The sequence below is a fragment of the Impatiens glandulifera genome, chromosome 1 (assembly GCF_907164915.1).
Source record: "Impatiens glandulifera chromosome 1, dImpGla2.1, whole genome shotgun sequence".
Lineage (NCBI taxonomy): Eukaryota > Viridiplantae > Streptophyta > Magnoliopsida > Ericales > Balsaminaceae > Impatiens > Impatiens glandulifera.
Genome location: NC_061862.1, coordinates 69,408,124 through 69,480,212, shown reverse-complemented (window position 1 = coordinate 69,480,212; position 72,089 = coordinate 69,408,124). Strand labels below are relative to the sequence as shown.

Genomic DNA, 72,089 nt, shown 5'->3' with positions numbered 1-72,089 from the left:
ATTCAGGTTGTTTGGGAAGCACTTAGCGAATCGCTGGGTCCTTAGCGAAACGGTAAGTCCTTAGAGAATCGCGAGGTCCTTAGCGAATCACTAGGTCCTTAGAGAATCGCGAAAAACTTAGCGAATCGCGAAGTCATGCAAAACCCATAAATTAACCACTTAACGAAATGCACAAATATGAATCAATATTAATTTCAAATATTTTAACATTTTACCAATTAAAGTTAACACTTGTTTTTACAACTTCAAAGGTTATCTTCAAGTATGAGGTACAAAATTCAATATATGAATATACATTTTACAATTTTATTACAATAATACTAAGGTTCGATAATTTGATGGAATAACCTAAATGTCATCTTCTGCCTAAAAAACTCCATGTTATCGGAGGTCACATTCTGCACGCCTAAGTTAGTAGTCAAGTATTCCATATACATCAGTGTGAATACACCACAGTCCTCACTCTCTGTTGCTCTTGGGACTTCCCCTATCTTAGCTGCTGCGGTTTTCACTTTCGGGTGTGAAAACCGTTTGTATGTCATGGGTTTGATGGGGTCTTTGAAGTTGAAGTCAGAATACCTTTTCATCTCACTGTCAGTTGTTGTATGTGCAAATATATGTGGAATCATCTCACACAACAGTTTCAAATAAGGATCTAGGTTCTTATAAAGATAAGCATCGCAGTCATACACGTCAATGCGATTCTTTTGAAGACGTGCTACACACAAAATCCAATACTTCTGGTTTATATTCACATGCACATATATATTTCTATGCGGTGCACCCATGTAATAGTTTTTGAATTCTTCGACTGGATATTTTGCACTATCTTTACTAAATTTCTTGTGCTCTCGCCTTATTCTATCTGCCAATACGCAATCCCCTATTGCGACTTTAGAATTTTTATATGTCTTGGGATATTCTGCAATCCTTTTTCGCAATAGGTAGTAGAATGCATCGATTTCCTGCACAATGGGAATACATTCAATATATATCAAACATTGAACCGTACTTAGCGAATCGCTAGGTACTTAGCGAATCGCTAGGTCCTTAGCGAATCACTAGGCACTTAGTGAATCGCTAGGTACTTAGCGAATCGCTAGGTACTTAGTACCTCGCGAATACATTAATAATGAATAATGAATTGCACGACTTACAGTGTCATCAAGCCATGTCAACCTTGTTAGAACTCTAACAAACATATCCTTCCCTACTTCGCAAGTCGCTACATCCTTTTTCACATCATTGGTTTTTGGATCATCCAACCACTCTTTTACTTTATCCAGCAGCTCATCTTCAAATTTTTGAAGGGGATTGACTTTCATTGGATCATTTGTCTTTGGCAGTTTTGACAAAGAAGGGTTGGTGTACGATTCATCTTTTTTCGGCTTCCTCACTCTCCTCCCAAAATTTCCTTTAAGAAGAGTATTGTATAACTTGAAATCATCATTGTCATCTTCAACCTTCTTACTCTCAATTCCTTTTTGCACTTTCACATCCTTCACTTTCACATTCACACTCTCCTCATCCTTCACCTTCATTTTCAGATCCTTCACCTTAAATTTCAGATCATCCACAACATCCATCTTCTCATCATCCTCCACAGCCACATCATCGATCTTCTCATCCTGCAAAATAGAAACATTGTGGTCAGATATGTACTTAGCGAATCGCGAGGTACTTAGCGACTCGCGAGGTACTTAGCGAATCGCGAAGTACTTACCTCAATCTCCTCCTTCTGGTCAACAACCTTGCTCTTCTCCTTCTGGTCAACAACCTTGCTCTCCTCTTCGAATTTTTCGACCTTCACATCCTTAGAATCCTTCACCTGCAAAATAGCAACATTGTGGTCATATATGTACTTAGTAAGTTCAAAATTCTAAATCTTACCTCAGTCTCCTCCACATTCTTGTCAACCTTGCTCTCCTCCTCCTCGAATTCTTCGACCTTCACATCCTTAGGATCCTTCACCTGCAAAATAGCAACATTGTGGTCAGATATGTACTTAGTAAGTTCAAAATTCTAAATCTTACCTCAGTCTCCTCCACATTCTGGTCAACCTTGCTCTCCTCCTCGAATTCTTCCTTAGGATCCTTCACCTGCAAAATAGAAACATTCTGGTCAGATACGTACTTAGCGAATCGTTAGGTCCTTAGCGAATCGCTAGGAACTTAGCGAATTGTTAAGTTCACAATACAAACTTTTACCTCAGTCTTCTGCTTCTTCTTGCCCACCTTTCTCTTATTCTTCTTCATCTTCTCCTCCATATCATCTAATTTGATTAATAATATGGACATCCTTTTATTGGATTTATTTAACAACTGTTGGGACATACTAAAAACCATCTTTTTCATCAAATAAAGGTGAGTTTGTTGAGTTTCTTTGATTGTGATTTTCAACTCTTTGATGAGCTCTGTTTTCAGCTCTTTCAGCTCCTCCTTCAACTCTATTTTCAGCTCTTTCACCTCCTCCTTCAGCTCATCACATTTACATCCAACACCAACAGAAGGTGTCCGAGGACTTGACGTCGCGGTGGGGGGAGTATGAATGCGAATCTTCCCTGAAACGGAAACCCGTATGATCCGAGATTATCTGCAAAACCCATTAATGAACCACATAACGAATTGCTCAAATATGAACCAATATGAACCAAATAACAAATATGAACCCACAAATATGAACAAATATGAACCAATATGAACCAAATAAGAACCGGTTAGATCGAATGGTTTGAAATGAAGAAAATGGAAACATGAACATAACTCGAATTAGGTTTAGGTTTGAAATGAACATCTTCTTCGACCTTCAAATCCTTAGAATCGGAGACCTGCATGCAAAATAGGTTTAGGGTTAGGGTTTATGAAGATCGTATATATAAAAACATAAATCGATTTAGGTTAGGGTTTGAAATAAAGATCTTTTAAATCTGTATAAATTGAACCGCCGCCCCGCAGCCTCCGTCGTCGTAACCGCCGCCGTGAAAGAGAGAACAAAAGAAGAGAAAGAAAACGAAGGAAATGAAAAAATTACAGTATTTATACTAAACTTAATCCCCTTAGCGTTTCGCGAAAAGGACAATTTCGTCAAAAAAAAATAAAAGACCACGAACTGAATTAAAATTATAATTTGCCACCACCTAAAATAAGGGGATCTTTGAGGTCATTTACTCAAATTTCCCTAACCATGTGTCTTGACCCCCATAATATTTTAGATTTAAGCATATTATATATGAGAATTTATTTATTTGTTTGGAGGTAGAAAACTAACATAATCTTATAGTATAATCTTCACTTTAAAGTGTCATGTAAAAATTGAACACATAATCTTTGTTCTTTTAGGTATCAACTTTTGTCACTTAAACTATTTTTTTAAACACATAATCTGCAAATACACTTTATAACCATTTAATTAGGTGTAGAACTTGTCGTTTGACGGACTCAAATTCAGGACTTCCAGGGAGGCTGAGAATATCCACATTTTGTTGTCGCTACACTAGAAGAGAGGATCTCACTTAAACTATTATCATGGGTTAAATTGAGATATTATTTAACATTTCTTGAATTATTAACATTTTTGAAGTGAAGATGGCTAAGATTAAGACTTAAGAGTATTAATAAAAGATGGATTAAATGCCATATGAAATTCAACCATACATTATTATTCAAATGTTGTGAGGGACTCTAGAAGGATAAAAATAACTCATGGATTAAAGTGATTTACTCAAAATATGGTTACTATGTTTCAATAAGAAGTCTAGCTTACCTCTATCTCATGGTTGGACCTAAATTTACATTTTAAATTACATATATATGTTAAAGATTTGAACAATAATTTTTAATTAATTATTATAGTTAATGCTCTAATTACATTAGATACAAATTTCTTTGATGGGTGACCATTAATGGAAGGCAATAATAACATCAATTTCAACTTGAGAACATTTAGAAAGAACTTTTGGTGGGAAAATATAGTTCTATTAATTGAATAATAGTGAATAAATATATGGATTTGTCAATATATATATATATATATATAATAATAATAATAATATATATATCCATGACAAGATAAGGAAGTAAGATAGCTCACGAATTTTGAGTACAAAGTGATTCAAATCGACAAGTCACCATTTTACTATATAAGAGGTCTCTCCAACCTTAAGAATTCTCATTTAATTCCATGTTCTTAGGGACTAACTCGATGTTTTCTTTAATAACTCACATTTCAAATGATTTTGTGAAATGAGTGTCTATTAAAGGTCACATATTTGATTCTAATTTAAAACGTCTTAAGTTGAAATAATGTTATAGAGTCGAGGGGAACTTTTTTCTACCGATGTTTTAGAAGAGCTTATATGACAAGGACTGTGCCTCTTGATGGATTATTCATATTGAGAATTGATTCACTATTCTAATTATGATATGTTTAAAAAAGGATATATCTTTTTATATATGATCTTGAATTAGGAAAACAAGATTATTATCGACACCATACCTTTTTTCAAACGTTGTATCAAATATTGAAGTCGTCAATTAGATTCATTACAAAACATTTTCTTAATAAAACAAAACTTACTATATTGTCAGCACAATGTATCTTATTAAGTAAATTGTACTAGTCAATTCTAAAATTAAATCCTCTCTTTTGAAAAACTATTAATTAAATCAAATTATTTCAAAATAACTCCACTAAAATAAATTCTATAAAAAATAAAAGTTAATAATCGTGACCTGTGAAACATATTCAGACATTAATCAATTTTTTTATAGTAACCTATGAGTACTTTTGAAAATAAAATAAAAATGTCAAAATAGATATATCAATTATGTTCTTAAAATATATAACTCATTAGTGTGATTTACTTTGACTTCCTAATGATTATGGTCAAACTTACAACTTCATATTTAAACAAGTATTCTACATGGTTATTATTCCAAAAAATAATAATATAGAATAATATTCTATATAGTTCTACTTTGTTTGAAATTACAACTAGAAGCTTAGGTTAATGTAAAAGGTGATCTAGTTAGATCATTTGAATAAAATATTTTAAACCCATGTGGTAGGTAATTAATGTTTGATCTTCAAATTTCTTGTTTGATAAAAAAAAAATTGATTATTTGAGATTTATTTAAGATAAATTATCATTTTATATTTAAAATTGAATAAAATAAAAGTAATAATATTTCAAGTGATATATTAAATGATTTAATAGTTTAAATAATACTAATATAATAAAAAAAAATTAAAATACATAAAATACTATAGTAAAATTCAACTTATTGATTTTATCTCGTGAACGCAAATTGTAAGACTAAATTTCATGTTCTTTTTGTTGCAGAACATTAATAATAATTGACTCTTATTAGAAATAAAAAATATATTTAAAAAATATTTTTATTTATTTATAATTTAGTTAATAAACTTTAAAATTTAATCATTTATGAGATATTTAAAAATAAGTTTAGATCTTTTCTATTTGAATTATTTAATTACATTTTCTCTATATAAATAGTCCAGTGTGAATAAACGAGCATTACCTTAAAACATAATTTTTTTTAAAACCATTGAGTTAAAGAGTTTTTAATTATTGTAATTTAATAATTAAAAACTCAAATAATATATATTTTTTTAACAATATTTTTATTAGAAACTCTTGCAATATAACCCAACATCAAACAAACTCCAAAAAGCACTTCAAAAATATCCATATTAAGGTGCTTAATTTTTTTCATGGGCATGAAAAATAGTGAAATTAGTACAAGTGACAACTGAATTACTATTTATTATTATTATAGTTAAATTTCATTTGAATTTTTATTAACTTATTCGTTAGAACTTACACGTTCTCTAAAATTGGATATAAATAGAAATTTGTGTTTAAATGCAAATATGTTTATGTTTGATTATAATTTTTATGTTCATTTATTTTACAAATTTTTAGCTTGTAAATTATAAGTTGAATCAAACGAGTCTTATATGTAACAAAATAGTATAATTATTAATGCAGATACGATTTGGCCTCGAGTGCCACCATGGGAAATTGGTCTTCTTGTCCATCTCTTGTGGGTCCCACCATATCCAACGAAATGAGCATGTCCTCAAATCCACTATTGCATCATTTCATCAACGTGCCTTTTTTCAATTTCATTTAATTAATTAATGCTAATCAATCTAATTATTATTTTATTTTAATTATCATTTTTGTTATTTAAATACCTTCTAATTCATATTAGGTCCAATTTTAAAAACGTCCAAACTCGGAGCTAGTACTGGGTTTTAGAAAGAAAAAATTAATATTTTTTTTGAAAAATATTATTTTGTTTTAATAATATTTTTATAATTTTATTATGATATTTATTTAAATAAAATAATATTTTAATTATTTATATATCAAAAAATTTAATAACATTTAACAAGAATCATATTTAACATTTATTAAAATTATTTTTTTAAATAATTTTTTAATTAAAAATATAAACTCTTAGATAACTCACTAACTTAATCATTAAATTTTTACTGACTCAATTTATAAATTTTCAATAAATAAATTTAAAATTATAAAAAAAATTATGCGTCAAAATAAAATTAAGTAATTTGAGATAAATATTATATTTATTTTATCTCAAATAAATTTTGAGGGTCCTTAAATAAATTAAGTAATTTAGATTAAATGTTGTGTCCATTTAAATCACAATATTAATCATTTATAAATTTTATATTATATTTATTTTATCTCAAATAAATTTTGAGAGTCCATAAATAAATTAAGTAATTTAGATTAAATGTTGTGTCCATTTAAATCACAATATTAATTATTTATAAAGTCTTAAAATATATTTAAAAAATAAGAAAAATAAATATTTTTATATATTAAAAATTTTTTAGAATAAAATAAAGTCAAAAGAATAAAAAAAAATATTCAAACCAGCTCCAAAGACAAAAAGAAAAAAAGATTGTGATAGATTAGCTAACGTTTAAGGCAACTATGTTAGCCTAAACACGAACAGACGTTGAACGCTCACGAAATGTTCAACGTCGCGCCCAGACCTCGGATTTTATTCTTCCTCGCGACAAACAAATAAACATCAGTCGAAACTTTATATTTTTTAAAAGTAAACTCGGTCGATACACCACCAAATAACTTGATTCAAATGCTTAAATGATCACCGTAACCTAAATGGATAAAGAAGATCGAAAAAATAGACAAAAGTCATTAATGACTTTTTATCTCAAATTCGATCCACTTGCATCATCAAACAACGTTGGCAGCCTTATAGATATGATCTCATACATAAAATGAAGAAAAGGATCAAATCTTATAGTCCAAATCCAACTCTTGCAAAATTTACCATAGATCTTTTCCTAAGCACTTGAAATTTGGAATATTTTGTGTAAATCTTTAAAATTTGGTTATGGATCATCAAGAAGCTTCACAAAGAGTTCGGTAATCTTCTTCAACTCATTGTAAAATTCAATTCATATTGTAATTCAACTTATGGGATCAAATTGAAGTTTTATAAAATAGTTCGACATGTCTTTGATGATGCTTGATTCATCATTTTTTGATTTAAATTCGTTTCTAAAACCATTTCAAAACTTTCTACTAAAACAAATTAGAACGAACCAAGCTAAATAAAAATGATAAAATTTAATTTACTTTTTTAAAAAAAAAATCGAATTTATTTTCTTGAACTATAGCTCAAAAACCATTACTCAAAAAGCTTCCTAATAAGTTTCTAAAGGTAATAGGAATACTTTAAAATCAATATAAGGCATGTTTGTTCAAAAACCGAAATTCCAAGACCTGTATAGGTGTTCTTGAAGACGACCAAGAAATCTCGCACCCGAAGAAGAAATTCTAATTTCTGACCGAGAAAATTCAGCCTCGCCTGATTTTCGACCGAGAAAACCCTAGATAGGTCTTCCGACCAAGAAATACCGCGAACAACCCAAGAATACCACGCACGACCGAGATTTCAACTGCCCGCGTTGACTAGACGCCCAGGCTCGTTGACCTCAGGCCGAATCAAGCCCAACTCGCACGTTGAATCCATTTCGAGAGGCAGACACTTGTCTAAGGACCTATTTGTTTGGACTTTTAATTTTAATAGTAATTTTAAAAATTAGAAACTATATAACGATATTAAAATATTTTTAAAATACTCACAGAAAATATTTAATAAAGTTTTTTTTAACTTATTTTAAAATTCTAACTCTTTATACTAATATTTTTCATGTATTTTTTTCAATAATTATCGGCATCAATAGTAAATATTAGCATTTAAATATTATTTTATAATTTTAAATACAAGAAAAACCAAAATTTGTGACTTGAAAAATAATTAATTTAATAAAAGGTAATAAAATTATTTCTTTTAAATAAATAACCAAAATTTTATAAATTAAAATCGTTTTTAAACGACGCAAATAATATAGCTTGAAATCTTTTTTCAAATATAACCAAACATTGAAACTAAAAGCCTATTATGAATTAGGTTTATACAAGTATAAAAAAATCTAGAATGAAAGAAGATGAGATAAGGTTTACTTGATTTTAAAAATAAAATCAAATGACTTAAATTTATAATTAAATATATAGATAGTCTTTTAAATTAATTATTTTAAATAAATTTAAATTAAAGATTTCTCTTAATCAAATTCTAGTTTGATTATTTTAAATCTAAAAAGGTTTAAAATTGATTAAAAAAACTAATTATTTCTAGTCAAATATTTTTTTTTATAAATTTTAAAAATTATATATTTTTAATAAAAAAAAATTAACACATAAATCGAAACAAATGACCATTTAAAAATAAACATCTGTGAGAAAATGGATTTTCAGTGTTATAAGAGTAGTATTTAAACAAACTACAAGTTTATTTTATCTTTTTTTTTAATTTTCCTAGAGTTTTGTTCAAAAAATTATTATAGAAAAAAAAATAGTTTTTTAGTTGGTATAATTATTTAAATATAATAATTAAAATTAAAATTTACTAAAAATAAAATAATATATTTAAGTAGATTAATTTTTGCTCGATAATAATTATATTGATAGTAATGTGATAAAAAATGGTAAAATTCAAAAACCTGGAATTCAAGTACATGTGATAGAGAGTTTATTTATGTTAATAAAGAAAATATTATATATATAATATTTTTTTATTAACATAAATATTTTTTTTTGTTAATATAAAATTTAGTTAATTGATAATTAATATTAAATAAAATATATATATATATATTTTTTTTAAAAAAATAATAAAATTATTTTAACAAACTCAAGTGATTTAGCAATTAAAGTGTTCACATCTCATTTTTAAAAACAGAGTTTGAATTCCAAAATATGCAAATTTAGATTTTTAAGAATGCATTATTGACTATAATATATGGTGACGCGACTTTTAAACAAAGGATCGATACAAGACATCTGAGAGTGTGAAGTCGGAATTAGTGTTTGGTTGGCGAGAATTTGAAAGTGTGAGGTCATAAGATTAAGGTCTGGCGGTGGGTGATTTGTTGAGTGTGGTGTCGGAATTAGTTGTTGTTTGGCGAGCATTTGAAAGTGTGAGTTCACGAGATGAAAGTCGGGCTGTGGGTGGTATGTCGAGTGTGAGGTCGAAATTATTGGTTAGTTTGGTGAGCACTTGAAAATGTGAGGTCACGAGATGGAGGTCGGGTGATGGTGGTTTGTCGAGTGTTAGGTCACGAGATGGAGGTCAGGTGGGTGGTGGGTGGTTTGTCGAATGTGAGATCGGAATTAAGATTGGTGGTTGAGTTTAACGAGAGATAAAGATGTGTCATCAATTGAGGTCGACTAAGATTTATGGGTAGTTCTCCGAGTGGATAAAAATGTATATGAAAAAGTGTGAGTCACAAAATTATGGTCAATTGAGAGGTTAAGTAGAGTGTCGAGGAAATAATAATTAAATTTAAATAATATTATTTTTTTTCTAAAATATTTATAGATAAATAATATTTTAAATATATTCTTATTTGTACAAAAGTGATTTATGATAATTAAATTAAAATTATTATATACAAAAATTAATTTTTATATAGAAATTTATTTTTAAAATCTTCAAAATCAACTTGGATAGAGATGATACTCAAATAAGTTCGAAAAATATAAATGTGCTGGGATGGTATGTTTTTAATGTGATAATCTGCATTATTATAATCTAATTAAAATTTAATATATTAATAAATTTTACTTTTCTAAAATATACAATAATTTAATTAATTTATAATTTAATTAATAAATTAAGTAATATATATATATATATATATATATATATATAATAATGTTTAATTTTAGATTAATTGTATAATTGACTTGGAACGATTTTAATATAAATTCGACCGCAAATTAAATGTATGGTATAGAAATAAGTAACCAAAATTATTATTATTTTTATTTATTTTCTCTTATTTAATAAAAACAGAAAAAAATAATGACAAAGGTCATTTTATTTTTAATTATATTTCATATTTATTTTAATAAATAATTATATATATATATATATACATATTAATAATTATATATATATAATTATTTTGTAGTATATAATTATATATATTAATTTTAAAAATATTTTCACTAATCTCTAATCAAAATTTTTTAAATTAATTTATTAAAAAACAATAATTATTATACATTCTCTATATATATTTATTAATTATATAATTATTTTTTTATTAATTTTATTTTTATTTGTTATTCCTTAAATTTGTTAAAACATACCTAAAATTATAAATTAAATTAAATAATCATAAATATTCTAATGATTAAAATATTCATATTTCAAATTCGAGACTAGGAATTTCAAACTCAAAGACTATCGAGACTTACCTGGTACGAATTTTAGAATAGAGTATTTTAAAAATTAAAATAACAATGAGTCAATGATATATTTAGGTGTGAATTTGAGATATTGGTGGTTGAATTATAAGGATAAATAATGGAATTGTTGTTCAAATTGAGAGAATGTGTGTTAATATTGTCATTTTTTAAGATTATAATGGTATATATGAGTTTAAATTTGAACTTAGTAATGGTGCTTCGAATTAAAAGAGTAGTGTTAATAACAATATATTTAAAGTAATCTTTCTATATATATATTTGGTAAGGTAAAAAACTCTGTATTTACCTATACAAGAACATCAAACATGATTTTTATTTTTATTTTCAATTGATATTATCCACCGAATCTAATATTTTATTGAATCTATTTATTTGAATATTCAATCAATATAACCAAACATTCATGTTAATATAATTTAATTTTAAAATAATTAATATAATAACAATTAAAACAAAATTTATTGATATATTTGTAAAAAATCAATAATCATAATATTAATTAATATGACTATTTATTTGTTTATTTAAATAAACCTTATCTTTTTTTAACATAATAAATAATTTTGTATTAAATCAAAATTTTATAGTTCAGTTGACATATGTAATTGTTAATATAACAGTATAACTATCGATAAACAGTGCTTTATGCTATTTTTACAAACATATAGAAGAAAGTTGCATTACAATTCTCCACATGAGAGTATATATATGTTATTTTTATTGTACAATTATGTTATTTATGAAACTGTTGAAGCTATATTGTCTCTTGTATTATATAATGATAAATAATTTGTTATGAATCTACAAATTTAACCTCCTTATGGGTAGCCACTAATATTCACTTAAGGATTTTTCTTCAATTACATGTTGATAACCATTTGATATAGAATTTTTGCAATGCAAGTTATTTATACTAATTTGATTTTTGAGAGGGATAAAATAGTATTTGACTATTGTACCAACCAAAATATGTATTTATAATTGTTGAGTTTGTATTTTTTTTTTTTTTTAAAACTATTTAGATAACGATTTAGATCTATTTTAAAATTATTTTTGGATCAAGGTTAATTTATTTTTTTGCCATTTTAGTTTCTTATGAACATAACAAATATAATTATTTCTAATCAATATCATCTCATATATAGTTATTTATTATAATCATTTAACTTATTAAATTACTCCTACTTTATTTTTTAAAATATTTTTTTTTACACCAAATCACTTTTACTAATATTAAATTATTTTAAAATAAATTGCACTAACAAGTTCTATATAAAACTTATATAATTTATAAATAGTTTAGTCAAACAAACAAAACTATAGATAATTTTAGAGCTGAAGAAACATAATAATAATAACTCACATCAAATAAGTAATTAATTTAATTCAAATATGTCCAAGCCAAACATTGGAGCGATGACTAAAGGATGTCTTGTCACATCAGCACTTTACTGCGAGTGTGTTACACGATTTGCTATGAATCAATTCTCAACTCCATCCTAGTTATTGGAATAGTAAAATAAAATAAATTGTATTTTAATTAATAAATTTTGATTAAATTAAAATTATTTAATAAATTACACTTATAAGTTGGATATTTGCAGATTTGACATATTGATAAATTGTGTATAACAAGTAATCTTGCTTCTCATATAATTTAGTTGAAAAGTTTTTTTTTTATAAAAAAAAAATATCACATTTTTTTTTAATTTATTAACTAAAATATTCAAATATTTTTATTTTATTTAAAAATTTTAATACAAAATGATATTAAGGTTATTCAAACCATTTTAGTAAATAAATAATTTTTTATTTGAATTTTAATCCAAATCTAGAATAAATCAACTTAAAACAATCTATGAGAAGTGGTTTGATGTGAGATATTTGGAATGTTTTTATCCAAAATTCATGTATTTTATATATATTTTCAAGATTAAATCACTTAATTATTCAAATAAAATTTTAATTTTAATTTTAAATATAAAAAATATATTATAATTTAACAAACTAAAAACTCAAATAAAATATTTATATTTTAAAACTTCCAAATAACCAAATCAAACAAGCACATAGTGAGTGTGATTACAATAAATTTTAAAGAAAAATCCATATCTCATCCTTGTTTGTTTGGATTGTTTATATCTTCTATTTTAAATTATTATTTTTTTTATTTATATATATATATAATATACATATTCAATAATTTAATTTATTAATTAAAAAATTATTTTAATAATTCAACTCATTAAAACTAAGTAACTTATTCTTTATAAAAAATCACAATAAAAACCACAAAGGTCAATATCAAACAAATCTTAGGAAGTTACTTGATATTTGATTATTTGGGTTAATTTTAACCTTTTTAAAAAAATATATTTTATCATAATTATCATTTTAATAATCAAATAATTTCATTTATAAAAAATACTAAAATACTCTATTACTTTTATTAAATTTTAAATATATCTTAAACAAATTTCAAATTATCCATTATTTTATTAAACAATTTTTTGAATAAAATCCAAAAAATAAATCTAATAATCCCAAAACCAAAAGAACTCTAGCTAGCAGCTTGTTTGATATTGGGCTTTGAATAAAATCTTACAAGCGCTAGAAGTTTGATTGATCTTGATTTATTTTTAAATGAAATAAAACACTCTTCCTATATATATTTATATATACTTTTATAAATTTTAAATATAAAATAATATTTTAATAATTCTATCATATAAAAATTCAAAATAACTTACATTTTATAAAACAAATATTTTATAACTTAGAGAAATGATGATAATGGTGATGGTGGGGGTAAATGCAGTGTACAAGTTGTGATTTAAACAGTGAAGTAAAAATAAATAAAATAATGCAAATGCGACGATCAACTTGTCTTGGGGCTAACCATAGTTTTTTGTTTTTGGTGCTACGGCCAAATTATTAAATTATTTACTAATTTACTTACTTTACCTTGCTTCTTGCTTGAAGCATCTTTTGAAAAGCGGTGGTCGTCCGTCCTATTTGTCCAACTGCGGGACGCCAATCTCTAGACGATCTGATTCTCTCTATAATGTCTGTTTTTTTTTATTTTAATTTATTTTTATATTTTTGAGTCTTTTGATCGAATCGATCGATATTCCAGAGGAATTTGTTCGGGGTCTGGCATGATGACATTTTGTGGGTCCACTTCTTTTTATTTTTATTTATTTATTTTCTCTGGGTTATTGAGATCCAAAGCAGTTGTAGTACTAGTACAATATTACTACTACTACTACCTTTTTCTTTCCAAGTTTCCAACTTTGACTCAATAGATTGCCTTAAACCCAGACGAAAGAAAGAAAGAACATAACTTGCTTTGATGATTGCAGGGTATCCCCCATTTGGATGATTAACTTTACTTCTCTTTTTCTCTCTCTAGCTAGCTAGATCTTCTTCATCATTCTTCATGTTTAAGTAAGTTTTAATTATTCGTTTTTCTACTTGAAGCCCGGCAAACCCTTTTTCAAATTAAATAATGGGTATTCATTTATTTATTTTTTAAAAATAACATTATAACAATTTTGTTTTGAAATATTTGAGTAAAAATTGCAATCATTTTTGGAATCTAAACCAAAAATATGATGATGTGTATCTGATTTGGGGAACGTGAGGAGTGAGGATTGTATGATGACGAGGTGACCAGGCAAGCAAAATCATGAGATGATAGGACTTGTTTGGTTCACGAGATTTCTACTGTACGGTCAGACACACCGAGTTTAACTGAGTGTTGCGTGAAAACAAACAAGCAAGCAAGTAATAAATAGGGGCAGGTCAGGGCAGATATTATGACCATCACATCAAACTATATATATAACGGAGTGTTCTAGGACTGACTCACTCACTGACTAGTCATTGATACAATTTTTATAAAAACAAATTCTTCAATCTATACAATTTGATGTTACTTTAATCATAATTAATATTACCTTATATGGAGATATGATATTTATATTAATGTAGATAAATAATATTATTGATTGTCTGTTGTTCATGATGCTTTTGTGGGTACGTACAGAATACATAATTTAACTCTGTCCATATATAATTCTCTCGATCCAGTAGTACTAGCTACTACTGTTTATCACAATTATGAAAGTTGAAAACATATCCCTCATAATTCAACCTATCTAGCTAGATAGATGCATGCAGATAACTCCACCATCAAAAGGCACCCTAATTAATTATATAACCTCATCATTTAATTAGTTAAATTTACACCAAAATGGTCCATATCTTATATCCAAACATTCTCCCCTCATCAATTACGAGTGAGATCCTCAAACATCATTATCACAATCTTTCTATGGAATATAAGTAGTCTTCATTGAAAAAGAACTCAAAACTAAATATTTAGTATCTATCTTGATCATCACAAATATTAGGCTTTATATATGTATGTTAAGACCCATTAATTGATTTGAATGATTTCATTTTAATAAGTATGTAATTTTAATATTATTAGATGGCGCGTGGTAAGTAAACGAATAGAAATGAGAGTGAGAGTGGGTACTTCCATTTTCCTTGGGAGGCTGGCAACGACAGACAGAGCAAAAGGAAGAGAGAGAAAGAAAGAGAGAGATACGGACAGAGGTTGGTAGTAGTAAGGCCCTGTTTGATCCGAGGTTTTTTTTTTATAAAAATTTAACTATTTAATTTAAATTAATTTAATCAAAATAATTCGTTTTCTTTTAATAATTGAATTATTAATTAAAATTTTAATTTTGTAATAAAATTTAAATATAAAATAAAAATATATTTTATTAATTTAATTCAAAGAATTTTTTTTATCAAAAAACACAAAATTATTCGAATAATACCAAAATCAATCTACCGCTTTATTTTAATATTTTAGTAAGATACGTGGTTTTAGTTTTTTTTATCTAGAATTCTTTTATTGTATTTTATTTATTTTTAATAATTTAATTCCTTAATTCTTAATTAAATTTAGAGCTTGATTTAAATATTTTGAAAACAAATAATTATTTGATGAAATAATAATTTATATTTAATTTTTCTTAATATTTATTTACATTTAAAGTTAAATTTTATAAAATTAAAACAAGAACATTTTGATGGTGTAATTACTCAATGCACCTCCATGGTAGTCGGGTTGATTTTGGTAGTTTATATCAAAAGTATATATAAATTGAACCTTATCTGTTTATTTGTAATGGATCCGAATTGATTTGATTAATTTGTAATCAAAAATATAAACTTTAAAATCACATATTCTTATTTTATATATATAAAAATAACATTAATAGAAAAAAATAATGTTAAACAGGTTGACGAATCGATCCGATTTTGTTTTTTATTAATCATGTTAAATAAGTCATCCAAACCTATTTTTTTTTTTAATTCGATTCATATAGCATTTTCGTATTTGGTCAGAAATTAATAACCCCACTATATATGAGCTTATTTATTATGATTTTTTTAAAATTACTGGTTACCTTGATATCAATCATTTTCACCAAGATTATAAATTAGTGATATAGATTGATATCAAATAATTCAAGATCAAATAAACAAAAAGAGTTATTATAATAAAAGTAAGATCAAACAAACAAGATGTAAATATTGATGGGTTTTTGAGACTACTACTGTTGCCTCGTGATCGGAGAAGGCAGATCCCTGAAGACTGTTCCCTCTTCTCTCTCTCTCTCTCTCTCTAGTCACGTGGCCTCTTTTGACCACTCAAATCCCTTATGACCCAATATTCTCTTTCTCTCCATATATATAAATAAAAATATAAATAATTAAAAATATAAACATTCACTTTTGATACATGTATAAATAGCAGTTCAATCTTGGCCATTTCTTAACCCAGATATATCTATCTATCTCATTACATTATTCATATCAAAGGCCCCACTCATCTCTATATATACAAATTACTTGTCATTTCCTTTCATTTAACGACAACTTACACTGCCAATTTCTGCTTGACTCTTATTTCGGCCATTATATCAATTCCCCACCCCCACCCCCACCCCCACTCCCACCTCTCTCTTTTTTTCAAATAATCTCTATATATGATGCATAGGTGCAGTAACTCACATGGTAACAACAACAACATGATGGGGGGACCTTGTTCATGTGGTCTGTACCATTGTCAAAACAATTCATCATCATTCTCCATGTTGTTTTCAATGTCTGCCGCCGGCCATGAAAATACTCATTACGATAATCATAATCATCATCATCATCACATGTATTCCTTCACTTCTCCTAATTCTTCTGTTGATTGTACTCTCTCTCTTGGAACACCTTCCACTCGAGGTGATCATTCTGATCATCATCATCAGAAGAAGTCATCGGAGACTCGCCGGTCTAGTTTCTGTTGGGATTTGTTGCACCCAAGTAAGCAGCAGGCGGCGCCGGTCACTTCTCATAAGTCTAGCCGTGGAAGTAGTAATAATTGCGGCGGCGGCGGAGGAGGAGGAGGCGGCGGCGGTGGTGGTGATTCTCTTTTGGCTAGGAGATGTGCTAATTGTGATACTACTTCTACTCCTCTTTGGAGGAATGGCCCACGTGGCCCTAAGGTATATATATATGATGATAATAAATTAATTAAAAGCTTGTTTAATATATATAATATTAAATAATAATATTTACTTTTTGTTATTGCAGTCACTATGTAATGCATGTGGGATTAGGTTCAAGAAAGAGGAGAGAAGGGCTACGGCGGCGGCGGCGACAAATGTGAACTCCGGTGGTGGTGTCGGAATGGATCATGGGCAATATCAAAACATGAACAACAACAACAACAATGGATGGGTTCATCAAAAGATGCCGCCGTCGTGCGGCGAATATCGGTTTGTTGAAGACGATGATAACTTCCTTTCATGGCGGTTGAATGTCACCGATCAAAGCCGCAACTTTGTCCACGATTTCACAAGATGAACTATTACTAATACTACTACTATTATTAATGTTGTTGAATCGAGTAGGACGAATTCTTTTTTTTTCAATTATGTTTTTTTATATTTTATATATAAAAAAAAAAAAAAAAAAGGTGGAGGGAGGAGGGTAGGATCAAAACCAGGATGATGTCCTTTCCTTTGTCGGATGGAGTGAAAAATAGGGCAATTCTGATGTTTTCCCAAGTACTTACTTTTTAATTATTTAAATATATATTTAATTAATTTTGATAATTATTATTAATATTATCACTTTTTTTTTGTGTCTTTTTTCTTCTCTATTTGAAGTAATCATTTGGATGACTTTGCTTGTCTTGCTTAGGCTTAGTTTGATTCCAAAAGTGAAATAGCGTACAACTGTAATCTAGTATATATATCTGAAATCAAACTAATTAATTAAACCTAAAAATAAAGGATATATATAATCGATCCACCACCGTTAGATTTGCAAACTGCGAGCCCTTTTTCTTTTTTTTTTTATTCGACTTTTCCCATGCAGTACAGTATTTGTACACCTTTATAATGGCATAGAGTATATTCTTATTCAACGTTTGTATTCCTTAAGATTATAAAGTATATTAATTATATATACAATCATTATAAATCATAAGTGTGTAATGGGCCACATACAATATCAATAATGCATCTTAGGGGATACATATATTGAATAATAATATATTCTCTATAGTTCAAATATTGTTAATTAATTAATATAGAGCCTAGCTAGTTAGTTGACCTCACCCCATGAAAGACCATGCATACAATTGTATTAATTGTGTTACTAATAAACGAGATTGAAATAAATTTTATATATAAGAAATAGATGTTGTACAGATAAAAAAAAATGTTTTGAGAGTTGAACTATGGAAAAATCAACTAATCACAGCTGTTTGGTAAAGAATATAAACCTTTTCATAGAAGATGTTTTTTCAATAATTAAATTATTTTATTTATTAGTTAAAAATATTTTAATAATTTACTTTATAATATCATAAACCGAGAAGTAAAAGATTGAAAACTAATAAAAAAAGAGAGAGTAGGTAACATGGACAAAGCCCATCACTGACAACATATAAAGCAATTAATAACACTCCATCTACAGTATATTTGTATGGCAGGAGAGACAAGCTTCATTTTTAAACATTTTATTTTTGAAACCATCAAATTATTTATTATAAATAATTAAATTTGGCTTCATATAATAATTTGATAGAGACCACAATATCATTTTCACATCTCAATCTATGGACAAATCTATTATTATTATTATTATTATTATTAATAATAATAATAATAATAAGTTTAACTAATGGTGTACGGGTCCAATGACGTCGATTTACTAAATTTTAAATCGTCAATTTGATAAATTTACTAAATTTCAAATCGTCGGATTTGAAAATTTTATTAAAATATATATATATATATAAGTATACCAACAAATACAAGTATTATGAATAAAATCCAATAACATAATCCATTAAACACTTGCATAATTTCCAAAACACAAATTCATTATTTTAATAATTTTGTTATTAAACATTACTATAAATAAATCCACAGTTTTGAAATTAAATTTCTCTAATAATAATAATAATAATATACTAATAATTCTTTAAATTTCAAATGTGTGATGACCTAATAGTTATAATATAGTACTTCATAGTTATTGATTTAAGGTTCGATTTTTGTTTCCGTCTTATTTAAATATTTAGTTATTTGAACGATTCTGGTGATTTTAATGGCGTTGAATCGACAAACTGAACTGTTGTAATTGGGTTGGTTGGTAAAAAAGAAACCAAAATGTATTTGATTTTGCCGATTCAATTTGATATTCAGTTTGATTTGAACAGTTTACACCCCTAAGCTTAACCTAATCTTTCAAAGGCATGGTCTTCATTATTCCATTTAAGGAATTCTTTTATAGATATGAAACTTTTAATATTTTAGATGAGACTTGTATTACTAGAGTTCATTCAAAATTTTGTAACAATAGTTCTTGATTAATTTTTAAACTCAATTGATATGTTTTTTAATACTACATTAGAAGAAAAAAAAATATTAGCAATGTATTTTATGTATGGTTGATTAGTTTGAATAATTTTTAAATAACTCATCTTTTCACTAATCATTAATTAGATCAATTAAATTATGGGAAGAACACTAAATTTATCTTTGAGTTTGTGACCATTTTTTTAACTTATCCCTGATCTAAAAATTTGTTGTATTTATTCATGATATTGGATAAATATAACAGATTTTTAGGTCATATATAAATTTAAGAAATGACCAAAACCTCAAGGATAAATCTAGTATTATTTCCACTAAATTATCAACAAAAATATTAACATACCATATATTCTTCCTTTAAAAAAAATGTTGTTTTAATTATATATACATTCTAAGACTTTAAAAATAAATAAACCAACATTATAAGTTTCTTAGATATTTTTAAATTTTTTTTTTACTAAAAACCTAATATTTTCCCTCATTTCACTTCATTTATATAATCATTCTTCTTATCCATCTAAATACCAAAATACCTCACCAAATTATCTATTTAAAAGGTAAAATGGTCATAAAATTTAAAATAAAAATAAAACAAAGATTTGATTCAAAATCCACATAAAAACCCAACAAGAAAAAGTTCAAAATTATGAAATAGAGTGACTTGAGTGATTACTACTATAGCTGGGAATTGTGATTGATTGGAAGTTATGAAGTATCAATCCCATTGTGATGTATAATCCATATACTACTACTGAAGCATCAATCATCAAAGATTCACACTGTTTTGTTGGCTTAATCCTAGCTAGAACTGAATTTCATGGTTTATCCTACAAACACTGTTTTCTTGGCCCATCCCTCTTGAGTTGTCTCCTCTTTTCAAAATATCAAGCAACTTATTTTAAACAACACCAGAGTTGGTTCGGTTGTGGGTTTTTTTAAAAAATCAAAAAAGAGAAAAATTAAATTTAGTGATGATTTTGAAGAAATAATGATTATTTTTAATAAAAAGACTTAAAGGGTATTGATATATATGAATAAAATAAAAAATAATAATTTAAAATAGAGAGCATTTTAGTATTTTAGTTAATGAAATGAGTGATATGCTTGTTGAGAAGTGATTGATTAAAAAATTAATTTTAGATAAAAACACAAAGAGAACAAAGCTTAATACTCTAACAATTTACTATAACTCTTCTACTCTTGTTATTTTTAAATAATTTAGTGATATTTGCATAAATGTGGACTAATGAAAATAGTTTCATCTTTTTCAAAATCTTCTTATGTTTGGATTATTAGAAAAATGAATTATTTAAATAAAAAAACATCAGAAATTATATACAACATATATATTTTTATTTTAAATTATAGAATATCCTTATTTTAATTAATTAACCGATTAAAAATTATTTATTCATTTTTCACTAAGACTTCCTAAAGTTGAAATGGGTATGAATTTGAGAGTGGTGATAATTTCTTGAATTAAAAAATTAATAATAAAAAATGTAGTTTAGTTGAAGAATGAATTATTTGAAAATTAATATAATATAACCCTAACTTAACAAGGCCTAATCAATTAACTTTGTGCCTTTTCAAATCTTGGGTTGTCTTTCTTGAATGGCCCTTTGGTAACATTTGATCAGACCCATGTTTTGTGGACTGCCTAGCTCATTCCATAAAAGTCACAAAATCTCTTATCAATTTTTTTAGAAAAGTTTTATAATAACCATAACTTTTAATTTGAATTCACAAAATGTTTTGAATCAAATGATAAATATTTAAAGCCATTTATTAAATTGAAGTGCACCATGATCATCACTAACAAGCAAACCGGCATTAAAATTTTCACGGCCTTGTTAAGAGTTATTTTTAGTTTTTTATTATGAAAAGTTTTTTAGTTATTTTGATTACATATTAATTTATAATCAAATATAAATATTTTAAAAACAGATAAAGATATTTTAGTATTTGATAGTTTAATTGAAAATATCGAATATCGTTTAATTAAGTTCAAATATTTTTAATCAGGGTTTTAAGGTTTGAATCTCAATGGAAGAGGTAGGGTGGCGAAATCCATCCCCGAATACCTATTTTAATAAATGTTTATTAAAACTTAACATAGCATTATGTTACAACCCATTAGTGTCACGGTCCATTCAAGGGACGTCGATGTTCATTGAAGTCCTGACCTAACAGGGCATTAATCTCCCTAACCCAAAGAAGGCCCAATCATCCAAGTAAGCCCACTATAAAAAAAAATTATAGAAGCATTGGAGAAGACATGTCCTATAGTAATAAATGTAATAGTTGGGTAATAAATTCATTAATGAGGTAGTTGGAAGAATATCATTAATGGGGTAGTTGAGCAATATATAATTAACATGGTAGTTGTGAATTATCATTAATATAGTTATTGTAATTAGTCCTATAAATACCTCAAAGTATTTCTTTGTAAACACCAAGTATTCATTCTATAGAATTTTTATTCTTAAAACACTTTCACTCTCCAAATTCTTCTTTCATTGTCTAAAAGACTTGCTAAATTAGAATTTGAGTCAATCTAGCACTTTATTGTCTAAAAGGCTTATTAAATTAGAATTTGAGTCGAACTAGCCTAGTACCACACGGGTCATATTTCATCCCGCGACAATTAGCTTAAATAGTGAAGAAAAATAATTTTATATTCGATTTATAATAAAAACATTTTAATTCATTTAAAGGGACATACATGTCAATTTGATAAAGAAAAAAAAAACTATCAAAAAATATAGAAATAATTAAATTTAATCTAATAATAAATAAAGATTTTTTTTAAATATTGGGTATATTTGATATGATAAGAATTAAGTAGAAGCTTTTACTTTGTATATATATATATATATATATTTTTATGCTTGTACAGTTATACATTTGAGACGGATCATAATCGAATCGGGAATTGGGACCTCACCATGTGGGTAAAGTACTAGTTGAAGTATGTGAAAAAAAAAATAATTGATTTATTTAAAATTATTCAATTAATCCAAACCAATCCACCAGATCTATTAGTAGAAGAGTATGTCAAAAGGGTAATTTTGATTCAACCATTTCAATACTGAATTGTCTTAAAATGTAAAACATAGTTCTCCTTGTACATGTTCTAATTTTCCCAAAAACTATGAATTAATTGTTTTTGGATCAACCAAATAACATAATATACCATTCCAAAGATATTGAAATTAAGTTGACAATGAAGAACCAAATATATTTGATTTTCAAGATTCACAATCTAATCAATGACATATTTTGGAGTAGATGTTGATTATATTCAACTTTCTACTTATAAAGCGAATGCAAAAACTAAAACTATTTATTTCTATAGTAATTTTTTTCTTTTGATATAAAATATAAGTGTGACAACTTTTACAAAAATATATATATATATATATTTTATTATTATATCGGATAAAAATTTATTTTACATGGGCTTTTTTCTTACTTTTTATTTGCAAAGTTATTTTTATAATTGAAATTTTTACAAATTATATATTTATTTGTGTTCACGTGACCTACTTACCCTTCATTAGTTCGTTCATAACAATTGTATGCATGATTTATTGATTTTTTATGTTTAGCAAATGTAAAATAAATCATTATTCTCTTAATTTAATAAAATGATTCTCTTTCTCTTCAAACAGAATAAAATATGAAGAAAAAAAATTAGTTCATTTTGGAATGAATTTAAAAAAGTTTATTTACAATTTTAATTTTAGTTAAGTGGAGTTAGAATTGGGACTAGAAATTAGCTGAAATATATTTTAAAATTTGAAAATAATAAATAAAAGAGATTTATTTATACTATAAGCTAAATTAAAATTATTTTATCTAAAAAAGAAACAGTGTTAGAAATCATTCAGAGCTCTGATGAAGAAGAAGAAGTACTGTATTCTGTATTACTTCTACATCGCCATTGTTATCATCCTCGCAATCAATGTTCGATTCACGGAGGGAGGCAAAAGACGTATTCACGTAACCGACGATCTCAATGACGTGATCGATAACGAAGAGGATGAAGCGTGGAGGGAGTGGGGCAAGAAATCCTCCCCTTCCATGGCCAAATTCGATCCGCCACCTACCGATTTTGAAAACATGGACTTGCACGAGATTCAGGAACAAATGTTGAAGCGACAGCTTGGTCCCGTCTTCGGCTTCGTCAAGCTCCGATTTGGCATTCGCCGTACTAGGGTATCTTCCACATTCTTCTCTTTCTTTCTTTCTTTCTATACTAATCATTTATTTGAATACCCATTTCAACCTTTAAGCCATTCTTAGTGGGAATTTAACCTAGATTTTTAGTCTCTTAGGGCAGAGTTTTTCCATGAGCTACCCTATTGGGTTGATTGAAGTTCAGTTTTTTTTTTTTTTTTTGACTAAACTTACACAAAATCATCTGTTGGCACCTTTAAAAATGGCTCAAATTAGTTTCTTGGTTAACTCCATTATGTCATCTCTATTCAATTTATCTCAATCTCAAGTTTTGACTAATTATTTTTCAAGTAAATAACTGAGTTAACTGTAATTTGAACCACAAAACGAGCTTTTGATACAGGGAAAATGAGTTTCATTTCTAATTAAAACCAACCAGGGCAAGTTATTTGTGATAATCACATTCTTATTCTGGTCCAAGTTGTGAGGTTCTGTTAATTGTGGTTAAACTGATTACCCTTGGAGTGCATAATGTTGTGCTGGATTTCATTGACTAAAAATGTCAAATTGGCACCAACCCTTTGATGCAAATGAATGGTTGATTTATGAGCTGTTTGTGAAAAAGAAAGTGAAACAAACAAGTTTGAATCAGGACATGGTGTCTGATATTGCAATCAAATGGAACAAACTTTCAAGAACAGGAGCTATTGAGATAAAGTTTATGGCAATGGATCTTAGCACCATTATGTTCACAATGGAAAGGGGACAAGATGCTGTCGAGGTTAGTAGTTTTATCCTCTCTTTTTTACCTTGACAAGTCCACATTTTGTTTGAATAATATACTTTGAGTAATGTTTCATTTGCTTTTCTTATGTGAACTCTTTTGAAAATGCATTAATTGACCATTTTGCCTATAGAGAAGTATTGGAACCACAACTTTTATTGAAAGTGAGTTCACATAATAATATATGTGAGAATTTATATCAAATTAAGAAATAGGCAATCACATTGCTCAACACTAAGGAAATATTGATATAGCAAGGGGATCCTATGTAGTATCATTAACTAAGGATCTGAGTTTCGACGAGAAATCATTGTTAAATTTTCTTGGAAACACTTTTTGTATTGTTCTAAAACATAACTTAATTAGACATATATTCATAAATTTGTTGACGTTTTCTAGTCCAAACTCAATCCTAGACCTAGATTTGACTCCAAAAAGTGTTTCTAAATGATTTTATCAAATTAGGTTATAGATTAGGGTTTATTTTATAAATTGAATCAATAAGTCTGTTTCCCTTCTTAATTCTATTGGTTTCTTATCAATAGCATTAAGGTTTCACGATGATCAATTTATCATAATATTCTGAAACATAACTTATTTAGACATATATATTAATAAATTTGTTGTGGTTTTCTAGTCTAAACTCAAATCTAGTTCCAAAAAATGTTTCCAAATGATTTTATTATATCAAATTAGGTTATCAATAAGTCTATTTCCCTTCTTAATTATTGGTTTCATGAGAATCAAATCCGTTGATTTATCCTTTTTATTGGGTTGTTACAGCTTAGAGAATTTGTGTTAAGCCAGAGTGAAGCATATGAAGTTAAGATAGGGGATCATATTTTTAGAAGGGAAGGAGATCCTCCATTGGAGGAAGTCATGGAGAAGCTTAAGAATGAGAAAATCAAGAAAGACAGTTCTGATGGGAAAGATGAACTCTAGAGAAATTGGAGGAGGAGACTAACACTTCTAGTCATTCTTAAGGCATTTAATTAATACTCATAATAGATTCTATAACTTAAGTATTTGAATGAATAAATTGTTCAAGTTTTTGTTTACCGAGAATATATATCATTTTAATTTAACTATCCTTGTTATATCTATGAAGTTTTGAATTACATAAGGAGTTTATTAAATAAAGGTTTAGCTTCAATTTAATTGTAACCATTTGAATTAAAGTTGAAGATTCAATCCAATCCATGTATAAGCACATATGGGCCATCGAGAGTAAACAAGAATCACTCTGGATCAAGTGGGTTTACACCCGATTTATGAAACACGAATCAAATGTTTGGACATCCAAAATAAGCGAAGGTATGAGATGGTCGTTAAAAAAAATTCTTAAACTAAGAAACAATATTGCAGAACTTTTTGATATTAGCTGGGGAGACGGTAGAAACACACTGTTTTGGCATGATCCTTGTTACGAGGACCAACCGCTAATCAATAAAGAGGAATTCAGAAACCTGAGGATCAGACGGGACTGTCTAGCTGCTAAGGTCAGAGACATTAAAGAAGGGCTATGAAATTTGCTCCTTAGACGAATACCGGTAGGGCAACGCATTCTCGAATATATTAGTAACATCCAATTCAACGAAAGAACAGACGTACATCGATGTAAAGTCGAGGAAAACGGGAAGATAATTTCAAGCAAAGTGTGGAATACCATCCGAGAGAATGAGCAAATAGTAGATTGAGCTAATCTGGTCTGATCGTCAAAGGTTATCCCGAGACACCAATTCATTCTATGACTTGCATTTCGGGAAAGGCTAAACACGAGAGATCACGTCAGGAAGTACATGAAAATTTCAGATTCAAGTTGTCTGCTGTGTGAAAGGAAGGAAGAAACAACAGATCATCTTTTCGGGAACTATTCATTTGCCTCGAAACTTTGGAATAAATTTGTAAAAAATATGGAGATGACCAGATTTCCGGAAGATTGAAAAGAAATCAAGGAAGTGGTTGTGAAAAAAGCGAATGACACAAAGTTTAAGTCAAAGATTTTCAAATGCGGATTCGGCTCAACAGCTTACAACATCTGACGGGAGAGAAACGCAAGGACATTCTCGAGAAATCGAAGAAGTCTGGAGCAGACCTGAGATGATATTGTAACTGACTGTAGCGCGAACATCCAGATGTGGAGAAGAGTCCCGAAAAACGAACAGAATTGGAACTTCTGCAGGAACTAGAAAGTATCATATCATGAAGTCACCAAATACGTTTTTTAGCGAGATAAACGCAATTTAAATTTATTTGTAATTTCGATGATTGTTTGTAATTCACTTGTTTTTAGACCGTAACGAACTTAATTTTCCTATAAACTCATTTAGTTTTTTTTCGTGTTTGAAAATTTTTAATGAAATAACGTTACGATCGTTTTAAAAAAAACATATTTGGTAGTTATTTCAAAATATAAATTTCTTCTTTGAAAGTTTTATTAAAAAAATCCCTTCAAATTGAATCTAAGAAAAAAAATATATTTGAAAATGTAAGATTTTATTGTGTATTGAAGTTATTTGTATATTTTTTTCTCATAATTCAGCTTTTATTATTATTATTTTTTAAATTTTTATATAATAATTTTTTTTTTAATAAAACATTTTTTAATCTACTAAAAAGTAGATTACAATATAATAGTAAAAATAAAAAAAAAAGATTGTTGAATTAAAATTATGACATAAAATTATTCAAATTTTATTAAATCAACCTAAAAGATCATAAATATCTTACCTAACAAATTATAATTTATTATTCAAACTATATCGTATAAAAATTATTTTATATAACAATTTATAATTTAATATTCAAACTATATCGTATAAAAATTATTTTATAAATTGTTATTTTATTGTATTTTTTCATACAGAGTGTTTTTAGTGTAGTTTTTCTAATTTATATTGTCATCCCAAATTATTATTTTAATCACAATAAATATATATTTTTTCAAATCAATATCAAAAAATGTAACATCATTTATAATTTTATTTGCATTTACTTTTTCCCACTAACACAATCATACCCATCCACTTACAGTGTTATTAGTGTAAATCAAATCTAAATATTTTTATATCTTTAGACAATTCTTTACACTTGAATATAACAAAATTTTCATAAACATGCCAATTTAACAACCAAAAAGTAGTTATACTGAATCAACTTCTACCTACTTGTTTTTATAGTTGAATTTAATCCATTAAAAAAAATAAACAAGTTTGTTGAAAGATAATTGGATATTAAATCTTTTTGTATTCCCTAAAATCTTCGAGAACAACATTAGCTGCATTACGACCTGGTGCACCCATTACACCTCCACCTGGGTGGCTTCCGCTTCCACACATATACAATCCTCGCAATGGAGTCCGATAGTTTGACCTAAGTTTACAATGGAGTAACGGGCACCATTATTACTTGAGTAAAAAGAAAAATATTATGTGAGTAACAATCACAAAGACAACTCACCATCCTTTTATTGGTCGCATTAGGAAGAGTGAATCCAATCCCATTGCACCATGGAATATATTTCCTCCTAACCACAATTTAAAGCGACAACAATGAACTTAATTAAGTTTTGGCGTCAAAATGATGAAAACAAAGGTGAGTAAAAAGTCAAGCAAAGAATTACTAAATAGAGAAAGAATTACTAACTTTGATGGTTTTTTTATGAAATTGTGAAGAAGCTAAAATTAAATATTTTAATGTTAAAAAACTTTTTTTTTTGTGTGTGTGTAATTTGAATGAAAATAGTAATAGAGTATTTATTATCCCAAAAATACTACAGGATAGAAGTCCTCTTGATTTCTCAATTTTGCATCAAAAACTTTTAAAAACAGATCAAATTACGTCTCATTGACAATTTTGTTTTTGCCAATTCCGCAAGTTTTTAAATCATCTATACACAAATTTTGCATTTTCCCATCTTTTTAATTGCAATTCTTTGACTTAAATATTTATTTTCTTTCTAATACATTAACATTTACAGAGTTACTAAAAATGATAGCTTAATTTGAACCATTTCTACACGTTAATGAAGCAAAATGACCTTTCCAAATCCTAAATAAATGTATTGACCAAAATGAAATAAGAACTGACCTGTTAGACCAATGACCCTTTCAAGGTCTGGAGGAGTAAGCATGTCATAACCGATAATGGATGAGCTGAAGCCAGGGGCATACTCATCTATCAAACTGAAACATCTCTGGGTGAAGGATTCCTAACGAGAATGAAGTTGATGCAACAGAAACATCAGTTAGAACATGTAAGACAAAAAATTACTTCTACAATGACAAAATCACATGTGAAGAAGAAACAACTAATAAATCCAGCTTACTCTATAGGCAGGGTCTTCCCAGCTACCATCGGAGGGTTTATACGGTGTGTATTGTATAAATAAGTTGACCACGTGCTTACCTAAACAAGGAACATTCAAAATTACTATGATGGAGGCAATGTATGTTTGAGATTAGTGAAGAGTAAAAACAGAAGATATGATGTTAGGATGGTTGAATCATTGGAGGAAGGTGTTTGAAGGTAATAAAATTTTTGGTATATCCAACCAGCTACACTTTTAATATCAAAAGTATATGGAATTGTATCCAGAAATTTATTAATATTTTCTCAGCAAGATTTAGATCCAGATCATACACAAAAAAAAATTCATATCAAGCCCAAGAAAGAAGTTTTGTATCAATATTCTTCTTTGGGTGATGATCAGAATCCTCAATCCTTAAGAGCTCAATAATAACCGCACTAGCTAAAGTTCTCTTGGCTCCCCCTCTGTACTCTAATTTATACTTTCATGCAATTTGTTTTGATTGTTGTCCCAACTACATATATAAAATTGATCTTTCTTTGAAAAAAAATGAAAGTTATCTGCTTTGGGAGTCATTGAAGTACATTGGTTCTGCATAACAATTTTGTAATGGATATGGACATTATGGAAGGGTGCATTCTAAGAGAAGCTATGAATGCTTGACGAAGGAAAAATGGATTGACCAAATCGATATCATATACCTGGAGGAGATATAGTTTTGTCCACGACAGAAGGAATTGTCATTTCAATAATAGGCCTTCGTGATGGTATGCCATTCGTTGCATCCTGACAAGCCATGTCAATCTCCTCCATGCTGCAGAAGAAGGATAAGATAGTAAATGAGAAGTTATTTTTGCCAATTGGTAGACAATCAAAGGTTCTTAGTAGTGTCTGACATTAAGAAAAATATCACGTCTAAGGAAGAAACAGTTAGAGGTTCCACCATCTAACCCATTAGTATCTTTTTTTTCCTTTTTTTCTGTAATCAGGGTGTCGTTATGTACACTCGACTAAGCCCTCGAGGAGACTAGCACAACAACCTTCCAAGAATCGAACCTGAGAATTGAAGGTAATAAGCCCCTTAGAACCATGTCTTTTATCACTGAGCTACCAAGGGTGGATCCCATGCATTACTCACTAAACATTGAATTAAATTTGGGTAAATCTTCTGCCTATCAAATAGGGTCTTTAAGGTCTGATTTTTCCTTTGGCTCAGAGTTGTGGGGTGTTAGATTGATGCCTAGTAGGGCGGGATGACTTTTTTCCTTCTCTTTGGGGGTTGGGATGAAAGTCCTTGAAGAAGATGATTTTTGATGGAGCGTTGTTTTGTTTTGAAAATGTTGGAAGGTATCACTGGGTACTTTTTTTTTCAATTTTTTATCGCTTTTTGGTCTCCCAGTAATTAAGTGTATAGTTAGGGGATGAATCTAGTGATCATTTAGGTATTCAGTAACAAGAGGATCAGAACATAACATTCATGTAAGGTGTAAAATAGGTAGGGATGAGCAATTTTTGGGTAAACCTGAAAACCCAACCTATTCTTAACAACTTTTTTTGAGTTTAGGCAATTTATTTTGGGTAGAAAAAAGTTAAAATATATGATATAACCCGAAAAAACCCGATTTGATTACAATAGTATTGTCCTAACAGGTAGGTTTCTGCCTAGTGTTCGACTCCTGGCCCGGCCCCTTGTAGTCTTGTTTTTCAAATTATAACATTATTCCAATAGTTTATAGTTAAGCCTTAAGCCTTGTTTGAGTAAACTTGTATTTATTACAGATATATATCATGTAACAATTTAATAAGTGATGGATATTACAGGTACAATTATTTCATGTAACTAAAAAATCTCAATAAAATAATTTGATATTTATTATGCAGAGAGATTTTATTTTATATAGTTTGATTTAAATTTGCTTTGATGTAATCTATCAAACACACCCTTAGTTTTATGTAATTTGGGTAGAATGGGTTTAGAATGAGTATTCGGGTTGTAACATTATAAAGTAGGTTTTGTTTGAATTGGGTAAAATGTGTTGGGTTTTACTCCAATCTTTGCCCCTACAAATAGATGTGAAGTGTCTCACTACCATCCTAATTTTCCAGGTAACTAGAACGAATGGTGGAAACCATGTCAGCATGAGGTTGCTATTAATTTTGAACCTGACATTTAATATTTAAAATCTTCCATTATTTTTTTTAAATGGTCTAAAATCTTCCATTATGTGGCTTTTATTTATTTTTAAATACCAGTAGAATGCAGGAACCAGTAATTAATAATGTATACATAGACACTCGAGCACTACCTCTCGGAACCAATGTGAATGGTTCCCATATGCTCCGGGCCACCATCAGGATGATGCAAGTTGCAACATGAGAACTGAGGGAGCCTTTCAACGGCTATGTTAATTTTAGTAGTTGCCTGGTTCAAAATGAGAAATCAAATAGAAGCTTGAGTGCAGCTATTGGAATAGTTGTCAGTCACTCATCCATTTGTTAATCTTAAAACTTGTATAAAAACACCTTAAAACATATTGTTCCTTTTGGCCTTAAACAGCAAAACTCAACTGAGTCCAAGATTCAGTTTTGCAAATGCCACCTTCAGCGATTTAATCTAAAAGACAAAGAAGTTTGACATGCATGATTTTTTTTTCAAAACTGAACCCAGCTAAGCTTCCGATCAGCAGAAATTACCCCGTTTGGAAAGACTTATTGTTTCTGTTTCTAGATTTGTTTTCAAACATAAAAACATTTGAAAATTAAATTTAGTCAAAGACTGATTCAGAAATTTATTTATGTAGCTGAAAATGAATCAAATACATAAACATTAAACAATAATGTTTCCAAATGGGGATGCACATTTTTTTCTCAGAGATGAAACGTAGCTAAGCTTCAAAGTAGCACATATGGATTGTTCTTGCACAAAATTAATCCAATCCTTGAAACCCAGAAGCCACGACAAGAGTAAGTGGAAAAGGTATAGAAGCTTTAGCACCTTCAAAAGTAATATTACATTTGTATGAGGAAGTTGAAAGCATCAAAAAGTTTAAAACACACATGATCATTGAAGAGCCATAAACTAGTACTATATAGCATTAGTTTTTCCCCTTATTTTCTAATTTGAGACCATGGTTCTTTTCCCTGAAGGAATCTAGTACAATATCCCCACCGCTTCAATCAAGGTGCTTTAAGTGTGAATCGGACATGAGACCTTAACCTATTAGTTCAAGACTCTTACCACTAGAGTTATCTTGAGTGGGTAAAAATACGCTTCAGCTTATACCGACCCGCTAGGACAACAACACTCAAATATAGCATTTTGTGCAAGTGTAATGACACTCGTGGACTTGAAAAATTGATCATTGTTAAGGCAAGAATCATGGTCAAACTTTCATTCATATTAGTTCTTAAAGCGACTTCTGAGGTCGCATGTTAGAATATAGATGAGCTCTCAAATGATGTCTAAAGCATACTAATAGGAAGAACTCATGGTCATTTTTTCAACAAATGGAAGCTGAATTTTAAATCTATTTGGAACTTACTGATCTATAATCGATGTTCTTAATAGCACGGACAAAGTCAGCTGGAAGAACATGGGCAGGAACTAATTCCTGTTACAAAACCAAAATCCCTGTAAAAATACTCATTTGACGAGCTTGGTTACATTTTGGTAAATAATCATTGGGAGCTCTTATGATAACACAGTACCAAGAAAGTTTTGTAGGGTGTAGCATTTGACAGTATAACTGAAGCCTGTACTCGAGTCCCATCAGCTAGTAAAACCTAAATGATTCCAATAACATATGAAACCATTAAATCATAATTGTCAAAGATAAAAAAAATATTTAAAAAATGCTGAAACCAGTTGACCCAGGAAAGAGCACAGGAAACTGACCCCAGTTGCAGCACCTGAATCATCAATCAACAATTCTGAAACCTAAAGAAGGCAACATATCCCAGTTGGAAAACTATTTCAGAAATGACAAAATTGGATGATGCAGTCATAAACAAACTAAACATCCAAGGTAACATATTTTGGTCAACTGTCCACATAAACTGATACAGGTGGAATATTCTATATACAAGAGAACAGATTTAGACAGCTTTGTAAGGGGAACTAACCCAAATGTTATAAACTGGAAAGGAGTTAGCCATGTAATCAGCAATGAGTACTGGTATGAGATTTTTGTCACATTGACAAAATTCTAAAAAACAATATTCCCATTTGGCTAAAATATGTGATCTAAAAAAAATTCTATACACAATCTAAAAAGTTTACAACTTTTCACACATTTTACACTAAAAAAGTTTTAGTTCAATCACACTTTTAATACCAAATGCAAACAAATCATTTTCACATTTTACTTTGACAGTTTTTAAAAGTGACTGTGATGATGATTGTACTAGGAGATTACTTGAAGATGCTAGAGGAATATATCCAGCTCAACATACCTCTGCATTGGTTACAATATGAGCGCCTGCTTCAGTTGCAGCATTGCTAATGGCTGCAGATACTGAGCCCATTCCACCTTCAACATACCTACAAGATATTAAATTATTAATCATGTTCCAAAATGCTTTTGATTGGTTGATCGTAAGTTGTTATAAACTACTAAGGTTTTTAGATTATAGCCATTAATGAACTAACTAGTATAGGTAGATCAACAGTAAGGCAAATTCACAACAAAAAAAATGTAAGGAAAAATAAGTGTTGTTCAGGATCTAAAACCAACAACATGACAATGGGATCATTAGAGTTGGAAATATAAATTGTCTGTAGACAAATCCTCAGCTTAATAAATTATTTAATGTGTTTCTCCACCAAAACAGTTATGATACATACAACATCTAAAGGATTTATCAAGGGAAGGAACATGTAGCTTCCATACAGGTCATTCTTACAGCTTTAATCAAGATAAGACAGCATATGCTTGTCTATTGACTTTGAAGCTGCACAAGAAAAATGTAAGAAACCCATAAAAACAATATCAAGAAATCAAGTAGCATCTACTTCTTTTATCTATGGAAATTCAAACATGAAATAAAACAAGATTTCAACGTATATACATACGACCAAATGCCACGATCACCATCAGTTTCTCCCATGACATGATGCAGCAAAACATATCCACTTCCTGGTGTGTTGACACTAGCCTACATGAAGAATATAGAGCGGCTAAATACCTTGTATGCATAAAATGTCAAGCACTTTGATAAACAATGCCATATTAACTCAAATTCGCTTTTCCCCAAGTAATTGAATCTTATATTTTAATAGAACTCAATCGTGAATAATGTATCTATTAACATTGCAGGTAGTATATTTCTTAACTATTTATGTAGACAACTTTATTTTACTTTTTATAACAAGTGTCCAGGACAGTATTTGTGCACCACGACTAATCCATGGAGAAGTCTAGCACAACAACCCACTGGCATGACATCTCACTTCAATATGGTAATTTCGATGAGAATCTATTATGAAACCACGGGATAGGAAGCCCTTTAGTTCAAGCCTCGTGCCACAAAGCAACCCATGATGGGTCTGTACAAAACCTCTATGCATCTCTTCTACATTAAACTATGATTACACCTCATTAGCTTTTAAGGAACTCTTTTTGTACATGATAAAATCATCAAGATATGGATTTCCTTAACTTTCTCATTAACATTTACTAACTTTATTGTTCAATGTTTTATACTCATTTCTAAGGCTTCGTGACTGCAAACATCAGCTGTCAACAGTATTATTGATGTTTTTAATTGAAATTTATATGGGAATTCAGTGTAAACCAATGCCCTATTTGAAATAACCCCTTATCCCATCATTAATCACTTCATCAATCAAATCTTTCAAATCATCAACCAAAATACCAAATTACTCTTACTTTATTCTTTCACATTTTTAAATATAAATACAAAGTATATTTTTAGTCATTAATTCAAATAATCCACTTTTTCATCAAACAATAATCTTTTTTCTTCCAAAATATCTGATTATTTAAAAAAAAAACTACATCAAACAAGCTCCAAGACATGAATCACATGATACATTCTCTAAGAATCAAAACCAATCAAGAAGTACCCTAGGTTATGTGAGACTTGTTACTTGAATATTTAGTTAATCTTACTACAACTAAAAGCCAGACATTTGTTTGATTGTAAAGTATGATTCCTTACTATGCTTCCTATTACGGCATCTGTTGCAAGGGTCGCCTTTAGAATGTCACCCTGTCAATGTCATTCAGATACAGAATACTGTGAGAAAACAAAACTGAACATGGTGCTTCCTGCATTATCAATTGAAACTTGATGAGGAAAACAAGACAGAAAAGAAAGGCGGAAAGGAAAACTTTTAGCTCTTGAAATCAATTCTCATGGAAGCGCATAAATGGAATTCTCCACTTGACAATGTCATGAAGAAACTCCATATTCTAAACCAAAAGCATGCTAAGTTGACATGTGCAGAATGCTGTGAAGTCCTAACCATACATTTTGATTAGTTTTGAATTTTGATGAAAAAATCTCCGGCGCATGCAAGGAAAAATGTAAAACAATTCAGACATGGGAGACTAATAATTATTATTTTCAAAGTTTCTAGAATGCATAGATTTGATAAATTAAATAAGACAGAATATGCAACAACCTGAAACCAGTTATTTAGAACTTTTGATGCTGGAGACAATAAGAGATCCATGAAGTCCCTGCAGAATAATCAAGAAAGTCACTACACTAAATCACAATCAAGAGTCATAAGTTGATACATGATTGACATGAATGCATCATGGAACAGAACAAACAAGAATTACATAGAGAGTTGTGCAACTCTTTATTGGTACTCAGTAACAAAACTATAAAAATCATACAGTTTCATTTAAGAGAAGGCAAAGGTTATTACACCATTTCTTTCTGCCCCATTGTGACACTCTGTTGAAGACACTTCGCCCAAAAAGCTGACTTCTCTATTTTACTTTTCATTCGAGCACCAAGAGACGTACCACCTTGTATATTTTCAGGAGTTGAGGAATCCAAGAGAGGGTCCATGAATTTGCAAAAGTTCTCTAATTGAATCTCATACCTATATTTACAATAAATAAATGAACATATTTCTTTGAGCAAAAAATTAGATAAAATACAATCAAGGAAATATGTGAAAACCATAAAGCGTCAATTTTGAATTGTGGCGTTTTTATTTATTTCTAATATAGAAACCTCCACATTTCTTTTAAACAAGAAGAAATTTCTATAAACAAATCAAATAATACTCCTAAAAAAATACTTGTTTTCAGTTAGGCTCTTTAGAAAATGCAAATCATTTATTCTTATATGCAGAAGTAATGAATTTCAATTTATCAATCTAAAAGATGAACAATCTGTAGACAGGTTTTCATCTATTAATTGATACATTCTCCAGGAAAGTAACAAGAATATAACTATCAAGACAATATTCCCATCTCCCTCGTGTTATAAACAAGCATCATTGGTTTAATCTTAGTGTCACCTGAAATAAATGGTATCAGTCAACTTGTTTACAGTGTGTTACATCTGCAAACTAAAGTTGCAGCATACCGTTTCGAGAAACCTAGAGTTCATGGATTCACTTTAGATGCATCATCTCGACGTTTGACAAAATTATTTCACTCTCATAAGCAACCATACTAAAGCTCCCCACTGTCCATCTACAAATCCGATTCAAAGTTTGACAGCATACATTTAAAGAGGAAAATGATCGAAACAATCAAGTTATGTAACATGATGAGATTACGTGTTTCCTAGAGCGCTAGAACAAATTTAGCATAATGTTATAGTGGAGACAAGCTTCAGAACCTTGGATAAGCTTCAGCGTCCTGTACGGAGAACTTAGAAATCTCTGAGTGATTAAGATTCTTATCAGGTCCCAATAGAAGATAACGTCCATCAAGACAAGGCGTAAATGATGAAGGACTCCTTTTGAACAACTTCAAACCGTGTCTCGGTAAGTCTAGCTCACTGCATTTCAGTTAGGGTTGAATGAACTGATATAAAGGATATAAACAACTATGAACATCCAATCCAGATAGTTTATAATATAAAAATAGGGAAAACCTGATTACAGAGGGACGAAGGAGGCTCTGAAGATAGCTGCAACGAGAAAACTTGAAGCCAGGAATGAGCTCTTCGGTGACTGCAGCTCCGCCGATAAGGTGTCGCCGCTCGAGAACTGCGACGGAAAGGCCGGAGCGAGCTAAGTATGCTGCTGCTGTAAGGCCGTTGTGGCCGCCGCCAATGACCAATGCGTCCCATTTCTTCTCCTTTAAGGAGATCTTTGAGCTTGCTCCTCCGGTGCTGAAGCTCCGTCTCCACATTTCTTCTTTCACTCTTCTTGTATTGAATTTACTAGCTATATTCTATATAATCACATATTAGTTTGTTTTAAATTATTTGAAATCACAAATAAGCTTTGTTAAAACACCTCATATTAAAGCGAAATTAATAATACACTATTAAATTATATATATATAACTAAAAAAATATTCAAAGAATATTATCTCACTTAAATTTATATTTAAAAATAAATAGATTAATTAATTTTTAGTATAAACTTATATCAATATCTATTTTACCTTCAATTTGATTCGGCTTATACTTTAAATTTAGCATATTCTCAAATACTCAAATAGTATAATATATTTCAGTTTATTAGTTAAAGTAAGGATGGTAGATAAAACACTGAGTTTCATCAAAAAAATAAAATAAAAAAAAAATAATAATAAATTATGTTTTATTATAATTTTGAGTTTCAACTAAAATTTTAATTATAATTTTGTCAATTAGTTTATTATGCAAAATTAGCAACAGATTATTAAGTAATACATATTAATAGAAGAATCAAACTCGCCCTGATTAAATAGCTAATTATTTATTATATTTTATAAAAAAATTGTAATTTTTTAAGAAATATTTATTTTATACATATCTATAAGAATCAATAATACTTTTAAAATAACAATATTATGAATTATTTTTGTTTTGAATATATATATATATATATATATATATAAAAGAAATGACAGGGTATAAAATTTGGAGAACTTTCCTAAACTAGTATGTATCCCGTGCATTTGCACGAGTAATAATATAAAAAATTGTGAAAAAAATATTACAGTAAAATTTTATGGGCGGGTCAACCCACAATTCGACCCAAGTATTCATTTACTCTCATATATATCCAAATTAACCACAGCTCTCGACCCGGCAATTTGGACACTTTAAAAATTAAGCATCATTATATATATAGATTAGTTAGTTAAAAAATTGAACTTGTATGGTTTATCAAATTTTGGGTTGAATTTAAAATAAAAATTATTATTAGTCTAGTTGGTTAAAAGGTTGTACTTATTTTGTTAGGTTGCAAGTTCGAACCATACCTATAGCATTTTTAATTTTATTTTTAACCGTTTTATATTTATGGACGGGTCAACCCACAATCCGACCTAAGTATCCATTTACTCTCATATATATCCAAATTAACCACAGCTCTCTCTCGACCCGGCAATCCGGACACTTTAAAAATTAAGCATCATTATATATATAGATTAGCCTCATTTTCAATTCAACTTTTCATGATAATTGTTAATTTTTTTTAAACTAGTCTTTTTCACTATTCAAACTCGAGTTAATTATATATATATATTTAATTTTTTTTATTAATATAATAACTTATTATTAAATATATATATTATACATTTATTTATTTAAATTATTATTTTTTATAATATAATAAATATTATAATCACCCTCATAAATAATTAATATATAATTATTTCAATATAACGACTTTTTTTTATAAATGATTTATACAAATTATAAAAATAAAAATCATTTAAGATAACGATAAAACAATATAAAATGAGTGATACAACAACTTAATAATTAATAAAAACATATTATAATAATCTCATTTTAAAACTATTGACTATTTTGCTGATAACATCGTTTACTACGTCTCGTATAAATTTTTTGGCCACACCTCCCACAAATTATGGTCATTCGTGAATTGTTCATTTCAGTTCAAATTCGTTGACTTTGACCTCGTTTATTTTTTTCCTTTCTCAAATTTCATTGGAAATGAGATTACCATATTTTTCCCAATCATGTGTTAATGGGAACGTCCAATATGCTTCCTTAGGCATGTGATGAAATTCATATTGCCATATCTTAAAAAGTGTTGTCAAATTGTGATATGACTCATGCCTTGTTTGAGGAAGGGGTTTTTTGGATTTTATCTGGGTTTTATCCAAAAAATCCTTGTTTGATAAAAAGTAGGAAAAAACTTGTTTTTAAAATTTAAAGACTAATTTGCCCTTTCACTTTAGAAGATATGGTGTAGGTGAGAGAATGATGGTTTAGAGAGAATATAAAATTAAAAGGTAATTTTGGTATTTAAATGATAAAATTATTTGATTTGATGATTGATAAGATGTTTGAGTTTTGGGATAAAAACTGGGTTTTATCCCAAAAACTCCTTCATCAAACGAGGCCTCAATGTATTGAATCCAATCAAGCTTGCATATTAAACAACTAGCAACTATATGCGAGCATGGAACAAAATCCTCTACGTAGGTCGACGATATGCTTGTTGTCACCTTTTCAAAAACCTTTATTTTATTTTGTAACGTGCATTAGTCACCTCAAAGATCCCAGTTTGCTGATTGTATGAAACAATTTTATGCGCTGACACCTTGCTTTCAATCTTTTCAAATAAATCTCTTGACAACTTGTAATAAGTATGGCCATTTTGAAGAACATTCAAAGTTTTTGTCCGTATTTTGCAATAATCTTTATTGAGCGATAATATTTATATTTCATCATTGATATGATCGATAAATACAAATATATATTAATTATTTATAAAGGTAATAATAATATTTAATATATTATAAAAAATAATAATTTAAATAATTAAATATATAATATATATTTAATAATAATTTATTATATTAATATATATATATATATACCAAGTTAATTCGAGAATTTGAATAATAAAAGAGATTAATTTGGAAAGATTGAACGCTAATTTGGAAAGTTAAATGGAAGGCTATTTGGGAAATCTCTCATGAAATTTGGGAAGTGAATCACTACTTGTGAAAAAAATAAATTTTTTTGTTTCATATATTTTCTATATTCTTATTGGTACCTGTATAAATAATTAAATGAATGTTATATATTTTGTACTAATAATATTAAAAAAGAAATTATGCATTAAATTATTATTATATATATATATATTATTTTATAAGTAACAACATAATAATTAAAAAAATATATTATTAATTAAATATATAACAAATTAATATTATTTACTAATAACATAAAAATTATAACATAATAATTTTATATTATTAATTAAATATATATCACAATGTTTGAAAAATAAAAAGAAAAAATTTTACATTAAATTATTATTTATATTTTTAAGAGAAATAATATTATAATATTAAATTATTATTAATTAAATATAATATGTCATTCAATATATATCACATAATAATTTTTTTTAAATAATTATGTTATTACTCATAAAAATATATATATAATAATTTAATACATATATTTATTATTTAAAAATTAATTATTTTTATTAAAAAAATATATAATAATTTAATATATTATTTTTATCTTTAAATTTTCAAGAATTTATGCGTTAATAGTGAAATCAATGAACACGAATCAGTTAGTGAGGTAGTGCCTGAATAGTTAGAATACTGACCCACTAAATGAGTGTGATGTTAATACCTATACCTATATTGTTCCTCATATATTAAGTATATTTTATGAATTTATTTATATAAAAAATATGGCATTAAATATATTAACTTTTTATTTTAATATTCGGAATATTTATAAAAAAGAGAAAGAATAGGGGAGAGAATTTGGAAGAGAAAAATTTGTTATTTTTCAGCAAATTAATTACGTCATTTCTTCTTAAATTCTCTTTCTCAAGTTTTCTCTCCTAATTATTTTTTTATTAAAAATTAATTAAAAATATATTTAAATAAGGTTTTTAATTTTTAAAATTAGTGAAACTATATAATTTAAGTAGCAATAAGAAATGAAACGTTGTAGAAAAAAATATTAATTATTCCTATATCAACTAAAAAATATTAATATAAATATTGAATAAAAATGATAAGATGCTTGGTTAAAAAATTAAATTTTTTTTATCATCCTTCTTCTTACACTTATTCTTTTTTTACAATGATGGGATATGATAACGCATCATTTATTTTCTCATCTCTTCTTTATCACTCCTCATTATTTAAAATTAAACTTTTTTTATTAAACAAAAAAAGAAATATTAAATTATAAATGAGTTAAAATAATATATATTAAAAACTAATTTATTTAGAAACCCTATATCAAACAAACCCTTAAATAAAGGTAGTTCCCGTGAAAGGCATAGGCATCTATTCTGTTCTTAAAATGGTGATATGGCACGTGACCTGTGAGAGAGTGCTGAGTGACAAAACTAACCAAACAAGAACAGAGGCCTGAATTCCTTCTTCTTCTTCTTCGCCTAACCAGTCCAATTCACTTTTTGATTTCTCTCTCTCTCTCTCTCTCCTTCGCTGAAAATCAAGCACCGAGCCAAGCTCGGTGTAGAGGAAGGAAGGAAGGATGACCTTGGGCCTGATCAACGCGAATCCCGTGGTTCATGCCAAGAAGGAAAGAATCGCTCGGAATGAGGATCTTCATTTTGATGATTCCGTTGATCCTCTGGAAATTTATGATATCCTTTCATCTTGTTTCTTCATCTCCTGCTTCTTATCATTCCCTGTAGTATCTCTGTTATATATTATATATATATATATATATATGTTATTTTCTGGTTCAGTTGCTACGAAGTGATGTTATCTGGTTCATCTATACTAGTTTCTAGTCCAGATGCTTTCAAATGTCATCGATGAGTAAAATCAACGATTGAATCACATGAATTAGCTTTGATCAGTTCAATAAAAGTAACGACTGGATCCATCACCTGATCAGCTTATTGCAGGTTTACTTAATGTATAGCTAGGGTTCAAAATGTTAATCATGTTTTGATTTTACTGATTTGTGTTAGTAGCGATGCTTTTGAGTGTCTATTTCTCTGGAACTGTAATCTTTGACTTTAATAGATACATTACGTGAGGGATATAAGAGATCCGGAGCATCCATATTCATTAGAACAACTCAGTGTCCTTTCTGAGGAGTCTGTTACTGTTGACGAGAAGCTTGGCCGCATTCTGTATGTGTGAAATTAACTCTCTATTCATTCTCAATATTTACTAACATGAATCCACAGCTAGCCAGAAAGGACATATGATTATCTCATAATCTGGTAGGATTTTGGAAGAATGTTGAAGGAGGATTGGATCAGATAACATTTCATTGATGAATATACTGTTTTGAATTTTTATGTGGTAATGAAGTTTCTCATTTACAGGATAACCTTCACTCCCACCATCCAGCACTGTAGCATGGCAACTGTTATTGGATTATGCTTGAGGGTTAAACTGATGGAGTGTTTTCCACCTCATTTCAAGGTAAATCTCCTCTTACAATTAACCTAAATGGATTGATTGATTGATTGATTGACTCTACCAAGAACAAGATTGCGTATTTGATAGATTTAGCCCATATACTTGATTTGTTCATATTTGACAGATTGATTGTGAGCATTGAACATCATCAACCATAGCTCATTTTCCACAGTTTTACATCTGCATTCATTATATGATACCTTTGGATTGATGTGTTCAGCATTCAATTTTTTGCAGCTTGACATTAAAGTGGCACCTGGATCTCATGCTGATGAAGAATCAGGTAACAACAATTTGAATTGAATTATTGTGAATTGAAATCTCAAACTCTCTACCCGAAAGTTGTCCTGGAAAACCAAATTGAATTATTGCAATTTGGAATTTAAATTGATGATCATCTTAGATTCATATGTTTGAATAATTATCAAGTATAAAAGTGTTTCAAATTGGAATGTTACTGAAAGCATCTTGATTGAAAGCAAGTGATATTTTGAATTTATTTCAAAAAACAATATTGAAACAATTGAAGTTTTCATAAGATGATAACATATTTTGACATTGATTGCAGTTAATAAACAGTTGAATGACAAAGAACGAGTTGTGGCTGCATTGGAGAATCCAAACCTTCGCCAACTTGTCGACGAGTGTCTCTACTCAAGTGAACTATAGAGTTGACTATCATCAACTGAATAATTTTGTACAGGTAAAACATCATTGTTAGTAAGCTTATTATTATTTTAGGTGCTGTTGTGTAATGTACTTCTGAGTTTTTCTACAACAACATATTATCCTCTTGGAAACTGTTTATTATGAATCACCATGGTTTTGTTCGAATCATTAACTCTAGTAATATTGGTCAGTGCGAATCGAAATGAGTCGTTTTTTTTTTTGTATGTTTGTTGATAATACAAATTTTCTTCCAGGATTTGGGGGTGGATTTTTGTTGCCTCTCTATTATATTTCTTTTAGTGGGTTAACAAAAATATTGTCCAAAACAATCTAGGTTAGTTTCAAAATCATCTCACAAGTTGTTGATTTAATAATCACTTACGTTTATTCAAATATTGGATCCATTCAACTCGGTTGATGATTAAAAGTAATAATGAAATATTAACATACTCAAAATGAAATAAATTATATATACATTATGAGTGGTTGGATATTAATAAGCTCAAGATCCAATGAGTAACATGTGAATATTATATTTTGTTTTTTACAAGTAGCTAGCTAGGGGTGTTGGGGATTGGCAACTCAAACTTGACTTTCTTCATATGTTAATAATGTGTTTATTATATTGTATGTATGAGTTTAATCTTATCCCATAGGCATAACTTAGCCACTTAGGTAAACTCTAACTAATCTTAGTTAAACTTTTCTTTTTCTTTAAATAAAAAGAAATGAAATGAACCTTTTATTAATAAAAATCAAAGAGATCAATCACTTGTTGATGGAGCAAAAGTTACAACTAAACTAAACAACATAAATAGTGTTTCAATAAAAGTACATATTTTTTGAAATACAATATACTTTTAATTTTTACTATTAATATTTTCACAATTACAACTCACAAATAATATTTTTATTTTTATTTTTTATTTTAATGGCCGGTTAACCTTTAAATAAGTTTATTATGTATATTTAATAATTTTGTATTTTTTATATAATATAATTTTATAATTTTCATTAAAATGAAGTGATGAACTTGAATTTTATTATAATATATATTTTTAATTTTTAAAAAATAGTTTATTTATATTAAAAATATTTTAAGTACAATGACAAAATATGATAGGAGAAAATAAAAAAATAAAATAAGTTATCCAATAAGTTATTGAGCTCGTAAGACCTCAAGAAAAATTATTAACTCTTCGACAGATTCTGCTGGATTTCTAGAACGAGTTTTAAAAACATCATAATAATAACATTATAAATGAAAGTTTAAATATGTTGTTTCAAATGATAGGTTCTATTATGTACCACATTCACAAAAATTAATTATTTTAAAAAATAAGTAAAAAATAAGGAAGAAAGAGAAAAAAAAACCCACATATTTTGTGAAGGTAGTACAAAGTGGAACATAAATTTTAGAACAACAAATCTCATCTCTATAAATGATACGCATCATACAATTACTATCATTGAAGGTTCAACATTTTTTCAACAATTAGATAGTCTATCAAAAAATAATTTGGATGATAACCCAAATAGATAGATTAGCCATATCAGTTCAATTAATTCAAACTTCCCAACAACTACCTAAAAATTTAGAAATCACATGATGAATTTCAATAATACTTCATAAAGTGAATTTCAATAATTTTTCACAAAAAAAAACTTTAGCTAGTAGTCACTCTTCAACAATGTAAAAGTAAGTGATTTGTCGATTTATTAAATTTTTCGTGACACATTACTTATCATAATACATTTTTTTTCATACACATGTCATCCGAAAGAATTCCAACTTAATAACAATTCATTGAAAGAACAAGATGTTTACTCTACCAAACTTTTCCTACAAAAATAACGTAGAATTATATATATATATATATTAACTATTATCATTTCTTTAATTTATTTTATTATTATAAGTTTTTGTATCATAATAATTTAACTATTATATTTAATAACTAATGAGATTTTAATTAATATATAAAAATTAATTATAATATAATTTTTTACTTTAATTATATTTATTTAGTTTAAATGTTATTAATTTATTATTTAAAAATAAATCATATTTTTTATATGTTGAATTAAATTATAAAAAAAAACTAATATTAATAATTAAAAATACCATTATTTTTATAAATATAATTTTTAATAATAAAATTATAATATTAATTATTTATATTTAATAATATTAAAAATAAATATTTAATCTATTATATAATATTATTCTTTATTTTTGCACATGGTTAGAGGTGGATTGATTTAGTATACCTGAAATTTTAGGTATAGAAAAAATTATATTGATAATGTACCAAAAATTTGATATATTGAAATCTTAGTAAGATACACATAATAAACAGATTATATCAAATATTTTCGTATACCGAGATTTCGGTACAATATTAGTATTATATTGTTCATGTCGAAAAATATCGATTAAAATTATTATAAATAAATCTATTATTTAATTAGAGAAAAATTGCCATAAGTAAAATAGTACGAAAGTTATAAGAAAGAGAATAAATGTTGTAAGAGTGAGCCTAAAATTTGGGGAAATTTGATCAAATGACCTGTCATTCCTAAATATAACCTCTAAAATTTCAGTTTTTATTTTTAATCTTTTTTTTTTATAATTTTAGACGACTTTATCCTTACTAACATTTTTTTTTTCTTCTTCCTTTTCCTTTCCCCCATTTCTACTCGTTTTCTTTCCCCCTCTCTCCCCTCCCTACGATCTCACGCCCAAGCCGACTCCCCCACGACGGTTCCAGCCCCAGCCGACTCCCCCACGACAGTCGGACGCCTACCCCTCGAGCCCGACTACCCGTTGATCGCCAAACGCTTTCAGGCCGACTCCCGACGATCGTCAAGCCCCGGAGATGCTGAGCCCAACGTTCGCCTAGCATTACTGAGGTTAATTCGACTACTCCCCGATGATTTTACTATTTTTGCATGTTGAGTATGAAGGTTTTATAGTTTTAGGGTTTTAGTTTAGGGTTTAGGCTTTAGTTAGTTCTATTGTTTTGGTTTGAAATGTTTTGATCTGAGAAACATATAATCTTTCCTTATACTGAATGGTTTGTGAACATTTTCACGTGGGTAATTGAAATGCGTGGTACGCAATTGAATTGTGTGGGTACGCAATTAAGTGGGTCGTGGGGTGGGGCGTGGGAGTGGTGCGTGGGCTTGGGCGTGGGTGGTGCGTAGAGCGTGGGCTTGGGCGTGGGTGGGGTGTGGCTTGGGCGTGGGTGGTGCGTGGATTCAATTGCAATTCAATTGCGTACCACACAATATGTAAAACTAATTTAATAAGCTTATTAATAAGTAGGATAGCTTAGTTGGGAGAGCATCAGATTGAAGATTTGAAGGTTAGGTGTTTGATCCACCTTCACTGCAAAAGTTTTTTTTCTATTAGAAATTTATAAATTAATAGATGCTAACCCTAATCTTATCAAGTCTATAAAGGTATATTTTTTTTTCTTATCTATATATATCTAATAACGCTTAATTTGAAATTTGGAGGGTGTACATCATGCTCTCTCCAAAATGATTCTCATATCACAAAATATTTTTTGATATTTCTCTTTCTTCATTTATGAATTGTTTTTCTTTCCCTCACCATATATATATTTTCATGAATTCTATTAATTAAATTTCATCATTAATTATTTTAGGTTGGTTACTCCTTTATATATATATATATATATATATATATATATATATATATATATATATATATATATATATATATATATATAATATATATATATATATATATATATATATATATATATATATATATATATATATATATATATATATATATTAATATTTTTTATTAATTATTTCAAAAGTAAATCTAATAATTCTCCTCTAAAATATTATATATGTTCATTGAATTTTTATAAAAAAAACTGTATCGACTCGAATCTTCTCAATTTCTTTATCAATATAATATTTTCAATAATTGAATTTGTATTGGGTTATGTTTCAACAATCAGTTGTTTACTATTTTGAATTTTTTATTAGGAATTTGATCGTTTCAGGCACCTACAACAATGTCATACACATTTCATCGATCTTCTTTTGAATTCTATCGTTTCAAGCAGCTGCAATAACATCCTACACATTTTATCGATCTTCTTTTGAATCCGATATGGTCAAAGTATGAGTAATAATTAAATTTTATGACTAATTAATAAAATAAAATAAAAAATTAAATGCATATGATCTCTATATTCTTAGCCTAATATTTTTTACTATTTTCCAATTTTTTTTGAAATATTATTATTATTTATTATAACATTTAATTAATTTATTTATTATTCACATTATTTTATAATATTTGTTTAATTAATTAATTTATTATTCTCATTATTTTATAATATTTGTCTTAATTATCCTATTTAATATATTCATATTATATTAATAATAATGTGATTTTGTTTGAATTTAATCATAGCAGGTTGTTAATTCTATCATCATTTATTATTTTGTCTTGCGGTGTTATCCTATTTGTTCTTCTCGCTAAATACCTACTGTTTTAAGATAATAATGTGATGACTATGTATAGAAAAATCTGTAAAGGGGATTTCAAATGCACGCAAGAAAAATGGGAAGCGAAAGAAGACAAGGATTTGAAATCAAGAGAAAACCAAAAATTCTTTGCCTCCGTGAATTTAGAAAAAAAAAATTATTTTTTTTTAAAATTATTTATTAATATTATTTCATAACACATTCGAATAATATATTTTATAATAAATTATAAGTAAAATTATATTTTAATAAATAATATTAATATTTTAATTATATGTATATAAATGTTAGAGATGTAGATCAAGCTCTCTCAAAAATGATCTTCATCATATATATATATATATATATATATATATATATATATATATATATTTTCATTAATTCTTAACAAAATTTCATCATTAATTATTTTATGTCGGTTACTTTTATATATATATATATTAATATTTTCTTATTAATTATTTTAATAATAAACCTAATAATTCTTATCTAAAATATTATATATATTAATTATAAAAAACTGCAAAAATAATAAGAGTTTCAGTTATCATATATATTAATTATATAACGTGATGGCTATGTATAGGAAAATCTGTAAAGAGGATTTCAAATGCCCGCAAGAAAAATGGAAGATAAGGATTTGAAATCAAGAGAAAGCCGAAGATTCTTTTTCTATGTGAATTTAGAAAAAAATTAAAATTATTAATTTTTATTTAATTATTTATTTTTATTATTTCAGAACACAGTCTAATAAGATATTTTATAATAAAATTATATTTTATAATAAAATTATATTTTAATAAATAATATTTTAATTATATGTACATCAAGCTCTTTTCAAAATTATCTTCATATATATCTTCTTTTATATATATATATATATTTATATTTATATATATTTATATATATTTATATATTTATATATATTAATCATTTCTTAACAATGTTTCATCAATAATTATTCTATGTCGGTTACTTTTTATATATATATATTTATATATATATATATATATATATATATATATATATATATATATATATATATATATATATATATATATATATATATATTCATCATTTCTTAACAATGTTTCATCAATAATTATTCTATGTCCGTTACTTTTTATATATATACTTTTATATATATATATATATATAAATATTTTTAAAAAAATAATATATATAAATTTAGGAGAGACACACTTAATATTAAGTTTGTATCTCTAATAATTAATTTTATTTTTTTACTTTCTCTCTTCTCATTTATATATATATATTTCATATTTTCTTATGAAAAAAAATTAATAAAAAAAAGAAATTAGTAATTACAAAAATTAGAGATAAATTAATAATTATTATATTTTTTTTCAGGAATTTGATCGTTTACAAATTTATTTATTTTTATAAAATTTACTTATATTATGAAACAATTATTAATTATATATTTATATTATATATTTTCTCTTCATATAAATATATTCTCTTTTATTAAATTAAATATTTTATAAAAAAAATATTTATATTTTTCCTAATAATAATAATTCTCAAATTATCTCTTATAATAATTACTAATTTAACTTTTATTTCATAATTACTAATTTATCTTTATTTCATTTATTTCAGTTAATATATATATATATATATATATATTAATTTTTTCTTACTAATTAATATTTTTTTTTATTTTCTCTCTCATCATATATATATATACTAATTTATTTCTCTTACCATAATTATTAATTTATCTTTCTTATTTTATTTTTATTTTATTTTCTCTCTCATATAAATATATTATTTTTCACATAAATTACATAAAATATATATTATCTTATTAATAATTTTATATTTAATATTAAATATCTATTTATTTTTATGTAAAAATATTTATAATATACATAATAATAATAACAATAATTCTCATTTATCAATAATTTTATATAAATATAATTTTTTTTTAATATTTTCACACAAATAAATTTTATATTTTTTTTAATAAAAGAAAAAATTATATATATTTTAATTTATTTAAAAATAAAATATTTTAAAAACAAATAACATTTCTCTCACCTAAAATTTATATAAATTAATTTACTTTCCTATTTTTTTTTCTCTCTTATCTTTTATATATATATATATATATATATATATATATATATATATATATATATATATATATATATATATAATATACCTAATAATAATAATAATTCTCAAATTTTCTCTTATAATAATTATTAATTTAACACTCATTTCATAATTATTAATTTCTCTTTCTTTCCGTTTTTATATATATTAATTTTTTCTTCTTAATTAATATTTTTTATTTTCTTTTATAACTTTAATAATTAATTTATATTTTATTTTCTCTTTATATTATTTGATAGATTTCGGGGGATCCAATTATTTTTAATGTTTAACTCAATCCAGAATTTTTCAGATAAAGAAGTAATGCAGAAGGCAGTTGTACGAGAAGATGAGATTGATGCACAGGAGGATGTGGCGTTCATCGCGTCGTCTTCTACTAACATTCCACGTTGTAACTACATGTATCCTTAAGGTACACATTAATTTTTCTGAGTTTCGATTGATCTTGTATTCTGTTACACTTTTTGAGAAAATTGTTCTGTTGCATGACATCGTAGATGGTGAGTGCATTGTCTACTTCTCCCGATGAGACGACGATGGTGATGAAGACGACGAGGAAGAGGAGAGATGAGAAGAATCGGAGGAGTGATGTGATAGTTGTAGGATACCAAGTGTTCGACGAAATGACAAATAGAGGTTCTTACTTTCTCATCTCCTTTAATAAATAAAACTTTTATATAATTTTCAGAGGAGAGTGCACCTTCCACCATTTTCTCAACTTTTGATTTCTAAAAGTTGTCTAAATAAATTTATTCATCCTAATTGCTTAAAGTTTGAGCCAATTTTAAACTTTTTTTTATAATTGAATCTAGGGTTAATTATGAGATTATATAAAAATTCACCACTTTACTTCCAACTCTAGGCATTGTTTAATTCGATTATAACATAACAATGATTGTCACAGATTTGCCTGCTTTACTCGAGGAAGATCACCAAGGTTTGGTTTAATCCATGAATTTCTTAGTCACACAGAAAGATGTTTTGTTTTGGTAAAATGAAACTATATATTCATTAATGTCATCATGCTGTGCTACTGTTTATTTATAACCATTATGAAAACCAGGTACAAGTTATTGATAGTTTATCTGAACTGCCAGAATACGAATATGATTCAGTTCGGCTTGAAATATAATTGTTTATTACAGAGCTTTCTGAAAAAATATGTTGGGTAGATTATAAATAAATTAATCTTCCAAAAGCATATGAGAAATGGGCATTATTCAAGGAAAATATTAAAGGACGTGACATTATATGTTTTTTGTATTAGTGCTGCCATTGGAAATGGTACCCGCAAAGTGATACCTGCAGCTTATGAACTCATACTGGCTCAAAAAGAAGACAGTATAAATAAATTTCTTACCCTTTATTTAAAAGAAATCTTAATATCTCTAGAATATTTAAAATCTTATATTAATGTTTAGATACAAAATTGTTTCCAAATATTGCTCTCTTTTAGAGTGGAATGTCTCAATTTTCATTATATCTCAACTATGAACATCTTTCTGTATTTATAAATTTATTAGCAGTTTTTCAGAAGTATATTGCACACGTGTTTATGAATGAACCTATAAACATATTTTTGTTTGTGATGATGATACAAAGCATAAACTCTTTATTTTTTATGTTAGATTTTCTTTTCATTACTAAATATGAATTGATAATTATATAACTGACAACTTTTCATTTCAGTTACATAGATTCAGAAACATGTTTGGTAGTTTATAACAAAATATATCATCCAGAAACACATGAAAAATGGGTATCATTCAAGGAAATTTTGAATGATGTGGTATTAAATGTTTTTGTATGAGTGTTGTCACGGGAAATGGTACCTTAGAAGTGATATATGCAGCTTATAAACTCATATTGGCTCAAAGAGAAACAATATAAATTAAGGTCTTACATTTTTTTTAAAGAAATCTTAATGTCTCTAGAATATTTGAAGTAGCATATTAATGTTTAGATACAAATTTGTTTTCAAATATTACTCTCTTTCAGAGTGAGAGATTTCTATTTTCATATCTCAGTCAAATACATCTTTTTATATTCATAAATTTATTAACGTTTTTTCAGAAGTATAATGCAAAAGTGTTTATGAATGAACCTATAAACATATTTTTGGTTGTGATGATGATACAAAACATAAACCCTTTATTTTTTTTTATGTTGAATTCTCTTTTCATTACTAAACTTGAATTGATAATTGTATAATTGACCACTTTTCATTACAGTTGCATAGATTCAGAAAGAAGATTTTGATACAAGAGAGAAATGTATTAGGGTCAAATATAGTGACGATAATAAAGTGACAGTTATAATGTAGTTAATTGTGAAGAGTGTGTAATGAAATGATTTTAGTTGTATCAGATTTCAGCACGTATTGGAAGTATGTGGAGTATATAAGTCTCTGTCTAAATTTTGGTGTGAAAGAGGTGACACCGTTTTTGTTGGAGATGTTATATTTATGTTTTTCTTCTTCTAACGATTTTATATCTTTTTAATGATTGAGTTATGAAAACACATTTTTGCAGATGGAGATGACATAGAATGACTCTAATGGACCAGATGGCCTAAACGAAATTAAAATCTTAACTTTCATCTACACAACATGTAAATATAACTGATCACTTTTCATTACAATTACGTAGATTTAAAAAGAAGATTTCAGCACATCTTAGAAGCATGTGGGTATAGAAGTCTTTGTCTAAACTTGGTGTAAAGGAGGGTGACACCGTTTTTGTTGAAGATGTGCTTATTTCAACGATTTAGTATCTCTTAATGATTGTTATGAACACATTTTGTAGAACACCACTAAATTTACATTAAAAAATTTCATTCTTTAACATTAAAAGAACAAAACTTATAAAATTAATAAAGAAATTAAAATAGTGTAAGTTCATGTTTATATTTATATAAGAATATTTAGTTCATATAAGTTCGTTTATAAAAAATTAAAATATTGTAAGTTTATATATGTATATATATTTTCTTTTAATATAAATATATTTTCTTTTATTATTAATTTTATATAAATATTTTCTTTCATTATATATAAACATATTGAATTAAATATCATATAAAAACTTCATTTATATTTTTTTCCCGTACAACGTAGGGTATTTTACTAGTTATATATAGTATTTAGATCCATTAATAATCAATGCAATTAACTTGCAGGCCATAGATTACCATACATAATATAGAAGAGAATGGTGCACTAGCAAGGGCGAGCCTTCTCCTTGTTTCCTTTTTGCGAGAAAATTCCCTAGGTCTGCAACAATTCGTCTTCTCAACACGGTAAGATTATTTCAACCTTTTACTTTTGTTGTTTTATTTAAGAAAAATAATTAATTCCCTTTTGTTTGTTTCTTCCAATTTCTCCAGCAAGGCTAGCTTTATATTAAAAATGTGTGTAACTAGTTCCATCAAATAAATAAGAGGAAATTTGTGTAACAACATCATGTACATTATTCATTTCATATAATAAAAAATTTAAGAAACTTGATTTGGACATTCTAATAGAATATGAAAGTTGAAGAGTATAGAATTTCACTGACATAGCACATTTCTGAAATCTCTAGGTATTGATGGATACAATTTGAGTATATATCTCTATATGTGAGTGAGATTGAATAAATATATTCTTAATAATTTCAAAAGTTAAGCATTGTGAATCAAATTGTTAACTGAAATCTATTTAATCATAACGTGTATTTTCATGTATCAACGTTTTAGTATTGGCAAAAGCTCAGTCCATCTTTCTATATCTCATTGCAGAGCGAAATTTGGGTAATGTCGTGCATTGTCGCCGAAGCTGACTGAAAGCTTGAATTTTAATTCGGGAATGGGCTTTCTTCATGAAATTGGATCTATGATGTAGTATTTGTCTCTTTGAGAAGCTCAATAGTTGCCCTATACATCCTTTCCCTGCACCAAATCAAATTGAATTTGTGAATTCATGCCACTGTTTTTATTATTATGTCTTAAAACAGTTCAAGAAAAAAGAAATCAGGAGAGTATGTAGTTTGAAGTGGAAACATACCCCTTTCTTTCTTTTCTTGTTGCTCCTCAACTACTCTTCCAGTTTGCAGTATCTGGGTGTTTCCAAAGATCAATAGGAAGATTAAATGAAGTTTATTTCAGTATTTTCATTTTCTTTATGATATTTGTTTATACCTCAACCAGACTCCTCATCCTGCGCTGAATAAAACTTCGTGTACACTATTTGAGAAAAACCCATCATTGAATTCAAGATCTAACACTAATAGCCTAAGCCAAAATACAAAAAAAATGTATTTTTTAAATAAAATTTTACCTTCACATGATGTTTAATGAATGCATAGAAGTTCAATAGGCTCCATACTGTCTTGTCTAGCCTTTTGCCTTCAACATGTCGTGGATAGATTTCTGTTGAAACATTAAATTGATTATATGATTCGTTGTCATTTATTTGTTCTGAAATAATTGCATTTTATTACCAAATGATACAAATCCTCCATTGGTGCTCAAATCTTCAAAGGTCTCTCCTCTTAGCTTCCATTTGTTCAAACTTCCAACTGCGGTGAGTTCCTGTCATAATTTGTTCGGTTTTTTATAGATTTTTCGGTTTTCTTGTCATAGTGGATCTAAACACTATATATAAAACTTTTGCGGTGAAGGTGGATTGAACACCTAACCTTTAGATATTCAATCAGATGCTCTCCCAACTGAGCTATCCTACTTATTAATAAGCTTACTAAATTAGTTTTACATATTGCGTGGTACGCAATTGAATTGCAATTGAATCAACGCACCACCCACGCCCAAGTCACGCCCCACCCACGTCCAAGCCACACTCACGCTCCACGCACCACCCACACCCAAGCCCACGCCCCACGCCCCAGGCCCCACCCCACGACCCACTCAATTGCGTACCCACGCAATTCAATTGTGTACCACACATTTCAATTACCCACGTGAAAATGTTCACAAACCATTCAGTATAAGGAAAGGCTATACATTTCTCGGATCAAAACATTTCAAACCAAAACAATATAACTAACTAAAGCCTAAACCCTAAACTAAAACCCTAAAACCTTCATACTCAACATGCAAAAAACAGTAAAATCATTAAGGAGTAGTCGAACTAACCTCAGTAATGCTGGGCGAATGTCGGGCAAAGCATCTCCGGGGCTTGGCGAACGTCGGGAGTCGACCTGGAAGCGTTTGGAAATCAACGGGTAGTCGAGCTCGAGGGGTAGGCGTCCGACGATCATGGGGAAGTCGGCTGGGACTGGAACCGTCGTGAGAGAGTCGACTTGGGGCGTGAGATCGTAGGGAGGGGGGAGAGAAACCGTCGCGGGGAAGAGAGGGGGAAAGAAAACGGGCAGAAATGGGAGAAAAGGAAAAGGAAGATGAAGAAAAAAAAAGGTTAGTAAGGATAAAGTTATCTAAAATTATAAAAAAAGTTTCAAAATAAAAACTGAAATTTTGGAGGTTATTTTTGGGAATGACCATTTTTTAGGGTCATTTGATCAAATTTCCCAAAATTTGTTTTGAGTTTGGTTGATTGGTTGATGGTCGCTTTAGTCTTGATAAAAGGTTTATAAAAGGTTCATATGGCTAGAGTTCTAAATCTAATTTGTGAAACTAAATTAGGAATTAATTTTTTTATAATTAATTAGTCATTATTTATTTATTTATTTATTTATTTATTTATAAGCATTATATGTATATATATATATTTATATGATATATTTTTATATATAAACATTATTTTGATGTATACATAAATATAAAAAATTGAAAATATCATGCCTTATCGATAATTTCGGTTTGTTACCTATTTTTATAAGCATATTTTCAGTATCTTACAAAATATTATATCGATTTCACGAGAATATTAAGATGAAGAGACATCGATGAGATAAAAATTATATCTAGAACCATCGATGTGCCTGAAAATTCTAAAAGTGGGAAAGTGGTAACAATGAAATGTGTTTGAGAATTTTGATGCTCTTCTCTTAAGAGCGGTTGTGTTGTCTTACCATCTAGGGATTGAGAAGACTATCTTTGAGTTCGACTATAAGTTTCGGTTTAGGGTTTGAGCTAATTGAATAATTAAAGCAAAAAAATTATATCACTACCCTTTCTCTTTATTGTATCATTCAATTCATTAATTAAAATATTTTATATTTATTATATATTAAATATTAATAACATTTAAGTCTTTGTATCAAAAAAAAGAAATTCACCTCCACAAAATTATTGCAATTTTTTTTAAACCTCCACAAAATTATTGCAATTTCTTTTTTAAATAACCAGGTTATTTAAATAACTTGGATCCGAACAAGCCCTAAATTGATGACCGATATTTGTTCATGTTAGAATCTAAACCACAATAAACGAGGATAAAAGCGATAAAGAAGAACGAACACCAAGATTACGTGGAAAACCCTTTACGGGTGAAAAACCACGGGCAGAAGAGAAGATTTCACTATAACAAAGATTGTACAGATTTTTGGTGGACAACGTAAAACTGTATTAAAGAAAAAACGGTTGTCTTCTCTATATATTGTCTAACCCTAAAATATGATGTAAATTAAAAGGGGTCAGACCCATTAAGACTACAAGTCCATACAGTGCGGGCAAAGCCCGCTGACCCAACAAGAATTCGGGCCACAAACTCTAACAATTTCCACCTTGAAACGAATTCCAATCTTTGATAGCATAACCACAAAATCAAACCTCTTCCACCAAAGCCCCTAAGGGCATAGCTCAGCAATGAAGACCAACCAAGTTCAAGCAATGCTCAAACTTGGTAATAGGAAGTGACTTGGTCATCATATCTGCAGGATTATTGTGTGTACTCACCTTGCTCACAACAATATCACCACGAGCAATCACATCACGCACAAAATGATACCGTACATCAATGTGCTTAGTCCTCTCGTGAAACATCTGATCCTTTGTCAGAAAAATAGCACTCTGGCTATCACAAAAGATTGTAGAAATCTGTAAATCATCACTAAGTTCTCCAAACAAGCCTTTCATCCAAATTGCTTCTTTGCAAGCTTCTGTAATCGCCATGTACTCTGCCTCTGTAGTAGACAAAGTAACTGTAGCATGCAACATAGCCTTCCAACTAATAGCGCAACCACCAACACAAAAAATGTAACCAGACAATGATCTTCTCTTATTAAGATCTCCAGCGTAATCTGAATCAACGTAACCGACAACTCCATCTCTACTTTTCCCAAACTGTAAACAAACATCAGTAGAACCACATAAGTATCGGAGAATCCACTGAACTGCTTTCCAATGCTCCTTACCAGGGTTTGCCATATATCTACTAACAATACTAACTGCATATGCTAAGTCAGGTCGTGAACAAACCATAGCATACATAAGGGAGCCAACGACACTAGAGTATGGCACTCGCGACATATAATCATCATCACTATCTGACTGTGGTGACAAAGAAGACGAAAGTCTAAAATGAGCAGCTAGTGGAGTACTTACTGGCTTGGCACTTTGCATGTTAAACCTACTAAGGACTTTCTCGATGTACCTCTTTTGACTTATGTACAATTTACCAGCCGATCGATCTCTAAGAATCTCCATTCCAAGCATCTTCTTTGCTGCACCTAAATCTTTCATCTCAAACTCGCTACTCAACTGTGCTTTCACCTTTCTGACCTCTCTTTGATCTTTAGCGGCAATTAGCATATCGTCAACATACAATAACAGGTAAACGAACGACCCATCATCACATACTTTAAAGTAGACACAACTATCGTAACTGCTCCTCCTGAAATCATGAGTGGTCATAAATGTATCGAATCTCTTATACCACTGTCTTGGTGACTGTTTCAAACCATAAAGAGACTTTTTCAGCTGACATACGTAGTCCTCCTTTCCTAAGGCTACGAATCCCTCTGGTTGCTGCATGTAGATGTCTTCCTCAAGTTCTCTGTGTAAGAATGCAGTTTTTACATCTAATTGCTCAAGCTCAAGATTGTGGAATGCCACAATACCTAGTAAAGCCCGAATAGAACTGTGCTTCACAACTGGTGAAAATACTTCCGTAAAATCAACACCTGGAGTTTGACTATATCCTTTTGCTACAAGTCTGGCTTTATACCTGGCTTCTTCAACTCCCATCGTACCTTCCTTTCTCTTATACACCCATTTACAACGAACAACCTTCTTGCTCTTTGGTAGCTTCATTAGATCCCATATAGCATTCTTGTGAAGCGATTCTATCTCTTCCTACATAGCGATCATCCACATGCCAGAGTTTTCACAAGTAACCGCTTCTGAATACGTCGCGGGTTCTTCTTCTGAATCAATCTCTTCAGCCACATTTAATGCATACGCAACTAAATCAGCCTCTACATATCTCTGAGGGCGTCTAATTTCTCTACGAGGCCTATTTTTAGCAATTGAATGTTGTGGAGGTGCTTCTGGGAGCTAGCATCATCCATAGAAACTGGAATAGGCTCTGGAGTTTGCTCTGGTGTAGGTTTCAACCCAATCTCAAGCTCCATCTCAATACTTGACTTAACCTCCATAGATTCCAAATCAGAGACTATTTCTTTAAAAACAGTTAAGTGAATTTCTAAAGACGTACCGTCAGACATGCGTTGGGAATACAAGCGTTGCTTCAAGTGTAGATTGTTAGTCAGCGTTTTCGTCATACATAATTGCTCCAATCTTAGCCAGAGAGCAGCATCTGTTTTTCCCTTCAAACAGTCTTGAAGAATCTGATTCGATAGATGAAGATAAATCTGCGATAGAGCCTTACGATCCGCTCATTGTTTTTCTTCATCAGTCCACGAAGACGACATCTTGTCAGCGCCATATAGCGCATCTTTCAGATCCATCTGTGCCAAAATAGCTCACATCTTCATTTGCCATAACGAAAATCTGGTGTTACGATCCAGCAACGGAATATCATATTTCATCGTGGTCATGACCAAAAATAAAACAAACAAATTTGGCTCTGATACCAATTTTTTAGAATCTAAACCACAATAAACGAGGATAAAAGCGATAAAGAAGAACGAACACCAAGATTACGTGGAAAACCCTTTACGGGTGAAAAACCACGGGCAGAAGAGAAGATTTCACTATAACGAAGATTGTACAGATTTTTGGTGGACAACGTAAAACTGTATTAGAGAAAAGACGGCTGTCTTCTCTATATATTGTCTAACCCTAAAATATGATGTAAATTAAAAGGGGTCAAACCTATTAAGACTACAAGTCCATACAGTGCGGGCAAAGCCCGCTGACCCAACAAGAATTCGGGCCACAAACTCTAACAGTTCATCACCAAATAAACGTAGCCCTTGGCATGTTTGTAAGATTGTGACCGATATATAGACAATTAATAGACGACGTCCATTATTTAATTTTAATTTCACACGATAAGAGATGATAAAAGACTTAACAATACCATAGCTAATATTGCGAAAATTTTGGAAACCACTAATAGTGAATTGACGATTCTGCTTAATGAAATACAATCACTTAAAAAAAAATCATATGAAAATTATTTTCTAGCTTATCAGTTAGTTAATAAAAAATTAACTTTGATTTGATGGAGTTTTGTTGTTTTATGAAGCTTCTCTAAAATATCACTATATCATAATTTAACACAATATCCCCAATCTTATCTTAAGTAGTCTTGGATTCGAGCTCGTCAAACGACAAATTATGCGTCTAATTAATTGGTTAAATGTGTTTGTGAACTATGTGTTAACCCATTGTGGCCACATTTTTTATTCTAAAAAAAACATTCTTCGTAGATGCGATTTGGTGAGGGGCTGTAATAACCCTATTAATTTAACTATCTCCTGATAATTTGATTTATTTATATTTTACAATTACAGGTAAATCTTGCTATTAGGTGAAAACCTTATCTTATATATCCATTACTTTAAGAAAAAAACAAAAAATATCCACAATGAAATGGAAGAAGGTCTAACAAGTTAGACTAATTTCTTATCATCATGGAGCTCACTTGGCTACACTACAAAAAAAAAGCCTAATTAGCGACGCATAATTATCGACGTTTAATCAACGTCGAAAATATGCGATGAATATTTCGATGGTTTAATCCACGAAAAATATGAACAGTTGCAAATATTAATGAATGAAGAAAACTTCGTCGTAAAAAACAAAGATATTTACCTATAATCCATCATCGTCGCTAAAATAAAAGGTAAATTTCTATAGCAAAATTCGTAAATGAATTTATACTATATTTTGGATTAAATTTACAACGAAAATTAAAGTTTTTTTAGTTAATCGAAAAAATCATAGAAAATATCTTTTATGGAAAATTCGTCGAAAATTTTCAACTTTATTTTCCACGCTAATTTTTTTTTTTTTTTTTTTTTACATTTTTCACTATTCTTAAAGAGAGTAAATTTGAGAGGGTGTTTAGAGTAACTATTGAGTTAGAAAAATATGTACGTCGCAAATTCCATAGAAAAACATAAAAATATAGTCGCTGCAGATTCCGTAAAAAATCATATCCGTCGTAAATTTTGTAAAAAAATATAGTCGTCGCAGATTCCGTAGAAAATCATATCCGTCGTAAATTTTGTAGAAAAATATAGTCGTCGCAGATTCCGTAAAAAATCATATCCGTCGTAAATTTTGTAAAAAAATATAGTCGTCGCAGATTCCGTAGAAAATCATATCCGTCGTAAATTTCGTAGAAAAATATAGTCGTCGCAACTCCCATAGAAATTCGTCAATTGCATATAAAATTATATAAAAGATAATATAATATATTTATAACTAATTATTTAGTTTATATATATTTAATATTATCGTAGATAATATTTAATATTATTATAACTAAATAATTTATATATATTATAAAATGTCACTTAAAAAAATAATAAAATATAATTATTTTAACTATTTTTTAATTAATTAGGTATATAAAATTATTTTATAAAATAATATAAATTAAAAATCAAATAAAACAATATATGGTGGTCGCAAAGACCATATAAACCTAAATAATATTTATTAATTACTCATATTTTCATTCGCGCCTACTCTACCCTCCAACAAAGAAAAAAATCATGAAAGAGGGAGAAAACGGATGTGGTTGTTCTACTCATTTTTGAGCCTCACTCTCTTTCTCTCCAAATCTGGAATGCATTGCACTAGGTCGTCATCCCGCCTCTTCTCTTTCTAGCTTCGCTCGATCTCTTCTACAACTTCATCACTAATTCAATCTCCATTCTTATCTCTTCAAACAGTTTATACTGAAATTCTTACGATTGATTTAACAAAGTCTATATTAGTTTCAGTTTCTTATTTCTGAATCAATTTTTTATATCAGTTTCAGTTGCGTTGATTGATTCTATCAGTTTGATATCTACGAGACTAATTCATATTCGTTTAGTATAACAGTTCTGGATTTGATAGATTCAAGCATAGATGGCGTCGGCACCGCCGATGAACAAGATTGAGAGGAATGATCAGTATGAAGAAGCTTTAGGATTCTAATTTGAGGCGCTTGGTATGGCCAAAACCAAGCCTCAGAAGATTGCTCTCCATTGCAACAGAGCCGCTCGCCTGTTACCTCAAATTGCCCGATTTCAAAAAGGTTTCAGTTCTCATATTCTTTATATTTATTGTGTTTGGTGATTAGCAATAATAAAGGTTTGTATCTGAATGATCAAGAAGATTTGTAGATTTGTTACTGTAATACAAATTAATAAGTATATGTTAGTATTTTAATATAATGTTTTAAGTTGATTGAAATTGTAATATATGTAAAGTGTAAGGGCTATTTTGTTAGTTTAGTAAAACTAATTTGGGGTTTTAGCCATTGACACTTTGTAACTTCGATAACGGATTTCATTAATGAAGTTGAGTTTTTTCTCTGCCTTCTCTCTACGATCTGCTTTCTTGATTAATCTAGCAAAGTAATCTTGCTGGATTTGTTCATGGTATCAGAGCATGGTTCATATTCTTCTTCAAACTCAGAAGATAGTGATTCAACCGACAAGAATCAAGAAGTGAAGATTTCAAACCCTAATTTGACTATCAGCGAAGGATCGTCGTCTTCAAACTCAGATCAAGAAACAGAGGCTCGATTGAAGAGGAGAATGGCGATCAAGAGGAAATACAACACCGATCCACTACTTCTTCAAAATGGAGACATCACAGGTGCAATAATTACTAATTCTATACTAACAAGATCTCATTACTATGAGTGGTGTACAAGTATTAGACTAGCATTAGAGGCAAAAATGAAGCTCGGATTCATCGACGGATCTTGTAAGATGCCACTAGATGCAGATGGAGTAATGCAATGGAAGCTAGTGGATGCTATGGTGAGAAACTGGATAATGAACACTATGGATCAAAACCTGAAAATTCATTTCCAGAATGCTGTAACTGCTCAACAACTATGGAAAGATATTCGAAGTACATACGAAGGCAACAACGGACCAAGACGTTTTCAGTTAGGGAAAGATATATCCACTATTCAACAAGGTACTTCTGATATTGTTGAGCATTATTCCAAAGTTAAATTGATTTAGGATGAAACTGCACATCTGAAGCCAACAAGAAAGTGCAACTGTGATAGATCTGATGTTGTCAATTGTTATGGATGTAAGGTTGTAAGTGAAGTAGCGCAAGATGTTGAAGAAGCAAAGTTGCTTCAGTTTCTGATGGGAGTAAATGACTCTTATGAACATGTTGTGGATAATATGTTAGCATCAGATCCATGGCCTTAAGTTCATAAGGCATTTACTATTCTAGTTAATGTTGAAACTAAGAGGAATATTAGCATATCTAAAGGAGAATACACTGCAATGATGGTGAAGGAGAAGACAGAATTGAACAACAAGAATCAGAAAATTGAAGGAAGTTCAAAATTACCTGCTGAAAAATTCAAACCCTACAAGAACTCTATCTGCACTCACTGTGGATTAAAAGGCCACATAAAAGAAGGTTGTTTCAAATTGCTTGGATATCCGGAGTGGTTCAAACAATCAAGAAAAAAACAGGCTGCTGTCAACACAGCAAATGTGGCAAATTCTCCATTGGATGACATTGAAGAACATGTAGAGGTTACTGGAACGGAATATAAACAGTTCAAAGAATGGTGCAAGGCAAATTCAAAAGGAAAAGGGAAGGTAGCAGCAGGAACTTCAGAGTATAGTGCAGGTAAGTACACTAAAATTCCAACATGTTATGATTCTTGTTATGCATTTACATTTGAACACAGTATGAGCACATATCATGATGATAACAATGACATAATGTGGCTGATAGATTCAGGGGCAAGCAGTCATGTTTGCAATACTAGAAAACTGCTCATTAATATTAGAAAACTTGAGAAAGTAAGGATCCTATATTTAGCGGATGGATCAATTAAAAAAATAGTTGAATTAGGAGATATGAAACTAAATGAAAGATTAGTGCTAAAAGATGTCATGATAGCAAAAGACTTCAAATACAATCTAATATCAGTAGCAAAATTGATTAAAGATGAGAACATGATGTGCATATTTGATGAAGATGAATGTATTTTGCAGGACCGTAAATTGGTCAACAAATTTCAGCTTGGGAAGAAAATTGGAAATTTGTTTTTCTCTTTTCTTCGTTATTGTTCTAAAGACATTTCTCATAGTAGTTCTACTGAATTTTCATCTCCTGTTATTGATTGTATTAGAATGCATAATAGACTTGGTCATCCATCTCCTAAAGTCATGAATAATGTCTACCCTGGTTTGGGAAATAAGATACACCATTGTGAAGTTTGTTCCATTTCAAAAATGTCAAGATTGTCTTTTCCTGATAGTTGTTCTATTTCAAAAAAATATTTTGAACTTATTCATGTTGACCTTTGGGGACCTTATAAGGAACCTTCAATAATTCAAGTTTCTTATATGTTAACCATAGTAGATGATTATAGCAGATGCACTTGGATTTTTCTTCTCAAAGATAAAACATGTGTATTTGAAAACATGAAAAATTTTATTACTTTGGTGAAAAATCAATATGAATCTTCAGATAAAATAGTAAGAAGTGATAATGGTACTGAATTTATAAATTCAAAATTCAATATATTTTTTAATTCTTTAGGTATCATTCATCAAAAAACTTGTGCCTATTCTCCACAACAAAATGGTGTTGTGTAGAGAAAACATAGACACTTGATTAATGTGGCAAGGTCATTGATGAATCAATCCAAACTTCATATTAAATTCTGGCCTTTCTCTCTTCTTACTGCAACTTATTTAATTAATAGAATGCCATCTTCAGTTTTGGATTTTAAAACACCATATTTTATGCTACATCAAGATAACTGTTCATATAATCATCTTAAAGTTTTTGGATGTTTATGTTACATTGCAAATGTTTTGCCGCATAAAACCAAATTTGAAGATCGTGGCATTAAATGCATTTTTATTGGTTATCCATCTAATCAAAAAGGCTATTTGGTTTATGAAATTAATAACGGTGTTGTTACTATTTCGAGAGATGTTGTCTTTTATGAAGATATATTTCCATATCAAAATATAACTGACAATTCACATTACACAATATCTGCTCCAAATAGTTGTGAATCATCTATTATTTTTGATAATGAAATACATTTTGATGATGATAAAACACATGAAGTTATTTCTGACAGTCCACTTGATTTGCTTGAACATTCTTCTCAATCTGACTTACAATTATCTGATAACCAACCTGTTTTATCAACTGATCATATTGTTACTTTACCTAATTCAATTGATTCTCATCATGTTCATCAAAATAGAAGAAGTACTAGGGAAAAACATTCACCCTCCTGGTTGAAAGATTTTGAAATAAATCATGTTGAGATTGAATCCACAAATTCCAGTAGATACACCCCTAACACTTATCCTATTATAAATTCTCTATTAGATTGTGAATACATTAATTTTCTTTCTAATGTTGATCATACTTACACACCACAATCATTTTTAGAGGCTTCACAAAATCCTGATTGGATTCAAGCAATGACACATGAGCTTAAAGCTCTAAAACATAATCATACTTGAGAAATTACAACTTTACCAAAAGGAAAAAAAGGCCATTGGTTGTCGTTGGATTTTCAAAACAAAGTTAAATTCTGATGGCAGTTTAAACAAATGTAAGGCACGTTTAGTGGCTAAAGGTTTTAATCAAAAAGATGGAATTGATTTCCATCAATGTTTTGCACCTGTTGCTAAAACAGTTACAGTTCGTTTTTTAATTGCACTTGCTGCCTCTAAACGATGGCATTTACATCACATTGACATCAATAATGCTTTTCTTCATGGCAATCTTGATGAGGAAATTTATATGAAACTTCCTGAGGGTGTACATTCTGATTTAAAAAAACCTGTTTGTAAACTAAATAAAAGTTTATATGGTTTAAAACAGGCTTCAAGACAATGGCATGCTGAAATTTCTTTAAGTCTAACTACAATAGGATTTATTAAATCAGAACATGATCATTGTCTTTATATTAAACATTCTAAATCTAGTATCACTGTTTTGCTCATATATGTTGATGATTTTCTTATTGCTGGAAATGATTTGACTGAAATTTCTTTGGTAAAGAATTTTATTGATTCTAAATTTACCATAAAAGACCTTGGGAAAGCCAAGTTCTTTCTTGGTCTTGAAATTGCACAAACTAATAATGGTTTTTGTGTTAATCAAAGGAAATACATTCTTGATCTTATTGGTGATGTTGGTCTTATGGGTTGTAAACCAACTAAAATACCCATGATCAAAGGCATTAAATTTTCCAATGATCATGAGAATATAATGGCAGATCCTTCTAAATATAGGAGACTTATTGGGAGATTGTTATATCTTAATTATACTAGACCAGATATTACATTTGCTGTACAACAATTGTCTCAATTTGTTAATCAACCAATGAATTGTCATTGGGAAGCAGCTTTACATTTGGTTAAATATTTAAAGGGTTCAATCTCTTTGGGACTGTTTTTTCCATTTGATAATTCACTACATATTGAGGCATTCTCTGATTCTGATTGGGGTTCATGTTTAGAAACAAGAAAATCATTATCAGGTTATTGTATCATGTTTGGAAATTCGGTTATCTCTTGGAAAACAAAAAAACAACCCACTGTATCTCGTTCTTCAGCCGAGGCTGAGTATCACAGCTTAGCTGTGACAGTTTGCGAGATTAAGTGGCTTTCATATCTTATTAATGATTTCCGAATTACTCTTCAATTACCCATTACATTACATTGTGATAATCAGGCAACCATTCATATTACAGAAAATCCTGTATTTCATGAGCGGACAAAACATTTAGACATCGATTGTCATGTAGTTCGAAATCAATTTTTATCTGGTTTTATAAAATTGCAGCACATATCCACTAAATTACAGATTGCTGATATTTTTACAAAGGCTTTGGACTATCCACAATTCAGCTTTCTTCGATCGCGATTGTTTTTACAAGATGTGCATCTTGAGGGGGGAGTATCAAGCTGAATGATCAAGAAGATTTGTAGATTTGTTACTGTAATACAAATTAATAAGTATATGTTAGTATTTTAATATAATGTTTTAAGTTGATTGAAATTGTAATATATGTAAAGTGTAAGGGCTATTTTGTTAGTTTAGTAAAACTAATTTGGGGTTTTAGCCATTGACACTTTGTAACTTCGATAACGGATTTCATTAATGAAGTTGAGTTTTTTCTCTGCCTTCTCTCTACGATCTGCTTTCTTGATTAATCTAGCAAAGTAATCTTGCTGGATTTGTTCAGTTTGGAAGGAAATTGAAGGAAGGAGTAGATTAAAATCAAAGGAAATTTATTAGATCAAAGGAGTTCTTAATTACATTGTTTGAATAATTAGGGATTTTGAAGAATAATCAAATAAGCTATTTGCAGATATGTTCTAGAAAATAGGTTCTTAAATACAAAATTGTGATTTATGGTACTACATAGCTTCGGGATTACTTATTGATAACAAAGAGAGGCGAGCAATAACTATCTTCTTATTTTGATTGGTGTCGATGGTGAGAGAGACCATTAATCTAAACACTTTCATTCTTATTTTGATTGTTAGAGTGGTGAAATCTTTGTAGCTAGCTGTAGTGGTTTGTTAGAACACTTTCATTATTTACATTCATTTCATTATGCTTCTGTACATTCTTATTTCTTGGTAATGTTAATTATAGTATTAATAGATAAGGAATTGAAGCTGAAATTAAATGCGATTGTTTATGTGCGGTTGGCTTGGACTTATGACTTCTTTCTTCTTCATTCAGTTTGCTCTGTTTTAGTACTAGAAGAAGAAGGCAAATAATGCATTATAATTGAAACATTGTACACCTTATTGAAAAACTTAACAATTGCATCTTGATAAATACTCAAGGAGATTGAGCTACAACCAATGAACTAAATGGTGTTTTGTTATCTGTACTTGTAAAACCTCATAACATTATGTTTTTTTAGGATTCTTGGAAAAGATTAATTTGAATTATTGAACCCACTTGAAGTGATGGTATTTAGCACCAAATACATTAGGTTAAGAGTTTAACATGCTATAGTGCACTAATCCTCCTCAATTTTGTAATATTTTTAATCATTTCAATCAGAAATACATTTTAAAGTGTTCATCATATCTTCTTCTTCAAAATTTCTCAACTCAATTAGTTGCTTATTTGATAGTTGAAATACTATAAATAAATATAAGAGTAATTTTTCTCAGCAATAAAGTCAATTAGTTTTATACGTAGCAATATAAGAGTTTAAACTAATTATTAATTTGAATTCATTGCAGGTTCGAATTTTATTTCGTCACCGCTATATATAATATATGGTGCTTCAAGAATTCAAGGCGTTTATGGATGATGCTCATCAACTACGTTAGTATTAATAACATTTTAAAATTTTCATTTGATATTTAAAATTTATAAAATACGTTTTAGATTTAATAACTTTGTATTTAAGGTTTAATTTAATAGTATGGAATAACGGAATTGATTATATTATTTTGTTCTAAGTTTATTTTAAATATATTTAATTTTACATTTAGTTTAATGTATTTATTTTAAATAATATTAAAAATAATTAATTATAAATTATAATTATCAAACAATTTAAAAAATAAAATTTGTGACGGATAATCCAATAAATTAATTCGTGGGGAAATTTTCGTCGAAAAATCAGTTGAAAAGTAAAAATAGGAAAATCCATTGCAAAAGTTTATGTTGAAAAAACTGTCGAAAAAAATAAACTGGAAAATTCGTCGAAACAATTTCCGTTGAAAAAGTTAAATTGTAAAAACTGTCGCAAAATGTTTCCGACACACATTTCTCCGTCGGAGCATTAGCGACGCACATTTTTTGATTTTTTTTTATTGAAAATACCGTCACAAATCTTTTATTCGTCAAAAAATCCGTCAATAAATAACATCGCAAAAAACCTGCATTCTTATAGGCTCATTGCGATTATGACTTCATTTGAGAAAAAATATTAATTTTTTCAGGCCCTCGAGTGCAAAGGCAGAAGGGAGCTTGACTGCAAGACCCACCCGTCGAGCAGGGACGAAAGTCGGCCTTAGTGATCCGACGGTGCCGAATGGAAGGGCCGTCGCTCAACGGATAAAAGTTACTCTAGGGATAACAGGCTGATCTTCCCCAAGAGCTCACATCGACGGGAAGGTTTGGCACCTCGATGTCTTTCATTATAGTTTGATTTTTATATTTAAAGTTAGTGAGGTAACCTTGATATGGAAGATCGTTTAAACTACTACTACATTGATGCATTAGAATATATTTAAAGTCTTTTGGAATAAAAAATTATCTTGATTGGAAATGGTAAACTGGACTTGGTCTTAATTTATGGTTGACAATTATATATAAATTGTGTGAAAAGATTCATGTCAACCCAAATTGTTCCTAATATTTCAATGTTCGTCCTACACATGTTTTTCTTTTGGAAATGAAAAGATAGTTTTTTCTTTGATTTAGTGCTAGTCTTCAATCTTTTTTTATCATGAATTTTATTTAGGTTTTGGATAATTAAAATATTTGTTTGACATAATTTTTTTAAGTTTAATAATTATTTTATTCTCTAAACAGATGAAAGCGAAAGTATTAAATAAATGATAAAATTTAATATTTGGATAGATAAATGAATGATGAGATAGATGGAGTGAAATGAGAAAAAATATTGGATTTTGAGTAAAATTTTTAAAAAAACTCAATATCAAACCAGCTCTTAGATATGTTTTTTAATTTTTTTTTAGATAATCTCATCCATTTTTCTTTGTTAAATTTAATATAAAAAATGATTTACTCATATTTGGTATGTATCTACTATCTACTCATGTTAGGTCATTGGTTTGACATAAGTTAAATGTCATGTAGGCGGTGACTATTTAAATTTGTTTGACATAATTTTTTTAAGTTTAATAATTATTTTATTCTCTAAACAGATGAAAGCGAAAGTATTAAATAAATGATAAAATTTAATATTTGGATAGATAAATGAATGATGAGATAGATGGAGTGAAATGAGAAAAAATATTGGATTTTGAGTAAAATTTTTAAAAAAACTCAATATCAAACCAGCTCTTAGATATGTTTTTTAATTTTTTTTTAGATAATCTCATCCATTTTTCTTTGTTAAATTTAATATAAAAAAATGATTTACTCATATTTGGTATGTATCTACTATCTACTCATGTTAGGTCATTGGTTTGACATAAGTTAAATGTCATGTAGGCGGTGACTATTTAAATTTGTTAATTTTTCTTAACTTATGATTTGGTTTATTTGAATAAATAAAAATGTATTTTTTTTTAATAAATTTGTTTGGTATAAATATTTAAAAGTGGTTTCTCCTTTTATAAAAAGAAAAAAAATGTATTAATATATAATAGAAAAAAAAGTGATTTTTTTTAATATTTTGGTTTAGTTTCTTATAACTTTTGAGAGTTTATTTAAAAATATTATACCAAGCTTTAATTAAAAAGTTGAACATTTTTTATTTTAATATTTTCATTCTTTATCTAATATTAAATTCAATAATATTTTTTTAAAATAAAATTTAATTACTTCATTTGACACAACAATAACATTATTATTATTTTTATTTAATAATAATAACATAATATTTTATGATTAAAAAAACTATTAGTAGAAGATTGTAAATTAAGTTAAATAGATTAATTATTTTTATTTTAATGTGTAAATATATTACTTTGACGAATTAATATTTTTTTCGACTTATATAATTTTGTCTCAACCTCATGTTGTTCATTAAAATTAAATATATTATTCTTTTTAATTTAAGATATATTTTATTATTGATATATAACAATCTCAAATTATAATGGTTGATATAAGTTTTTATTTCTCATAATTTGTTTTTGGCCTCTTTGATATATATATTATTTTTTTTGGTTCAAAAATCAATTTGATTAAAATGTGATTTTTTTTAATATACTAATTTTTCTTTCAACTCTATGGTGGCCTCCTATACAACTATTTCGTTGGCTATGGTTGTAGCCGCTTTGCCCTCCATTTGCACTAGAAGACTTGGAATTTCTTCCCAACTCTAATACTAGTTGAACTAGCATTTAGCCCGTGCATTTGCACGAGTAATAATATAAAAAACCGTGAAAAATATTACAGATAACCTTTTTAATTTTATTTTTAACCGTTTTAAATTTATGGGTAGGTCAACCCACAATCCGAACCAAGTATCCATTTACTCAACATCATTATATATTAGTTAGTTAAAAAGTTGAACTTATATTAATATTAAAACGTCCCGCGTTTATCAAATTTGGTGTTGAATTTAAAATATAAAGTCTTTGTAGCTTAGTTGGTTAAAGAGTTGTACTTGTTTTGTTAGGTTGCAAGTTCGAAACATACCTCTAGCATTTTTAATTTTATTTTTAACCGTTTTAAATTTAAAAACGGGTCAACCCACAATCCGACCCAAGTATCCAAATTAACCACAGCTCTCGACCCGGCAATCCGGACACTTTAAAATTAAGCATCATTATATATATATAGATTAGTTAGTTAAAAAGTTGAACTTATATTAATATTAAAACGTCCCGCGTTTATCAAATTTGGTGTTGAATTTAAAATACAAAGTCTTTGTAGCCTAGTTGGTTAAAGAGTTGTACTTGTTTTGTTAGGTTGCAAGTTCGAAACATACCACTAGCATTTTTAATTTTATTTTTAACCGTTTTAAATTTAAAAACGGGTCAACCCACAATCCGACCCAAGTATCCAAATTAACCACAGCTCTCGACCCGGCAATCCGGACACTTTAAAAATTAAGCATCATTATATATATATATATAGATTAGTTAGTTAAAAAGTTGAACTTATATTAATATTAAAACGTCCCGCGTTTATCAAATTTGGTGTTGAATTTAAAATATAAAGTCTTTGTAGCCTAGTTGGTTAAAGAGTTGTACTTGTTTTGTTAGGTTGCAAGTTCGAAACATACCTCTAGCATTTTTAATTTTATTTTTAACCGTTTTAAATTTAAAAACGGGTCAACCCACAATCCGACCCAAGTATCCAAATTAACCACAGCTCTCGACCCGGCAATCCGGACACTTTAAAAATTAAGCATCATTATATATATATAGATTAGTTAGTTAAAAAGTTGAACTTATATTAATATTAAAACGTCCCGCGTTTATCAAATTTGGTGTTGAATTTAAAATATAAAGTCTTTGTAGCCTAGTTGGTTAAAGAGTTGTACTTGTTTTGTTAGGTTGCAAGTTCGAAACATACCTCTAGCATTTTTAATTTTATTTTTAACCGTTTTAAATTTAAAAACGGGTCAACCCACAATCTGACCCAAGTATCCAAATTAACCACAGCTCTCGACCCGGCAATCCGGACACTTTAAAAATTAAGCATCATTATATATATATAGATTAGTTAGTTAAAAAGTTGAACTTATATTAATATTAAAACGTCCCGCGTTTATCAAATTTGGTGTTGAATTTAAAATATAAAGTCTTTGTAGCCTAGTTGGTTAAAGAGTTGTACTTGTTTTGTTAGGTTT

The 72,089-nt window shown here is 28.5% G+C and overlaps 5 protein-coding genes and 1 long non-coding RNA gene across 8 annotated transcripts; 4 read left to right on the top strand and 2 right to left on the bottom strand.

Moving 5' to 3' along the window:
• The first annotated feature begins 16,738 nt into the window (after window positions 1-16,738).
• LOC124921974 (GATA transcription factor 18-like) lies at window positions 16,739-18,043 on the top strand. The gene is made up of 2 exons (XM_047462684.1): window positions 16,739-17,442; window positions 17,531-18,043. The coding sequence occupies exons 1-2, from the start codon at window positions 16,933-16,935 to the stop codon at window positions 17,801-17,803; spliced, it is 783 nt and encodes a 260-aa protein (XP_047318640.1). The 5' UTR covers window positions 16,739-16,932; the 3' UTR covers window positions 17,804-18,043.
• A 5,650-nt stretch (window positions 18,044-23,693) lies between these two features.
• On the top strand, window positions 23,694-25,894 carry LOC124921428. The gene is made up of 3 exons (XM_047462091.1): window positions 23,694-24,048; window positions 24,662-24,790; window positions 25,577-25,894. Exons 1-3 carry the CDS (start codon window positions 23,728-23,730, stop codon window positions 25,733-25,735), a joined length of 609 nt encoding a protein of 202 aa, XP_047318047.1. The 5' UTR covers window positions 23,694-23,727; the 3' UTR covers window positions 25,736-25,894.
• A 1,961-nt stretch (window positions 25,895-27,855) lies between these two features.
• Window positions 27,856-37,474, bottom strand: LOC124918821 (pyridine nucleotide-disulfide oxidoreductase domain-containing protein 2). 2 transcript variants are annotated; one of them, XM_047458877.1, is made up of 16 exons: window positions 37,188-37,474; window positions 36,930-37,091; window positions 36,001-36,180; window positions 35,749-35,806; window positions 35,283-35,333; window positions 34,174-34,256; window positions 33,555-33,642; window positions 32,998-33,039; window positions 32,811-32,885; window positions 32,645-32,713; window positions 31,409-31,524; window positions 29,804-29,916; window positions 29,121-29,200; window positions 28,883-29,003; window positions 28,253-28,319; window positions 27,857-28,165 (listed from the first exon to the last, which is right to left on the bottom strand). In XM_047458877.1, the coding sequence occupies exons 1-16, from the start codon at window positions 37,445-37,447 to the stop codon at window positions 28,027-28,029; spliced, it is 1,704 nt and encodes a 567-aa protein (XP_047314833.1). In that variant the 5' UTR covers window positions 37,448-37,474; the 3' UTR covers window positions 27,857-28,026. The 2 variants fall into 2 exon arrangements, with proteins under 2 accessions (XP_047314834.1, XP_047314833.1); XM_047458878.1 differs by lacking the exon at window positions 35,283-35,333 and having other exon boundaries at window positions 27,856-28,165.
• A 4,153-nt stretch (window positions 37,475-41,627) lies between these two features.
• Window positions 41,628-43,513, top strand: LOC124921348 (protein AE7-like 1). 2 transcript variants are annotated; one of them, XM_047461996.1, is made up of 5 exons: window positions 41,628-41,874; window positions 42,267-42,372; window positions 42,571-42,670; window positions 42,905-42,950; window positions 43,236-43,513. In XM_047461996.1, exons 1-5 carry the CDS (start codon window positions 41,763-41,765, stop codon window positions 43,334-43,336), a joined length of 465 nt encoding a protein of 154 aa, XP_047317952.1. In that variant the 5' UTR covers window positions 41,628-41,762; the 3' UTR covers window positions 43,337-43,513. The 2 variants fall into 2 exon arrangements, with proteins under 2 accessions (XP_047317952.1, XP_047317953.1); XM_047461997.1 differs by having other exon boundaries at window positions 41,635-41,874; window positions 42,272-42,372.
• A 10,688-nt stretch (window positions 43,514-54,201) lies between these two features.
• LOC124936073 lies at window positions 54,202-54,536 on the bottom strand. Its single transcript, XR_007099084.1, has 3 exons — window positions 54,496-54,536; window positions 54,333-54,424; window positions 54,202-54,238 (listed from the first exon to the last, which is right to left on the bottom strand). It is a non-coding gene; the product is annotated as an uncharacterized LOC124936073 (long non-coding RNA).
• Window positions 54,537-61,974: 7,438 nt separating this feature from the next.
• Window positions 61,975-62,772, top strand: LOC124931403. Its single transcript, XM_047471859.1, has 2 exons — window positions 61,975-62,559; window positions 62,653-62,772. Exons 1-2 carry the CDS (start codon window positions 61,975-61,977, stop codon window positions 62,770-62,772), a joined length of 705 nt encoding a protein of 234 aa, XP_047327815.1.
• The last annotated feature ends 9,317 nt before the right edge of the window (window positions 62,773-72,089 follow it).

What these genes read in the sequence shown, in the direction of transcription:
- LOC124921974 (XM_047462684.1), top strand. Translation starts at nt 16,933, where the DNA reads ATGATGCATAGGTGCAGTAACTCACATGGTAACAACAACAACATGATG. An exon ending in ATGGCCCACGTGGCCCTAAG is followed by an intron (nt 17,443 to 17,530) that starts GTATATATATAT and finishes TTGTTATTGCAG; the next exon opens with TCACTATGTAATGCATGTGG.
- LOC124921428 (XM_047462091.1), top strand. Translation starts at nt 23,728, where the DNA reads ATGAAGAAGAAGAAGTACTGTATTCTGTATTACTTCTACATCGCCATT. An exon ending in TTGGCATTCGCCGTACTAGG is followed by an intron (nt 24,049 to 24,661) that starts GTATCTTCCACA and finishes AGTTTGAATCAG; the next exon opens with GACATGGTGTCTGATATTGC. An exon ending in GGGGACAAGATGCTGTCGAG is followed by an intron (nt 24,791 to 25,576) that starts GTTAGTAGTTTT and finishes GGGTTGTTACAG; the next exon opens with CTTAGAGAATTTGTGTTAAG.
- LOC124918821 (XM_047458877.1), bottom strand. Translation starts at nt 37,447, where the DNA reads ATGTGGAGACGGAGCTTCAGCACCGGAGGAGCAAGCTCAAAGATCTCC. An exon ending in GACGCTGAAGCTTATCCAAG is followed by an intron (nt 36,181 to 36,929) that starts GTTCTGAAGCTT and finishes TTGTAAATATAG; the next exon opens with GTATGAGATTCAATTAGAGA. An exon ending in GGGAAGACCCTGCCTATAGA is followed by an intron (nt 29,004 to 29,120) that starts GTAAGCTGGATT and finishes CATTCTCGTTAG; the next exon opens with GAATCCTTCACCCAGAGATG.
- LOC124921348 (XM_047461996.1), top strand. Translation starts at nt 41,763, where the DNA reads ATGACCTTGGGCCTGATCAACGCGAATCCCGTGGTTCATGCCAAGAAG. An exon ending in TGATCCTCTGGAAATTTATG is followed by an intron (nt 41,875 to 42,266) that starts ATATCCTTTCAT and finishes TTTAATAGATAC; the next exon opens with ATTACGTGAGGGATATAAGA. An exon ending in TCATGCTGATGAAGAATCAG is followed by an intron (nt 42,951 to 43,235) that starts GTAACAACAATT and finishes CATTGATTGCAG; the next exon opens with TTAATAAACAGTTGAATGAC.
- LOC124931403 (XM_047471859.1), top strand. Translation starts at nt 61,975, where the DNA reads ATGGTATCAGAGCATGGTTCATATTCTTCTTCAAACTCAGAAGATAGT. An exon ending in TTGTTGAGCATTATTCCAAA is followed by an intron (nt 62,560 to 62,652) that starts GTTAAATTGATT and finishes TATGGATGTAAG; the next exon opens with GTTGTAAGTGAAGTAGCGCA.